This window comes from Lutra lutra, chromosome 5 (genome assembly GCF_902655055.1).
Source record: "Lutra lutra chromosome 5, mLutLut1.2, whole genome shotgun sequence".
Lineage (NCBI taxonomy): Eukaryota > Metazoa > Chordata > Mammalia > Carnivora > Mustelidae > Lutra > Lutra lutra.
The window spans coordinates 29,135,851-29,207,939 of NC_062282.1; the positions used below are offsets into that span (position 1 = coordinate 29,135,851).

Consider the following 72,089-nt stretch of genomic DNA (forward strand, 5'->3'; position numbering starts at 1 on the left):
AGATGAGCAGAAGTGTAAAAGATCCAGGGAGAACTATCTACCAACATTCTCATTTCCATTAGTTTTCTTTTCCTAAACTATACATTTCTGCTTGTGGATGTTATATTTTTATAGATTCATTTAATATTGTTAAAAAGCCAACATCAGCCCCTAACTCAGGGTAATTTTCTAAAGGCTTTACAATTTCCTTATTGAATTATACACTGTGATGTCTTAAGCCTCCCTTCCCTTCTCCGAAAAGAACTCATTTTCCTGAAATCATTATATTCAAAATGTACTCACTGGACCATTGGCAGTGTTTGCAGAAAACTCAACTGAAAGAAGCTAATTCTCTGGGCACACACATTTAAGAAATATCTGGAAGCACTGGCACTTTAAAAACATTTGTGTAACTAAATGGTGATTGGAAGTCTCCTCAAAGCCTTGACTCCAAAGTCTTCGTTTCCATGACAGCACACAGGTCCCAACAGGCTCTGCCTTGAACTATGGAATGCTGCACCTTCAAAGCATTTCACCAACACTGAGTAATTGGTTTTTACTGTGCAGAGGTAAGGTTGATCATTAAGTACTATTATCCAGATTTGACTGGCTTAATCCTCTTGCCTCAGGCGCCAGCAGTCAAAGTCAAAAGCAAAAGGTGAATCCAGAATATTTGGCTTCTATGCTCTATTACCATCCTGGACCACGTCTATTTTTTGCCCATAAAACCACTCCTTCCTACTTTTTTTCAATATAGTCAGTAAGGAACAGCTCATGCTGTAATACTATTATTTTTCCATACCGTTGCTTATAGACTATTTTATTTCTTTTAAAATTATCACTACTTCACGTTTAATTTTTTCCATTCATTTAAATAGGTAACAGATGCACACATGAAAACAAAAAGAAAAGATAGGAGGGGTGGAATATAATGAAAAGTGCTCTTCATCTCTCCTTTGTCAGCCAGCCACCTAATTCTTTTGTCTTGGGAGGCAAACCTCCTTATGATTTTCTCATGAATAGCTCCAGAGATGGACCACACTTTTACAAATATGTCCCTTACCTTATGTAATTGATACGCATGTCATCCATACTTTTCTGCATCTTGCTTTCCTCAGTAATCAATCTTGGAGATTATTCTCTATGGGTGCACTCAGTGGCTCATTCTTTTAACTGCACCATATTTATTTAATCCGTTTCCTCCTGGGGCATGTAGATTGTTGGCCATCTTTGCTATTATAAGCAGCACTTATTTACTTAACGAGCCAACGCTTCCCCAGTGCTTGCCCTGTGCTATGCTCTGCAGTCAATATCACTTTCTGCACATGCAAAAATGTGAGAAGCACAGCGGTTTTACTGCTTTTTAGCTCTTTGAGCAAACTGCTGAGCCTCGGTTTCTTTTTTTTTAAGATTTTTATTTATTTATATGACAGAGATCACAATAGTACAAAAGGAGAGGCAGGCAGAGAGAAAGGAGGGAAGCAGGCTCCCTGCTGAGCAGAGCGCCCGATGGGGAGCTCGATTCCCAGATTGTGACCTGAGCCGAAGGCAGAGGCTTTAACCCACTGAGCCACCCAGGCACCCCGCCTCAGTTTCTTTATATACAGTATGGGAATAATAATAGTACCTAGTTCATAAGGTTGTTGAGAGGAGTAAATGAGTTAAATATTTGTAATACATAAACACATGTTTGTACATAATCCATGCAAAGTCTGATGTCTAACACAAAGTATGTGTATTCGTTGTAGCTGTAATTCCCATTTCTTTAACTGAGTGAATTTGAGAACTTTCCAATTGTCTGTTTATATCCTTTGCCTGTTTTGTTATTAGGTTATTATTGATGTTTTACTTATTGATTTGTCAAGTGCTTTTGTTTGTTTTTTTAAGATTTTATTTATTTATTTGACAGACAGAGATCACAAGTAGGCAGAGAGGCAGGCAGAGAGAGTGAGAGGGAAGCAGGCTCCCTGCCGAGCAGAGAGCCCGATGCGGAACTCAATCCCAGGACCCTGAGATCATGACCTGAGCCGAAGGCAGCGGCTTAACCCACTGAGCTACCCAGGCGCCCCTGATTTGTCAAGTGTTTTAAAAGTATAAATTATATATATTGCATATCCTTTGTCTAAGACATAAGTTGAAAATATTTTCCTAGTTTATAATTTGTCATTTCATTTTGTTCATTATTTTTCTCACCCTGTAGACATTTTTACTATTATAGAGTGAAATTTACCCATCTTTTTTTTATGACTTCTGGACTTTTGTACCCTGGGGAGGTCTTTCTTCCTATTGTGAGATAATAAGAAAAATTATTTCCTTTTTTCCCCCTGGTACTTTGTACTTTATACTTTCTTTTCTTTACAGTTAAATCACTGATCCATCTGTAAATTATTTTGGACTCAGGTGAGGCAAGAATTCCACTTTCTCTCTCCAGATGTCTGTTAATTATTCTAATACCATAGAGGTAATTTAAGGAAAACATAGTTTAATGTCAGAGAGTTTTATAATTTACTAATAATACAAAATTTATTTTGCCTAGTGTGTCTCCTATAGGAAGAGGAGAGTGTGTGTGGCCTTTCTCATCCAGCTCATTATTAGTAGTAAGTACTTGTCCGCAGGGGCTGGGGCACAACTGGCCTATTTATTTACTGATCAATGTATGTGACCACTCGAAAGGAGGATACTAGGAGACCCACAATCAGAGGACTCAACTAAGCCATGCCCAGGTTCCTGACCCATAGAAACTGTGAGATCATAAATGACATTATTTAAGACACTAAGTTTCAGTGTGATTTGTTACCTAGCAATGGACAACACAGTGAGCAAAGATGAGCATGGCAGAAGTGAGAGCCAATGGCGTACCTTTTCAGATTGTTTCTGTTCTCTCAGTGAAGAAGGGAACAGGGTCATCTGCTGAGAGCAAGGATGCAGCAAGAGGTCATAGAGATTTGAGGAGAGAGGGGAAAGTATAAGACAGAAGCATGGAAGAGTTAATAGACAAGAGAAGTACAATATGATTGCAAGGCTGAGGTGAGTAGTATGAATGTAAAGTGAGAGCAGCCAGCCTGGCTATGAAGTTGTCTGCAACCGTGTTCTCTTGGGTGGGTGCATGGACAGAGATATGGCCATGGTTAGAGCTAGGGTTTTGCCAGATGAGCATGACAAAGAAAGGGGAGCCAAAGGAACTGAGGGTGTATATGAAGGAATGACTATTACGACAGACCACAGACTAAATATAGGCTGCGTAAATAGAAATTGAAGGAAGCAAGAAGATAGTACAGTCAATTGTTAGAGGTCCTGGGGATGGCAAATTTTTAAAATCAGGATTTAGTGGAATAATAGGAAGTGATGTACAATTACTTTAGGGAAAAAAAAAAAACATAGCATCATGTTAAAGTTGAAACCATAGATTCTGCTCCTAGAAAAACTTTAGCAAATATGCAACAGAAGATACGTACAAACTACTTATAGCAGCAGAATTAATAATATCAAGAAGCTGGAAATAGCCTTGGGAGGAATGAATGAATAAATTTTATTGTATTCACACCACAGAATATATTATAGCAATAAAACCAAACCACAGCCATTGCACACAACATGGAGACATTTTGTGTATAAATAGCATATAAAAAGTGCAAACTCCAAATCACTATTTGCAGTATAACATCATTTCTATAAAGTTCCAAAAAAAAAAAAACCCAGCTAAACAATATACTGTTTAGGAATACATGCATATGTGATAAAGCCATTTTAAATATCAGGGGAATTAAAAGTGCAAAATTAGGGATAGTGTTTACTCATGAAGACGAGGCAAGGAAATGGGATGGAAAAGGGAGACATAGGTAGAAGCAAATAAAATAGAATAAGAAATGGTGCCCAGATAATGGGATGCTTGAAATTAAGATAGTGGAGGGGATAAGATTCTTGGTAAGAACAGGGTCATGTGGTATGTCCATGCAAGTGAATGGCTGAAGTAGGATGGAGTAGGAGATGTTTGGAAGAGAGGAGATTAAGGAGCCGAAAGGCCCGTGAACTGGAAGATTTATCTAAAATGGGTACTGAATTCACCAAGAACATAGTAGATATGATGTCAGAGAAGGTGACAGTGAGCCAGGAATGAAGAGGGAGTGACACTGGAGACAGTAAATGGTCACCAAAAGGAAGGTGGCAGATGACAAATTCCAATATCAGGAATTTCAGTGCTGCCTGTTTTTATGGAAGAGGGTGGTTTGAAAGCACCAATAAGAAGCAAAGAGGACACCTGTCTTGTTGTAGGCCCACCGATACGAGATGTGGAAGAGAATCCAGTTACCTTCACAGGGGGCTACAGTGGGAGCAGTGTCATTAGGGAAGAGTCAGTTAGGACTAGAAGGTAAAAGGAACACACAAAAGAAGAGTTTTCTGTCTATCCATTGAATTTCAGAGGCACAGAGAAAGAATTTTGAGTTCTGGAAAAGGATGAGAGATGGAGCCAGTTAAGGAGCTATTCAGATCTTTCAGAAGTGAGAATCTGGGAGATGGGGAATGAGGAGGCAGTCTTGGAAGTCTTGTGGTAACTGACTTATACAGAGGAAGATAATGCCACTGAGATGGGTATTGGTGGGTAGAGAAGAGGGGATGCCTTGCCAGAATCACGCAAGAGTGTCTGAAGTCTGGGAACCTCTTCACTCCTGTGAGAGAGGCAGGGAGCCCAGGGGAGAGGAACTCTGTGCCATCCTGCTTTAGCCTCCTGCTGAAATATTGATATCCCAAAGAAAGGATGGATCCATTCAAACTTCACCTTTTTGTGTAACCATATCCCTCCCTCATTCTTTTCCAGAATCACAGCCAAAACCATTCAGAGTCTGCCAGCTGTTACATAATACTCATCATTCCTTTTATTTGTCGTATCCATCAAATCCATTGAAATTATACCCCCTGGCCAAAGACACTGGGCCTATTTTCAAAACCAAAATCACAAGGATAAAACAAGCAAAAGACCACTCATATTAAAGCTGTTTCTGAGTGTGGGGAGCCCATCTTATGGGACAAGGAAGGGGGCCAGGAAAAGGATTACTCCACTCAGGCATGGATTCAAGCTGGGGGTACAAGGTGAAGGAGACCACTGGAGGGTCCAACAGATCCCTTTGTCTGTTCCCAGCATTTCTCATGAAGTGTTTTGCACAAGGCCTTTAGCAGGTCATTCAACACTGAAGGGCCCCAAGTAATTGAATCATTCTTCAGTGTGTGCCCACAATGAGACACAACCCTCCTGAATGGCTGATGTTTTAGAAAGTAATAATACATAGACAAAGGTTAGAAAATTCAGTCATGTGGGGCGCCTGGGTGGCTCAGTGGGTTAAGCCGCTGCCTTAGGCTCAGGTCATGATCTCGGAGTCCTGGGATCGAGCCCCGCATCGGGCTCTCTGCTCAGCAGGGAGTCTGCTTCCTACTCTCTCTCTGCCTGCCTCTCTGCCTGCTTGTGATCTCTCTGTCAAATAAATAAATAAAATCTAAAAAAAAGAAAAAAAAAGAAAATTCAGTCATGTAATTGGAGGCTCAGGATGTAAATAAGACACCAACATGACTAGTCCCTATGAGGGACACCCAGCTTATGAAACAGCAGCAAGAAAGGGTCTAGCACTCCCTTATGTCAGAGAAGATGGAAACTGTGTTACCTGTGTCCTTGGCAGCTTTGCTGCCTACCCTGGACCCATCCTGCAGAGTAGCCTTCAAGTCAGTGTGCTGGTTCTTCCAAAGGTTCTGTGAAATATTACCCAAGCTCTACCCAAAGTCTCACCAATTAAGGGAAAACAGAGCATGCTACCATTTGCTGCATCCTGTAAGTCTTCTCATAATGAGTTTGGGCAATGAAGGTTCAACTGCTCACAGTTTCTGTGAAAAAATACCCAATATTCTTTGTAAAGTACTTGTCTGCTAAAGTAAACTAGCATGGTTTCTGATGTTTGCAGTAAAAACCTTGGTGTGATTTTTCTTTCTTTCTTTCTTTCTTTTTAAGATTTGTACAGGCAGAGAGTTATGTACAAGGAATTCCAAGATCAGGGAACAGCACAAGCACAGGCAAGCAAGTGTGAAAACTCAGAATATGTTGTTAGAAATATGTGCTGATTGGTGTGGCTGAGAAAGAAAGGAACTTTGAACTAACTGTTGGATGGTCATTCAGCTTCCTGGCAGAAAGGAACACTATAAAACTGAAGTCATACTCTGAGGAACAGAGGTGTGTGTCAGAACTTGGATACTAGCTATGAGGAAGAAGAGAAACGTGGCATGAGTGGATTATGTGGCTTCACAGTGGGTGGGGTTGTTACGCAAAAGTAGAGGGTCCGCCTGGTATAGTGGGAAAGGATGGGGCTTCACTCTTCGTACTTCAGATCTTGGTTTGAATTCTGTGACCACTTATTATCCATGACCTCATTTATATTTTATTTAACCTTCTTGAGATTCAGTTCCCTTATCCAGAAAAACAGGAATAATGAAACCTACTGTCCTAGCCTAATCAGCTTAAGCATTTCCAGAACAAACCCATAGGCCAACTGAAGCAAACTTATTGATCCACTGGAAAGAGAGAAACCACACATCAGAGAATTATGAAATATGGCACCAGACAAAGGAAAAGATAGGTTATTCTAGGGTTTGGGGGAAAGATAGAATTAAGTATAATTTAACTGAAGTGGCATGGTGATAAACTCAAAGAAGTCAACATCAAGTGTGGGCTGTCAAGTAAAAGCAGGGTCTGGTTTCCTTGGAAACTACAAGGTCAAGATGGATGGGAAATGCTGAGTCCAGACACCTCTTATCTCAAGCTCTGCCCCTGGACTGGAAACTAAGACTGTTCCTCTGTGTCAGTGACTTAAATCCTCTGGACAAGAGTGAGATGTTTTGTTCTAAACCAGTCTCAGGGGCGCCTGGGTGGCTCAGTGGGTTAAGCCGCTGCCTTCGGCTCAGGTCATGATCTCAGGGTCCTGGGATCGAGTCCCGCATCGGGCTCTCTGCTCAGCAGGGAGCCTGCTTCCCTTCCTCTCTCTCTGCCTGCCTCTCTGCCTACTTGTGATCTCTGTCTGTCAAATAAATAAATAAAATCTTTTAAAAAAATAAAAATAAAAAAAATAAACCAGTCTCAGTTCAAACAGCAAAGTTTCTCAGTAAATAAGAAAGCAGTGGTCACTCAAAGAAAGGAGTTATTGTGACACTTTGAAGCATGTCCTCGGAGGCAATAATGTTTTCTATTAATTCTGCGACTAGCTTTATCTTGGTTTTTGTATTCTAGTCAGATGAAAAACAGGGCAGATTTTTTTACCATCTCAGCTAATTTTTATTTCTCAGTCTTCCTTACTGGCCAAAGAAAGACAAAGTCAGTGAGAATAATTTCACATTATTCTATGAAATCCAGATCTTCACCATTGTCCAGGTCCCACTAATTATGCAGCTGTCAGAGAGGTGGATTTAAGGCCGTCCTTTATGTTGTTTTCATTGTAAGATGAGCTGTTAAGTCATATGATATGGCAATGGCTTCGTAGTAGCACTTAAGACTGTAGATCACATATTCGAGCAGTATAACACAGACAAATATGGAGAGAGCTCTTCGATCAAAATTTATAATATACTCAATCTCAAGATCACCTAAGCTAACATCACATAGAATTAGTGTAACGATGTCAATCATACAAACAAAATTTCTCATGAGGAATTTTGCTAGTATCTGAATATTTGCTTTCCTTTTTTTTTTTTTTTAAAGATTTTATTTATTTATTTGACAGAGAGAGACACAGAGAAAGAGGGAACACAAGCAGGGGGAGTGGGAGAGGGAGAAGCAGGCTTCCCGCCAAGCAGGGAGCCCAACACAGGGCTCTATTCCAGGACCCCGGGATCATGACCTGAGCCAAAGGCAGACGCTTAATGACTGAGCCACCCAGGTGCCCCCGCATATTCACTTTCATTTACAGTCAAGTAAATGGATGAAACTTGGAATTCTAGATGAAAACTAGATGAAACTTGGAATACCACTCTCTTCTCATGCTTTGCATATTTAACCACCAGCAGCTGAAGTTTAAATGTATATTTATCTTTCCAAGAGCAAAATACAACAATAATTAATGTGATTACGTGAGTATATACAACAACTCACCAAGTTGTGCAATGAAGATTGATACACTTCATGTTTGCTACAACTCAATTAAAAAGTTTTTGTTTAAAGAAAGAGTATCATTGAGGATAAGAGCCTTGCCCAAGATTATACAGCATTTTATTACAAGAATAAAATTATTTACTTACTGTGAGACCAATGGGATAAGTTTACTTGCCTTTGAAAGTGCTTAACTGCTTGTATACAGGGAAGCGATAACACAAACAGTCAAGCACTTTCAAAGATAAATAAATAAGGAAATGGGTTGGCAGTATATTCAGATTTTAAGAGAGTATAATAGTTGGCTAAGTAGTTGAGTTATAATTTGGACCTACGTTGTCTGATTCCACAGCTTGCATGTTCAGCTTCTAAGTTACATCAAGTGAATACAAAATAAGTAATAAACTCCTAGTTGACCCAGAATATCTTACACACAGATAGCCTTTTGGAAAAGTTGACTTGCCTGTATGATGGGCATTAGATGATAGCCCAAATGTATTAGATAGCTAAAAAAAAAAAAAAAAAAAAAAGTTGAGATCTTGAATTCCGTAAAGAAAATACGGTAAGAAAGCTTAACATTTCCCAAGGTTTTTCTGATCCCTGAAGGAAGAAATAACTGAGAGAAGGGACGAGTGCCCTTAAATATTTGAAGGTTCCCCAAATGCCAAATCAGGAAGTATTTTGCCCCAACATGCATTTGGTAGATGACAAAACAACATGGCTCCTGTGGGGACACATTCCTGTGGGCAGGAAGAGGCAACAGTTTGATCTTTTGAGTGTCTTTTTTTTTTTTTTTTTTTTTTTTTTTTTTGCTGAATCTGAAAATGAGGAAGTCCATTTTTCCCTCATGGCATTCTTTACAAACTACTAAAAGTTTAGAGTCTGTCAGGGTAAATTAGCTTCAGATTCACCTCCTCACCCTCCCCTACTAGGAGAGGCCAATCAGTGTCCATCACAGGCCAGCCTTCTCCAATGCCCTGCTTCCAGGATTTCAGGATCCTAATGCTGAACTCTTGGCCAATGAGAAACTCTACACAAGGTCTCACAGTGATGGGAAAACTAGAGTATGCTACTGTTTGTTACATCCCACAAGGCTTCTCGTGGTGACAGTTTGGGGAATGAAGGCTCAGCTGCTCAAAGACTGTTCATGGCATCACTCGCCATTCCATCAGGTGGCCCATGGAGCCATGCTAGGTCTCTTACAGAGAAAGCTACCTAAACACAGGCCCTGTCTTCTAGACCAAGGGCTGGCACCCTCTTAGAGTGGCATGTTGACCGCCACTAAAGCTACAGTTCCTGCTTTGTGAGTACGAAAATTTCCATAGATACTTGTAACCTTGTACAAACATTTAATTTTAATATTCTTTGAATTGTCATATTACTTAACTACAGATCTACACTACTTCGCATCTCAAAAATATGACCTAAAACCAGTTAACCAGTTTTAGTTGTTTGTATCACAATGATAAGGAATTAGATTTCTTTTTTTCAAATACTTCCCTGTTTCAAAGTCTGGTTTGCATAAAATATTACTGGTAGATAAACTGTATGTGACTAAATGACAAATATTATGTCCAAGTTTATGCACAGCCTCCCAGAGGGGCATGCTGACTCTCCTTTCAGCCCTCACCAAGAGGGGGCTGTGCGGGCAGAGAGGACAAGTTGAATCCTGAAGTCTCCACCTCCACTAGAGCCTGCAGAGCAAGGTGGTAGCTGGGTCTCGGATCCCAAAGCAACGCACCTCCTCAAAGAGTCAACTTTGGAGCAGAAGGAAAGGATATAGTGAGGAAAGCCTCACCACTACTATCATTTGTGGGCCCTGGGCAAGAGGACAAATGGAAGCTGGCACATATTCTTATCATTTTAACCAGTAGTAACAAATGGCAAGATTTTATCTAACCTATTCGAGTTGTGTTGTTGATGAGAATAATTTTTTTGTTCAATTTAACTGTTTTGGTCAGTAATTAGAGAATGGTCCTCCTATTAAAAATGGCTAAGTTAAAAAGAAAGAAACTAACAAACCACCTAGTAATACAAAGTGCACAGTAAGGGGATCTCTCACACAATGCTGGTGGGAGGCAAAATAGACAGCCACTTTGAAAAATACCTTGGCAGTTTCTCACACAATTAAACATACACTTACATTTGACCCAGCAAGCAACTCCTAGGTATTTACCCAAGAGAAATGAGTAATTTACCTTCAAATAAATTTGCGTTATCTTCTAATGCCCATCACGCTGGCAAGTCAACTTTTCCAAAAGACAGTCTGGGTATAAGATATTCTCAGTCAACTAGGAGTTAATTACATATTTTGTATTCACTTAATATAACTTAGAAATTGAACACACAAGCTGTGGAATCAGACAACCTGGGTTCAAGTTGTAACTCAACTAGTTAGCCAACTATAGCCACACAAAGATATGTATAGTAGGCTTATAGCTGCTTTATTTGTAATCCTCCCAAACTGGAAAGAACCCAGATGCCCATCAACTGGTGAATGCCTAAACAAATTGTAGTTCCACAACCTAATGGAATAATACTCAGCCATAAAAGAGAACGATCTATCAATACTTGGAACAACATGAATGGCTGTCAAAAGGATTATGCTAAGAAGCCAGATACAAAAGATTAGATACTGTATGAATTCATTTACATGACTTTCTGAAAAAGATTAAAAATTACAGGGACAGACATCAGATCAAAGGTTGCCAGGAGCTGGGAACTGGGAGAGGTAGGTGAGGGGAGTGACTAGAAAAGGACATGGGGGATCTTTCTGGGTTGATGGAAAACATTGACCCCTTGATTTGGGGTCACAGTTACATAATAGTACATACATTTTGTCAAAGCACATAAAACTGAACACCTAAAAAGGGTGACTATTCCTACATGTAAATTATACCTCAAAAACCTGACTTAAGTTGTAATGCCCTATTTGCAAATTTCGTGTAGGTCATACCTGGTGGAAGCCTGATCACTTTACTTTTTAACAATTTCTAAAAATTTAAGCAGGTGGCTTCTTTGAAGATTTACTAACTTTTCCTTTATAGCCTTTTCTCTTCTCTGAACTCCACTTTGTGGAGTTTTATATTTTTAATTTCCATCACAATTGCAATTTATATTCATTCTCAATAATCTAAAAGATTAAAAATTTTAAAATTAAAATTCCAAGTTTAGAAAACTTAAATAGGTTTTCATCAAATTCAGCAATTTATAGTAAATTCAAAATACTTGGAAAAGTAAAAATTACTTTGGAGCACCTAGGTGGCTCAGTTGGTTAAGCATCTGTCTTTGGCTCAGGTCATGATCCCAGGGTCCTGGGATGGAGCCCCACATGGAGCTCTCTGCTCAGCGGGGAGTCTGCTTCTCCCTCTCTGCCCCTCCCCCACTCATGCTCTTTTTGTCTCTCTCAAATAAATAAATAAAATCTTTAAAAGAAAAAGAAAAGTAAAAACTATTTTATAAGTTTTCCAAAGAAGTCAGTTTTCTTCCAAAGTACTCAGAATTGTCAATTAAAATTAAAAGGCAAAATATAAATTACAATTGAAATATCAACATGTGAAATTCAAATTATTCAAGGAAAGCTGAAATCTAAATTTCGTTTATGAGAATTTAAATACATTTTATTAAACATTTTTTATAAAAATAAAGCTTTGCTTTTCCAGAGTTCAGGGTTCATCTAGTAGCCAACAAAAAGGATCCCCACCATACTTCATGCGTGTTATATCTGTTCTGACATAAATATGACTTTAAGAGTTACATGAATTATTTGCTTAACTGCCATTTGACAAGTGTTAAAAGTATCGTGTTAATTCACGAGTACCTCCAGAACCACTCACTGAAGCCTTAAGTCGCAAGAAAATGGATGTTGAGCACTATTGGAAAACAACCCATCTCTTAAATTCATGGTTTCTGAGAGGAGAGATTTGAAAAATTTACTTTGTCATACTTCAGTTCTTTCATTGCTCAAATCCTTCCTATATACCAAAGTAGCATCTATCTCTGACTTCAATAGTAAAATAACCCACACATCATTAGACCTAGCCGCCGGTATTGCAGGAGCACAGGGTGAGAGATGTGGAAAAGCATTTCCCTGGGGCCTGAATGGTGTCAGTCATGAGAATGGGTGTTTAGAGGTATGGATCACACTGTGCCAATATTAGGCACAGAATCCCAAGGGACAGACACCAATGTATGACTTAAAAAATGTATTTTGTGTGGGTGCTTCTAATATGGGGAACCCTCTAAGAGCACCCAGAGCAGGAGTTCCTCTTGCCCCACCTACTCACCCTATGGTTCTTCTCTCTACACCCTAGGTGCCAAGGCTGCCCTAAAGAATTATCTTCAAAATGAAAATACTTCTGGTCAGGATCACACTTCAACGTACTTCATTTGACACAATCATTACCTATGAACGCTTTAACACGGATTTCTGCATGAACTAGGCTCAAGAACAGGTGGGTTGGAGATCAGAGGAATACTTGAGGGCTTGGAAGAAGGAAAGGTCATAATGTGGGGGTAGGCCCCCAAAGCAAGCTCCAGGACTGTTGAAGGGAGACTTTGACTTCAAAATCCTCACATATGCCTCAGGCAACTGGTGTTCTCCAAAGCAGAATGGCGGAGAGAGCCTCACTATGAAAACTCATGTATAAAACACGATGTAGAATAACAACATCTCACCAAGACCCAGTGGTTCACATAGGATTGGAAGATACTGTATGTTTGGAATAGAGAGAAGGAGAAATATCTAATCTGCCTTTTGAGGTAGTTAAAGGCACTCTAAAATGTCCATTGTTCACTTAACAAAAACTTTAGTACATTGAGATATATTCTGCTTTGAGGAAGTTTCCTTGAAACATAAATTTGAGCATATTGATTTCTCAAAGTCCAATCCATGACCTCAAAAGCCCTGAGTGATTTGTGTGTACCCATTGAATGCCACCCTTCTCCCCATCTCATGACTCTCATGAACAATGGTCCAACCATTTTAATTCTTAGCAAATTGCTTCCTGTGGCTGAGCCATTAGTCATGCCAGTCCCTCTGCCTAAAACAAATGTTCTTCTTCCCATATTGTCATGGCCAGCTCCTTCTGATCTTTACACCTCAACTCAAATGTCCTTACCTCAGAGCATCCTTCTCTCCTGGTTGCCTCATCTTGAATAGGAAACACCCTCACACATACCTTACTGTGCCTCAGTTCCTCCTCTCTTCCTTTAAAACCCTTGGCTCAACATTTGATTATTGGTTCGTTTACTTGTTGTCTTTGCCTAGCTACACCAGAATGCAAACTCCACGATCTTGTTCCATCTTGTTCCCCTGGAAGCTTCACTGTGCCTAACAGGATTCCTGGCATAAAGTAAGGAGCAGGGCTTCATAAGTTCTTCATTGATAAGAAATCAAAATAGAACTGCAGTCCCACAGAGAATATATTATTAACATAATGGATACTCCACTCACAGATTTCCTTCCTTAGGGAAGTTTGAGGAGTACTAAACAGGACTTAGCGGCAAAATAAAACATATACAAGAAGCAGTGAGGGCGCCTGGGTGGCTCAGTGGGTTAAAGCCTCTGTCTTCCGCTTGGGTCATGATCTCAGGGTCCTGGCATCGAGCCCCGCATCGGGCTCTCTGCTCGGCAGGGAGCCTACTTCCTCTCTCTCTGCCTGCTTCTCTGCCTACTTGTGATCTCTGTCTGTCGAATAAATAAATAAAATCTTAAAAAAAACAAAAACAAAAGGATGCAGTGAGATCTATGGGAAATGAAAGTTGGAAAGGTCTGGATCATGGCCACAAAATAGGTAGTGTCTTTCAAAATCACTCTGTTATTTCAAATGAATGAATGTACTGGAGCAGAATTCAAAACTGCCTAGATTTTAAAAATAATCTGGCATGATGTCCTGGACTTGGTGCATACATGTTATTTTAGTGCCTGGCCTTTTAACAAGATATTAAATAAAACTCCATAAATGTTAGTACTCATTTATATTCCCTGGGAGAGGGGTAAGGTATTAATAGCTGTAGAGTGAAAAAAAGTTTCCCTAGTCCAATAAATTAATAACTATTAAGCAGGCCACCCACCCTTTTTTTATATTAAGCAATGTGACTCCCCAGAAGCTTAAAGATGCAAATATGTATAGTGAATCAGAACTATGGGGCCCTTAATTCTTTTTGAGCACAGTAAGCATTTCCTAGAGCTCGTGTGCCCTGGCACATAGTTTGGGGAATGCTGTGGGCTCATCATTCTACCTTTTAAGAAGCTGCAAGACCAAATTACATGCTGCTGAAGGAAATACTACAAACCTGGATGGGGAAATAGTAACATACAGTAGATCAGTGCATTGGGTCAAATTTGCCTTGTATGGTTCAAGTTCTATTTCTCCAAAGAACACCTCCACTGCATTTACTGCCTCTCCACAGGTCTTTGGAACAGAAACAGCATTCCTCGATTTTAAAGCATGCAGAGATTATACAATTATCTTCCCAGGTGGTCAAGATCCTGGGGAAAGATACGGAATCCACACAGAATGTTCAATAGAGCTCATTTTCACTAGTGATATCTGGAAAAGTATCCAAAAAGCCAGTTCCATCTTTTGTCCGATTGTGAGCCTGAAACTGTCTTCATTCATTTATTAGACAAATAGTCACTGAAGGCCTACTATGTGTCAGGCTGTGCTCTGGGTGTTAGGGATCCATCAGTTAATAAAACAGACACAAATTCTTTCTCTTGTGGAGCTTAGGTCTTGTAGGGAAAGACAAATCATAATCAAGATAAAGAAGTCACTGACTTAGTGTATTAGAGGCTTATAAGCGATGTCAAAATATAAAGCAGGAAGGAGGGTTAGGGAGAGCTGGGGTGGCAATTATAGCACAATGGCCAAAAAAGACCTCACTGAAAAGCAAAGACTTGAAGGGAGTGAAAAAGTGTGCCACTTGGATGTCTGGGAGAAAAGCATTTCCGGGGGAATAAATTGCAAAGTTTCAGAGGCAGGATGGAATTGGACGTTTGGAGTAACATCCAGAAAACCCAGTGGGTTGGGAGACAACAAGCCAGAGAGGCAAGAGTAGAAATTGAAGCCAGGGGTGCCTGGGGGGCTCAGTGGGTTAAGGCCTCTACCTTTGGCTCCGGTCATGATCCCAGGGTCCTAGGATCGAGCCCCACATCAGGCTCTCTGCTCAGCAGGGAGCCTGCTTCCCCTGCTCTCTCTCTGCCTGCCTCTCTGCCTACTTGTGATCTCTGTCTGTCGAATAAATAAATAAAATCTTAAAAAAAAAACGAAAAGAAAAAGAAAGAAATTGAAGTCAGAGAGGCAGTGAGGAGCCCAGAGGGCTGAGAGAGAAACGGGACCGCTGGAACCTATGAGAGACACGGTACATTCAGAAGCTCCTTCTGGCTGCTTGGTGGAAAAGAAGTGTGGGCAGCCCAGGGCAGACCCCAGGAAGTCAGATGATAACATGACAGACCAGAAAAAAATAATAGGAAGATATAAACCTTAATTGTAATTCTTTTTTGCTGTTTCCTATTGATAATGAAGCATTTTTTATATTTATATTTTAATATATGAAGTATATATATATACTTTATGTATATATATACTTTATATATGAAACAATTTTTATATCCCTTATCATATCCGATCTTTATAACAGCATGCTTCATGGCAGTCCACATTACACCTGTCTCGTAGCTGAGAGAATGGAGCCCTAACAAGGTCCAGGGTTTTGCCCGACCATGGGCAACTCCTGGGTGAAAAAACCCAGATGAAGTTCTGGAGACAGGAATGCTGACCTTGAACTGAGAGCTCTTGGCACTACACTACAGTTTGTCGATTCCAGAGTCCAAGTAAAGTCTTCGTAAGCACTGAGTGGGGAAATCCTGATGGTAAAGAATGATAGGTATGTTAGGTTTATCCTAGAGAAAGTAAGACTGAAGCCAAGTTTTTGTTTTCCTTTCTTTCTTTCTTTATAACATTTTCTTTGACATGTAACACACATATAGAGAAGGGCACATGCCCGAGGCAGAGGTTTTTAAAGGAAATATTGAAGTTTTCAATCTGACCACCAATTTGAAGGGTTTCAAGAGAACATACAAAAACAAGAGTAATACATTCTTGGTAAGATGTTCTTTTAGGGGCCCATGGAACCTCTCATTAATTCTGCGCCTGGGCTTTCAGAGGTCGAGTCACACACAGCTCTGCACACCACAAAAATGACTGCCTTGAGACACTCCTTGCAGTTCAAAAGTTTAACCCAAACCTCGCTATTACTGCTGGGACTGAACAGCCAGCAGATTGGAATGTTCATGGGTGGGGGGAGGCATGTTAAGGAAATCTCAAGTGTTAATTTTCCAAAAAGTTCCTTTTTAGAGATACGCAGCTCAGGACTTTACTGGGGGTTTTTTGTTTGTTTGTTCGTTTTTTAACAGTGACTGCGCTCGGAGATGTCCATATTGTGTACAGAGAGGCATGGCGCCCATTTGCAGAAACAAAAAATTTCTTCTACAGCCAAGAAATTGAGAAGAAGCTGAAATTTCTCCTCTTTCTCCTCCTTTCCCTCCTTTCTGCTCCTCCTCCTTCTTCCCCTGCTTTACCTCCTTCTCCTCCCCTTTTCCCCTCTCTTTCCCCTTCTTGCCTTTCCTCCCAGGAGGAAAGCTCTTGAACAACCTTTATTCTAACTCTGATGCATCACAAAACCACAGAATGGAAGAAAGCCAAGGGCTTGTCAATTCCAATGACAGATGACGGTGTCCCAGTTTTCAGAGCAGAAGATTTTCCTGTCCTCTGGTCAATGTGAAATAAGTCATCCAGTAAAATACACAGACCAGAGAGCAGGGAGAGAATTAAGCTCCTCTCTTCAGCTCCCTCTTTATACAGATAACATCAGGAGAGTTTCATGACTCCTCCAGGATTACCCAAGTGCTTAGAAGTAAATCAGGGACTAGAATCCACATCTCAGGGCTCCAAGCCCAGTGCTCTTTTCTGTAAACCACACTGTCCCCCTTAAAAGTTTCTGCTCATCTTCACACTGCCCAGGGCTAGTAGCAAGCAGATAAGAATACATATGTGAAGGTTACAATAGTCATAATAATTGACAATTATATTATAATTGTTATTCTTATGATAGCTAAGAGTTATTGAGTACTTAACATACATTAGGCACTATTCTGGGAGCTGTACATATATCAACTCATTAAATCTCCACAACAACCCTATTGGTCAGTACCATTATTATCCTCATTTTATAGATGGGAAACTTGAAGCACAGAGAGGTTAAGTGACCTTCATTGCTCAATGTCACCCACTAGAAAAGAAAACAAATGAAACAAATGATTCTCATCATACTGACTCCTAGGGCAGAGAAATGAGATGTCAAAGTTGATCCGCAAAGAGTGAGCCAACTACGGTCCATCCATATAATGGAGTACTAAGCAGCCATGTAAAAGAATGAAAATGACCTCTTTGTAGCGATATAGAGTGGTGTCCAGGATATACTGTCTTTTAATCAGGCAGAAAATATAAATTTGAGCAGTAAAAAAAAAAAAAAAGAAAGAAAAGAAAAGAAAAACTATAATTGGTTATAAAATCTTGAGTAAATAATGCCCATAGGTTTATATGTTATAGGTATATATAGAACATTCAAATTATGGAGTAAAATAAAAAGAGAAAGAGGGGGGAAAAATCTCATTTTTCATCTTTGGAGGCGACTATTACATTAACCCGTTACTCCAAGAGCTGTTTGTTACAGGGAAATACTTGAAAATCTTATTCTACCTTTTTATGAAGCAGGAGACATGAGTTTATCCACAGTCAAGGAAGAAAAGCTCTGCTTTATAGAACAGCTCCAGCTAATAAGTACAGAAACGATCATAGCTGTAGAATATCACAATTCTACAGCTGCTAATAAGATCATTTATTCCAACAAGAATCCCTGACAGATGCTAACATTATTAAGGGAGAGGTTATTGGAGACCAGGATGTGCAAGGGCACCGAAGTATCATCCCCACATATTTCTTGTTAATTTGCAAAAGGTAAACTATACTTTTATGATGCGAAGATCTGGTAGGCATCATTTTAACCAAGAGATCAAATTTAACATTACAGTCAAACAACTGACTATTTTTGAAATTATGAGCCTCTTGAATGGGATGTGATATTAAGCATGATCTATAAGTATAATCACCCATGAACTTCGCTTGCCAGAAGCTGATCAAGTCTCTAGATACAACTTCCAGTTGACAAGAAATACAAAGTATAAAGGAACAAATGCAACTCCTGGAGAAAACTATCAGACAAATCCAGAATGGAGGACATTCTGCAGGATCAGGTATAGGCGTGGGCATGTCCATTCAACCTTACACTATGTTTGAATGTGGCTATAATTAAAAGCTCAGGAAAACCCATGCGGACCAAGCACAATATAATTTGTGAGAACAAATATGTACAGACGAAGAGGAAAGGGAGTAGAGAATGAGGTTAGAAGGAGAAAACAAACACCAAATCGACGAAAGGGCCATGTACTGATAATGATAAAAGTGTGCAACGAGCTGAACATTATAGTCGACTCAACTCTCCACACCTGAAATTGGAAAGACTTTCATCAAGTCGGCCAAATGAATCCATTCTGTCACAGCTGGGAGAGGAGAGCCGCCTGAGGGGGAGGACCCTGAAGCCAGCAGACCCACCAACATGGGGCACTAGGCTGACTTAGCTGGAGCCCCTTGCATTGCGAGTTGAGCCTGGATGTTTTCAAATCCATTTGGTAATGCAGAGTTATCCCCCTCGTGTCACGAAGGCCTTCTGTTCTTTGATTTACAGCTGCTCTCATGGAAGATTTGGTCAATAATCCTCAGGATTGCAGCAAAACACCCAAGGACATATTTATCTACTCGGCTGTAGTCAGACACCTCCATCTCCCCCAGGTATGAAACTATGATTTCTTTTCTTTATGTAGGGTGCTTCATCAGCTTCCAAGCATTCCAGGAGAACTCTTCTTCTGTGACCTCCCACTGTGAGTCAGGGTCAAGAGCCTATAAGGAAGCCTCTAGCCTCTTTCCTGGTGAAGAAAGGAAAGGGCCAAAGGGCATTGCCTCCGGTCCTTGGAAAAATAGCTGGGATAAAAAAGGAGAGGCCAAGAAGTGTCCCCACCAGTCCTTGATGACAGAGAAGCAAGAGAATGTCATCTCCCCGGAGGTCTTAAGAGAATTCCAGTGGAATGCAAGCTTCTGGAGAGTAGGAGACTCATTTGCCCTTATCCTCGGCCTCATCCATTTCTGAGAATGTGATTGGTGCTCCATAACCATGTGTCAACTGAATAAATGAATGCATGATCTAACAAGGCAAAAGTGATTCAGACTGATGGGTCAAATAGGTTAGAAAACAATAAGTGTCCTTAAAGTGAGAAAGGGAATGATTTGAATAGCAAACAAGAAAAATAAAACATTGCAGCAGTTATCTGTGCCTACCTATTTGCTTTGGTGGCTTAAAACAATTCTTAAGTCAATATAATAAATGGAAAGAATGTTGCCTATGCAAGTGAGTTATCAAAAAAGAAAGAAAAAAGACTAGAAACAAATTGTTTATATGTGCTAGAAACCAAAGTATTACCTGACAAAGGTCCAAGGTTGAAGACAGAACCCTTAGAGACCACTCTCAGATATTTCTAGTTGAAGAGTAGCAATTCTCATTCCTGGTTCTATCAGCCACAAGGATTTCCATTTCACTCCCAGAAGCATCACGAAATTCTTCCCTGATTTCCCAAAACAAACTCTTTTAATTCGCCAAATTATTATAAAAACAAGGTGGTAATAAGAGAAGAGAGTGTTGTGGAATCAAAGAAGCAATGATAAGTCTCCAAAAAAAATTTAAAACTCCTCTATAGTCCAGACAGATAGTTGTTTCTGAGAATTCCACCCTCCCCAAAGTTGGAACTATACAACAGAATTTTTTTTTTTTTAATTCCTACGTTGTTTTATTCCATTCTTGTAGGGATCCTCCTGGGATTGATTTTTCCCTTCTTAATAGCACAAAGAGGTGAGACTTCTGTGCTACAAGAAGGAAGCCAAGCGTGTTGGGTCTGGCACAAAGCAAACATTTTTGCATTGCCTGAATTATTTTAAATAATTGAAAACATCGTTCTGATGGTCCATGCCACAAGGCACCAGGTAGTCAACTTAGGAAAAATGAAGGGTTGTGGTTTGCATTTCAACCTGGCCTAAGTAGCTAATCAAGGAATTTGAAAATTCTAACTCAGAGACAGTTGCTTAATTTTAAAAGTAGAAACTTGGAGAAAGATCCTGAGTTTGCCCCACTCCATATTACTAGACTCTTGAGGTAAACCCCTTTCAATGCCATCAAAGGGATCCATCTGCCCAGCTCTGTTCCTCATGGGGCCTTTCTTTCAGGCTCCCTCCCAGAATCAGCTGGCTTTGAATCTGACCCTGCTAAGTACAGACCCCAAAGTACCCGGTTCTTTCCTAAGCTTCCCCTGAACAGAGCACCCATTCTTGGCCTCTGCTTATAATTGTGTTGGTCTAGTTCAAGCTCTGATTCAACCCCAGGACTGGGATGGCATCCAACTCTGCGTTAGGTACAGTGCTGGAAACCATCTGCTCTTCTGTCAGTGTTACACATTGGTCCAATGTCATGGTCCTAAGAATCAGATCAGAAGACAGCTTGCTTTGTGATTTTCCTGTTCCTCTTTTTTTTTAATGCATTTTATCTTGCTCTGAACATTATTCTTTTCTTCCCGCTCTTTCAGATTAAAGCCAAGACGTCCCCAGTATCTGCCAGCCATCCAAGAACAAAGCAGGCTGAAATCCATTTGGATCCACGTCTCCATTTGCTAGTGTTTTAAATCCAAACCCTCAATCTCAAGTTCCTGTCCTAAGGAAGGTAACTTTGGCTGGACAAAAGGAGTTGAGGCAAAGAAGTAAACTTTACACCGAAGAGTTAATCATATGGAATCCCATGACACACCCCCCAGGGATGCCAATATAATAGGTCTGTTGTGAGACCAAAATCCCTGCACTTTATTGGGCACTCCAGGTGATTCTAGACAGGTGGACCACATTTTTGGAGAAAGAGAAGGTCCCTGTAGTAAGAGCTGAAAACAGCTGCAGTAAGGGAAGGAAGTCCCAGGAAACTTTAGGGATAAGCAGCCACCTGGCGGCTGGAGGCCCCTGGTGGATGAGAGGCTTCCAAGCGTGAAGGCTGAGGTCTGCAGCTTTCGGCTACTATTCACCCCTTGACACCAGGCAGAAAGGAAGGAGGAAGAAGTAGGTATTGGGCCTAACAACCAGCAGTAACCTGACTTCCCGGACTCTGCTCCCTCACACCCCTCATGCAGAGGGCCATTTCCCACCTCACGTTTAAGCTCGGGCTCACTCTCAGTTACTAGAATAAGCAACTAGAACAGGGATGGAGACAACCTCTGCTCCTGTCTTGGTCGCTTGGTATCATCACCAGAGTTGCTGGTCAGACTCAAACCTTATGTAACAGGATGTAATCCTCAACCTGTTTTGCTTGGCATCCCTCAAAATAAATTTCAAAGCAAGCTCACTCATTTCTAAATAGACATCTAACATTTTTCATCATGAGTTTAAATCATTGCGAAGTATGTAATTTCTGGCATATTGTATACTTTGACATTTTTAAGTGAAAATGTTACATGACTCCTTAAATGTACCAAAGGGAATCTAGAAGGTATTACAATTTGGTATTCACCATCATCCATTCATTTATATAAACTATAAATGAACAAGTCTTTCCTTTTGGACTGGTACTTCCATCTGACTTCCTCCATACAATTTTATCCTATTATATTTTTATTCTTGTAGTCTTTTATTGGCCATTCCAGCATACTTACTTTCTCTACTATATATAAATACACCTAGAGATAGAAATATGTTTAGATGTAGATATATGCAGATGTATGTAAAGTCTAGTATGTAACGTGCTCTTCATAATTCCCAACGACCAAAAGGATCTAAGAGTTGAAAGATGTCTTATGAATTTAGTTAACACTGTAATTTAGGTAAAACCAATATAAATATATTACAAATCATTAAATATAAAAAGTGAATTTTATCAGAAGTACAGCTCTAAATGAATAGGAGTTATTCTAATTATTTCTGTTGAGAGACAATACTTAACATTAGAAAGAGTCAGCATTCAGCCGCATTATATTAACATATTCCATTTTTATATGTGAAAGTCCTGATAAATCTTATTTATATAAATAATTATGTAGAAATGGAAGGGGTTTTGTTATGGCAGAGTCATCAATCCTTTAAACTCTTTCTGAACTAATAATAGTTTATCAGCTGACAAGTTGCTACATTCTTGAATTTTTTTTGAAGCAAAGAATCAGAAATTATACAAGTTGCAGAAGATTCCATGTGCAGTTTTGATTTAAATCTCCCTGATGGCTAATGATGATGAACATTTTTTCATGTGTCTGTTAGCCATTTGCATGTCTTCTTTGAAGAAGTGTCTGCTCATGTCTTCTGCCCATTTTTTGACTTGATTATCTGTTTTTTGGGTATTGAGTTTGAAAAGTGCTTTATAGATCTTGGATATCAGCATTTTGTCTGTAGTGTCATTTGTGAATATCTTCTCCCATTCTGTGGGTTGCCTCTTTGTTTTTCTGTTTCCTTTGCTGTCCAAAATTTTTTATCTTGAGTCTGATCCTTACGGCTGTATTTGTATCTAAGCAGAGGTAAATAATGACCAGGCAAAACGATAGTTTAGATTCAATTGATAGTAAGAAAAAAAAATTAATTTAAAAAATTTAGTAAAAAAATTCACTAGTTGATAGAAAATAGTGTATATATATATATATATATATACACACACACACAGAGTATGTGTATATATATATATATACACACACACACAGAGTATGTGTATATATATGTATACACACACTAATATGTATAATATACATAACATAAAAATAGTGTATATATTTATATATACGTACACATATATGTACATAAACACATACATATGTGTCTGGATGGGTTAGATTATGTTACAAAAACAACCCTAAAATCTTAACAATATCAACACCAAAAGAACAGGAATATTTTTGAAAAGCTCTATTGACGGCCACGTGAAAGTATAGGAGACTTGCTTGATTCATGTGTTCGAAACTCTAGAATACAAACATCTAAACAAAAATGTCTGTGCTCACTCGCCGGGAAGGACAGGGAGTAGAGAAGGGAAATGCCACCCTTAGCACAGCAGGATTTCCCAGCAGAGATGGAATAAGGGCTCTGACCCAGGCTAAACCCAGGCGGCAGGCAGCCCAGTATCTGCGGGAGGCAGGGCCTGGTAAGCAGGGCAGCATCATGCCCTCCACTGAGACATTGAGAGATAATACAAGGCCAACCTCATTAGTAAATTATTCATGGAGTTATTTAGTCAGTCATTCAAAAATATTTTTTGATTGCCTCTCATGTGGTAGGCACGGTAATGCTATGGCAGGAAGATAACTAGGAATTACACCAGATGGAATTATCCTGATCCTGGAAGAAGAGGACGACAGGATGCTGATCAGTTATGGCATGATCCAGTGCCTAGAAAGTGGCTGACACAAAATACAAGCTTGATATGTATTTGTCATTATTGGTCGATGCTAGGGATTTTTCCTTTAGCTAAACTGGCCTGCTTCCTTCTCTTTCATTTCCACTTTGATGGGCAAAGGCTACAATGTTACTCTGCTGTGACACTTTCATTCTCTTGGATTTATTCCTGTCTACAATTGTCTTTTTTAGTATGATTTTTTTTTAAGTTTGTCTACTTTTGTTTCCATGTTATTATGGGAGCAATGGTCTGTCCCAACTATCTGTGTCCTAACAGGAAGGATCACCTTGTGAAAATAGATTTTTGTCCTTCTTGGTTGCACTAGCTACATTTCAAGTACTAATTGCCACACGGGGCTATTGGCTACCCACTGGGCAGTCAGATTATAGAACATAAATTCTCTTAGACAGTTTTGACCAAATGCAGCCAGTCACCTGGAGTCCCAATATCCAGTCGTATGTTCCAGCTGCTTTTAACTGGGATTCCCACATTCTCCCTTTCTTCCCGTAAAGATTACCAGTCTCTGAGAACCTGCCCGTTGAAATGGCATTAGTGGAGTTCTGATAAGCGGCCCATGAAAAGTTGCTGCAACTTTTCAGTTTTTGAAATGGCTGCTCAGCACCCAAGCTTCACCCCAGACTCACTTCTTTGGAACTGCTAGGGCGTGCAGAGCACAAATATGTCCTGACAGCTTGGGTCCTTTTCTGTGGCTTTCTACTGATCAGAGGAGCCTGAACACTTTTCTCAAACATGTCCCGCTGAGCAGTACAAATCACCTTCTATCTTAAAAAAAAAAAAAAAAAAAAAAAAAAAAAAAAAAAAAAAATTCTGACTTACTGAAATTACTCCAAATCACTTTCTTTCTTGGAATTCACGATTTCTTTTGATGTTTATCAATGCATCACCACCTGGTGAGCTTGCCAAGATCATGTCTCGGTTTTAGTGATATATCATCTCCCCAGAGTTTATTGCAAGGTCTTCCCACCTCTTCTAGGGATCCAAAAGATCCATGAGCAGCATAAAATGGCAAGATGCCAGGAAACAAGGACTCAGCTCTCACCTAGATATCTTATTCATTAGTACAGGGCTGCCTTTGAGAGTCAGTGTACTGGGGAAGGATTCCAGGAAGATGTGTGAATTTAGAATAATTACAAGGTCAGCTAAGTAAGTTAAATAAGTCTGAAAATCATAATTACACCAACCATAGACAAGGCGATGAAGTTGAGAAGTTTATCTTTGGCTTCCCTCCAAACTTCCCTGAGAACCCTCCTCTTTGATTTTTCTCCTTTGTCCCCTTCCCTCGAGCTTGCCCAGGACTCTATCTTGGCTTCTCACTCCTTCAGGGAAGCTCTTTTTGGGCTCTTTTCTCCCATGGAAACTTAGTTCCATGCCCATTAGGCTCTGCTCGTTAAGACTAGCCAGCTATTAGGACAAGCTAATTTACTTAAAAAAACAGGAGTCCTTCACCTGGTTCCCAAGACAGGCTTCAGAGAGCAGCGAAGACCGTAAGATATAACAGCTTCGCTTGTGCATTTTTTGGAGAAAAGAGCCATAGATTTCAATAGATTCTGAAATACATCTATGACCCCCACAAAAGGTTGAAACCACTGATGGTGAATATTAATAGCGGATAATTATAGGAAGTTTTCTTCCCAGGTCATGTTTACATTTTAAACACCATGTGAAGGAGAAACCACCATCTGTTAAATATCTTTACTTCATGGGGCACCTGGGTGGCTCAGTGGGTTAAAGCCTCTGCCTTCAGCTCAGGTCATGATCCCAGGGTCCTAGGATCGAACCCCGCATCGGGCTCTCTGCTCAGCAGGGAGCCTTGCTTTCCTCTCTCTCTCTGCCTGCCTCTCTGCCTACTTGTGATCTCTGTCTGTCAAATAAATAAATAAAATCTTTTAAAAAATGTTTTAAATATCTTTGCTTCAGAAAATAATAATGGGAGAGTCTTCAGGCCAGAGGCAAGAGAGGTAGGAAAGACTCTGGAGCAGGAAATGTCCTGTTACTGCCTTTCAGATCGTAGCCAACAGCCTCTACATAAGATCAAGGGCAGCTTCGCTGGGTTGCACTGTTTCTCTCTGAACACGAAAACCTTGCCACTCATATAAAATGTAGGCTTTTTAAAAAAATTTCAAAGAAACTGATCAGGCTTAGGTTGCCACCCGTTTTTCTTCATTACAGATACATTCTGAGAAAAAATGGCAGTACGCTATGCCCCGGGATCAGGAGATTAGTTCCCCTGCTACCATGAATTTGCTGAGCAACTTTCTGAGAATGGCTTGGCCTCTCTGGGCCTCAGGGTTTTTCATTTCTAAAAAATCTGGGCAGTCCTCTCCAGCCTTGTGATTCTAAGAAAGCTGCCTAAAGTCCCCCGTAAATGAAATTTCTGTACTACCCTTTTATTGATAAGGAGAGGTGGTTTTCATATTTGGGGGGAAGATATCCAACCAAACACTGAGTTGTTTTCCTCCTTTTTACTATGTTAGCATCTTGTCTGAAGCAGCAAAACCTGCTCTTGAAAAGCTTCGGAACAGTTTGTGGTGGATTGCAATTCTTGTCTCAGAAAGATTAATTGGAAACAAGCTCTAAGGAAGAAAATTCAAAGCCCATTTCTATGCTTCCTGCCTTTTAGATCTTCTAACATGTAAATTGACCGTTACAAAGAGGATCAGTGATTAGAATGGCCTGCGCGAAGACCAGCATTCAGCTCCCTGATTATTCCTTGCCAGAGTCCTGGGTGACCAGCATCTCAATGGCCTTCTTTTCAGCTTCCAGGATGATGAACCGCGCACTAGCTCCAGATGCCGCGTTCCCCAACATGAATTCAACCACGGTTTTAGCAAACTGAAGACCCTTCCCCGCCCCCAGATTGTGCTTCCAATTAGAACAAAACCTGGTTGCGAGGGTCACTCCAGACATCCACATTCAGGAACTCTAATTATTTCTTAAAGTTTAATAAAGCTGCTTTTATCTCTGGCTATTGGTTGGCCTTTCCCGTACTTATTCCTTCCATATTCCTTATGTGCCTCATCTTTCTATTCTTAAGTGCTATTTTTTTTTTTTAATTCTGGCAAAATTCCCTGGATGAGTGTTGTTTTCTGATTGCTTCATTCACCCCATCCCTGGTCTCCCTGCATCTCCTCTATTCTTCTTCTTCTTTTTTTTTTTAAGATTTTATTTATTTGACAGACAGAGATCACAAGTAGGCAGAGAAGCAGGCAGAGAGAGATGAGGAAGCACGCTCCCTGCTGAGCAGAGAGCCCAATGCGGGGCTCAGTCCCAGGACCATGGGATCATGACCTGAGCCGAAGGCAGAGGCTTTAACCCACTGAGCCAGCCAGGCGCCCCTCCTCTCTCCTTCTAATACCGAGACTCCTTGCTTACTTAGCAATCTCAGCTACTCTAACATAACTGAGAGCCAGGAAGTAAGCAAGAAGCACTAACCCATTGCCTACATGGACTCAGCACAAAAGTTGTGATGACTTAACCTCCACTCAAACCAGTTCCCTTTTGCATTACATAGAATTCTACCTAGAAATTTAAAAAGTAGAAGTGCCAGACATATACGTATGTGAAGAAAGGGAAGGACCAGGCGGGCATGGGAGAGGAGAGTCTCTAATGGCTGGACGGGCAGCCAAGGAAAATGCCAATGGATAGTCTAGCAATGACATGGAAAATAAAAGGCAGTAAAAACATGACAAAAGGGGACTCCAAGAATTCTTGCAGTCTAGGATATTTAATGAGAAATAAAGAGACCCATTCACTCCACTGGCAACAAAATGGATTGTGCCATATCTAGAGTGGGAGTGGAATGGGTTCAAAACAAGACAAAGGTAATAAATCAATTGAAAGAACTATTTCACCTAAGCTCCAAATAACCATTCTTCCTTTTTTTATTTTAGTGTAATAGCTGAGCACATGACTGCTCAAAACAAAGACTACATTTTGCCATCTTCCCATGCAGTTGGGTATGGCCAATAAGGTGTGCATGGAAGTGATACAAACAACTTCTGGGTCATGTCCTTTTTTGAAAGGAAGCCTGATGCTTTCCATTCTCATCATCTGCTGCCTTGGGTGTGGACACAGTGCCTGGAGCTGGGACAAGCAGCCACATATTTAGGATGACAGATAAATAAAAAGAGTCTGGGTCACTGACATAATGAGCCACCATACTACCTTATACTGCTTATGCTTGTTCTGATTCTTGATAAGAATATCAACTTGTCTTGTTTAAGCCACTGATATTTGGGGTTTTAGCAGCAGAACCTACATCCTAAATAATCAACTAGTGAAACTTTTAACTAGGGAAATAATTTGGGGGATCCCATTGAGGCCCCGAAATTCCACTTCCCTTCTATCCTTTGGCAGTGGCCCTGTGGCGAAATGGAAAGAAAGTGGGATCTGGAGTCCAACCTTGGCTCTACTCATTACTAAGTTTTCTTTCTAAAATGAGAATCATAAAGGTTAATATTTATTAAATGCTTCTGTGCCATTCTTGCTTATGAGCATGATCTCATTTAATCCTTACAACTGAAGTGGAAGGCACTATTATTATTCTAATCTTAGAGATGCAGTTAGGCATTTTTCCTAAGACATTGCAGCTTGCGAGAGGCAAAGCTGGGATTTGGACCGAGAGCGTTTCTCAGGAGCCCATAGATCTTAACCACTTCCCTCTAGACTTAACTCTCTGCACTGGTGGGAGATGCAAGGCAAATTTAGTGCCCAGAGTACAGTCAACTTTCTTCAAACCAGGATCCTTCCGTATGATGCCGACTGCGTTCTGACAGTCTGTCTCTTTGAGCTGAGGTGCTGTGTTACCTACTGACCACCTGCTCTTGGGTGAAAGTCTCTCGTTGGTGAAGGGTGGTAGTCTCTGATTAAACTACAGTAAATCCTGCTTAGTTAAGCAGGGAACTTTCTTTCTCCTCCTGTTATAAATTGATTTTTCAGTCAAAATCTCAAAGCCCTAGGTCTCTTCAAAGCCACAGGCACAGTGATAATTCTGCACCACCAAAAATGGTTTACATTCTGTCCAAAATGTTTGGAAGGCAGGATGTGCACCCCAGAGACAAACCCACACACTGTGAGAGGGCTCCCCCAGATGAGGAAACCAGACAAACCCTAGCCCGCTAGGCTTTCCTTTCTCACACAAGCAGGGAAAAGAAATAAACACCGCTTGGTGCCAAAAAAGGAGGCTCTGGAACTTGAGGCCTGTCACTGCTAAGGGAAGGAAAAAAATTAAAAAGAAATGCAAGTGTGAATGGCACCTGGGTGGCTCGGTGGGTTAAATGCCCAACTCTTGATTTCAGCTCAGGTCATGATCTGGGGGTCCTGGGATGGAGCCCCACGTCGGGCTCCACGCTCAGCAGGGAGGATGTGTGAGATTCTCTCTCCCTCTGCCTCCGCCCCTCCCCCTGCTCATGCTCTCCCTCCCTTTCTCAAAAATTAGTTAATTAATATGAAAAAAAAAAAAGAAATACAAGTGTGAGAAGACAGAAAAAGACAGAAGAACAAAAAGTATATAATCTATGAAGATTTTTCTCCTAAAATGGATAAAGGGGAAAGTAAGAGTGCCTTAGAAGGTAGGTTCTATTTTTCTAGGAAATGAGTCCTCTGCTTCCTCACACCGTATCAGTGCGGTCAACTGGCTGAAGGCGGGTGAAGTCCCGGGCTTGCGGAAGCTGCCTGGAAACGGCCGGGGGCACCAGGGCGAAACCTTCTCTATGTGGCCCAGGCAAGAACAACTCAGGACGCTGGAGAAACGCATTATCCCCGTTTCACAGATGAGGAGCTGGAATCTTGAAGATGACAGACCACTGTATCCCAGACCGCATGGGTCGTCAGCGGTAGAGCTATGACTTGAAACCCAAGACTGCCAGATGCCAAAACAGACTAAAAACACTATTTATTTGACATGTCGCTCCAGTATTCTCCTTAGATTACTTCTTACATCAGCTAGCTATTGTGCAAGTGTCTTTCTTTCCTTCTTTTTTTCATTCAACATTTATTAATCATCAACAATGTGCAGTTGTTAAGGTGTAAAAACATGCTTTCTCCTGACATGAGATTTGCAGACAGGTAGAAAAGTCAAGGTCAAACCACATGAAGGTAATAGAGTATTAAAGTGTTACAAGGACTATGGCAGAATACAGTGAGAACAAAAATGATTGACAGTGCTAGACATAATGCTGAGAGCTTGGCCTGTCCTATCAGAGAAGGGAGACAAGAGAAGAAGCCATCCGTGTTACCGAGGGTAAACCTTCCTCCACTTGCCAGAATTAGCACATAAAAATACAGGATCCCCAGTGAAAATTTGAATTTTGGCTAAGCAAAAAATGCTTTTTTAGTATAAGTCCCAGGCAGTGTTTGAGACATACTTTTACTAAAACATTATTCATCATTTATCTGAAATTCAAATTTAACTGGAGTCCTGTATTCTATCTGGCAATTCTAGATGAGGAGAGAGAGGAAGTAGTGGGATATGATTCATAGTGAAGGTGAGTCCTGAAGATGAGTACTTTTTCTTCAGATTAGGGTTAATGGGAAGGGAAGAAAGAGAGGGAAGCAAGGACTAGTAAATCTCTAACCTCAGATGAGCTACGACCATAAGAAACTATCAACTTTCAAAAGAACAATGGAATTTTTTTCATAGGGATGTATCAAGCCACCTCAAAATACTTCCTTTTTGGAAATAAATGGGAAATAAATTAAAACATGTTTTGGTCATTTTGTAAAAATATAAGGTCTCCCGTGGAGTTAGGTAGAGGTAGAAATAAATATCAGTAAAGAGCTCTTGGTTCCCAAGCAAACACTCAGGATGTAGCCTTCTCCTCTGTGTGTGGAATGGAGCTGTAGTGCTTTAAAGGAAGCCCCCTCTCCCCTCAAAGAAAAGATCAGAATAAAAGAGAGGAGGTAGCATGGTAGACATAGCAACTACCTCACTCTCCCACGACCAGCCAGAGGACTTGAGTTAAGCTATTTCCCTTCTGCCAGTTTCAGCTTCTTCTTCTGGGTACTCACATGGTCTCCCTCCAGCCTTCACAATGATCCAGTTTTCAGTAGTAAATCTAAGTCATGTCAACTCTCAGACAACCACAGGAGGAGGCAGCATGGTTCTCCAGCCTTCCTGACAATTCTATAAGCTTCCAGTATTCCTCCAGAACATTAGCTTTTCATCTTCTTAGCTAGAGTTGGCATCTGCTGCTTTCAGCCAAAGAATCAAAGAACTCTAGATCACTGCAGAGGGTGAGGAAGGCAGGTACCAAAGTCAATTACACTTGTGAAACTCGGTTAGATATAACCATCTTGTATTTAATGCAGGACTTCTCAGATCCTTTAATATGGTCACTTCTTTATGACTCCTTAGGAGAGAATTTAGCATTTGGAGCTTCACAGACTCTCTTTATCTCAGATCCTTTTTGTTACTGTTTTGTTAGAGCAATTTGGAGGACCTCTAGCTGGGAGTTCCTGATTCCCATCACTTAACTATCTTTAAGTGTTGTAGTGTGAAGTACCGACCTACCATCCAACTTTAGGATCTTAGGTGAAGAAACAAAATCTTCCATCTCTTCTTCACCCCCACAGAGCATTAGGCAGAGTAAAGCAAAATTGTACTGTGAACTCATTACAACCAGCCTTCCCATAACCACAGAGTGGTTGAATGTGATTAAAGCCACAACAGATCTCAGAGCCCTCTTCTTGAGGCCAGGAGAGCTGACCCATGTCACCTTGCCAAAAAGCCATTTTCCTGATTACTTTCTGCCTGCCCAGGATTCCTGTGGTTTCCACTTGTAAGGGGATCCTTCACTTCCTGACACTGTTGCTCTCTTACTGCTGTGGCAGTGGTTGTAGCTCGGGACCCCTGGAAGGGTTCCTGCCTCAGAGACAGAGGATGCATTCTCCAGGCACTGCCAAATGCTGATTGCCCCCAGGTGGCTCAGCTGCAGATCCATCGGCAAATTGTGGTTATTAATGACTCGATTGCTGGCACTAAGGACACGCTCCTCAACCCAAAGTTTTACTTAATTTAAAGTGTTTATGCAATATGTAGCAAACCCATACCATGTGCCAGACTTTTTCATGTCATCTCATACTTTCTGTTTAATTCTTACCCTCTATGATTGTGTTTTAATTCTTTATGGACTTGAGGACGTAAGCGCCTCTAGTATATTGTCTCGAAAGCAGGAAGATGGGCCAGAAAGAACTGCAGATTGCTGCTCATCATGGCGTCCTCTGGGTATCATTGGCAGGAACTCTTTGGCTTTGAGTGTCTGAACAGCAAAAAGAGTTGCATAAAAAATGCAGGCCACAAAGGCTTAAACTTGGAAGACAAAGTGAAAAAAAAACTTTATAATAAAAGCAATAGTTTTTAAACAATTAGTTTTTTTAGTTTTTTCTTAAAGATTTTATTTATTTATTTGTCAGAGAGATAGAGATTACAAGTAAGCAGACGGAGGGAGAGGGAGAAGCAGGATCCCTGCTGAGCAAGGAGCCCTATGTGGGGCTCGAACCCAGGACCCTGAGACCATGACCTGAGCCGAAGGCAGAGGCTTAATCCAGGCGCCCCTAAACAATTTAGTTTTTAAAATAAAGTTCAAAGGGCTAGAAGTTATTACTTCCTGGAGACTTTCTTCAATAAAGAAAATTCATTTAATGCAAAAGCACCATTCACTTAGAAGGAGAATGCATTCTACTTAGGATCAATAAACACACACCTCAGTAAGGGCAGTACAAGCATATATTACAAGCACATTTTTATATGAAAATAGACACTATAAGATAGGTGTTTTTATTATTATCCTCATGCTACAGAGGAGGTTTAAAAGTTTGCCAAGGTTGTATCGTTAGCAAGAAGCAAAGCTAGGATTTAAATACAGGACTGTCTGACTCCCAAGTTTACTTGAGCATCATGGTTATGCTCTCATCCTAATATTTTTGCTGAGACATGGATCCCATCAGACCTCCTGAAGTCCAGTTGCCTCCAAACATAAGCAGTCACATTTGTTCAATCCTCTTCTGTCCACTTCCCCCTAACAGTCCTGAGCTGTACAAACTACTATCATTTTCCAAATGTGCCATGTCATAGAATGTGTTGGGAAGCATTAATTTAGCCACCTAGGAAATCTATTTCTGATGAAAAAGCCAAAGTCATTTGGGTGCATGGAAACCCAGTCAATGAATGACTCAATGCATATTCCTCCTCTTTCCCTTAGACAAGGATAACTAGGCTAAAAAACCAGCAGCTGGTGGGGTAGAGGACGAAGGAGGGTAGAGGACGAAGGAGGGTTGCACAAACTTGACAGGGTATTTAGGCTAAGTGCCCCTAAGCACTGAGTGAGGTTTCCTGAAGTCAAGAGGGTCTTCATGGACTTGGTCAGGAGGCTATGTCTGTCCAGAACAGGCTTCCACAAACTATAGCCAGACCCATATGTGGGCCAAACCAACCCTTTGGTCTTCTTTTGAATAGTCCACAAGGCAAGAATGCCTTTTGCGTGTCTGAAAGGTTGAAAACAAAACAAAGAAGAGTATGTGACAAAGACCAATTGTGGCCCTCAAAGCCTAAAATATTCACTATCTGGCCCTTTACAGAATAAGTTTGCCAACATCCCCTGCCTATAATCTGCTCTGTGATCACCTTAAGAAAGCCAGGAGCCAATGAATAAGAAATCAGAATGAAAATCTTTTTTTTTTTTAAGATTTTATTTATTTGACAGAGAGAGATCACAAGTAGGCAGAGAGGCAGGCAGAGAGAGGAGGGGAAGAGGCTCCCTGCTGAGCAGAGAGCCCCACATGGGGCTCGATCCCAGGACCCTGGGGATCATGACCTGAGCCGAAGGCAGACACTTAACGACTGAGCCACCCAGGTGCCCCCAGAATGAAAATCATTTTAAGGCTGCAATGGCTTCACTTACAGTTCTGTAGCCTATATGTAACTCTTGAAGGCAGATTTACTGTAGCCTTTAGAAACAAAGTTTCAGGAGTTGGAAAAAAAAAAAAGAGAAACGGAAATAACCTCCTCTTTCCCAATTTTACACCTTCCAGTTTCGTAAGTCTCCAGGTTATTTGTGAGTTTTTTCCAGGCAGATTCTGTGAGAATAAACAGCTGCAAAGAGATGTTTCTAAGAGGAGAGGGGGGTCTTAATCATAAGGAAGAAAGAAACCAATTACTTAATGCTTACTATGTACCGAGACCTTTCACAACTGCTGAATCAAAAATCCCATGCATTCTGCTCCCATTATATCCAAAAGATAACACACTGGGTCCCAAAGGGCTAAGTGACTTATCTAAGAGCCTACAGGGGTCAGGTACAAACCTGGGCTGCAAATCTTGGTTTTCTAATTCCAAGTCCAGTGCCCCCTTTTTCTATACTCAGCTCCAGATAGTGAATTTGAAGGTCTGTCAGACATAGAATCCAAAATTCAGCTAGGTCCTGCTTCCTCATCTGAATATTGAGCATATCAGACTAGAGGATTGCAAAGTCCCTCCCAGTTCCAACCTTGTCTAATTGTTTCTGAGAAATAATGCAAATGACATGGAAAAGGAAACTTGAGTAGGCCATTTTATGTTCCTGGCTTGTCCAACTTCTTTGGGGTGTGAGATCAGTGAGGGTCAGGGGAACATGTCCAGATTCATTTAAGTGAGAAAAGCATAACCAAAACATGAGTACAGAAGGCTTTCAATGCTGGTAATATGGCAGCCTGATTTAACAAAGACTCTTCCCCACCACAAATACATGTAATGCTAGATAAATATCTTAAAACTTTAAAATGCATAACCTGAAAAAAGGCCAAGACAGTTCCCAGGTGCCAGAAACAAAAGGAAATTCAAAACCAGAGATATAGGCCTCCAGCTAAATGTAAGAGACCAAGGAAGAATCAGGCCTGGACACAGGTCCCAAGTAAATTTGGTCTGGAAGCTGTTCAGGCTGGAACTGAGATCTCTGCTTAAAACTAAGACTCTGAAAATCCTCCCAGGACTTGAAAGGAAAACTCAAAGAACTTTGTCTACAGCCCAAAGAAGCAACGAGGAAGCAAGCTATCTCTTCTGGGCTCTAACTGAAATAGAATAGGTGTCCTGTGGAAAGTCCCAAACCCAATCTAGGTGTGGGGTATGAACTTAAGCTATCTCCATGTCATAGGACTCCCAAGCAAAAAGTTAACAAAATTATTGGTTCATGACCAGTATAAACCATGGGGAAAAAAGCACCATTGTTTCTCTCCAGGGTGGTGGAGAGAAGTCAATATGAGACTGCTCTGCAGGGAATTATCCACAGTCCAGGGTGAATGGGACTCTTACCAAAAGAAAAAGTAAAAGTGTAGTGCAAAAATGTACTAACTATATGATGAAAAAGTATCAGGGAGGAGTATCAGCTAATACAACACATGGAAGAATAATGAACCCAAGAACTAAACAAAACAAAACAAACCAAACAAAAAAAAAAAAACAGAATAATCTGAAAGACACTGCAAAATAAGTATGCTTAAATTGGGAAGATTAAAAAAAAAAAAAGACTCAGGAGTACCTGGATGGCTTAGTCAGTTAAGCATCTGACTTCAGCTCAGGTCATGATCTCAGGATCCTGGGATGGAGCCCTGGGTCAAACTCCACATCAGGCTCTGTGCTCAGCAGAGAGTCTGCTTGTCCCTCTCCCCCTCCCCCACCCACTCATGCTCTCTCTCAAATAAATAAAATCTTTTTTTAAAAAAAGGACTCAAAAATTTAAATGAGCAATTTGAATAATAACCAAATAGAAGTTCTAGAACTGAGAAGTATAATTAAAATTTTTAAATCAAATTAAACAGCAGATGAGATGCACTTAAAAAGAACTAGTGAATTATTAGATTGATTTGAGAAAATCACCCAGACTTAAACGAAGAAAAATAAGAACATAGAATATATCAAAAAGTTTAATATTACTAGTATTGTGTAGTTCGTTTAATTTTAATGCTTGCTTTGATATAATGAAAAATCCAACATAATGTTGCCTAAAAAATCATCTTTGTATTTAAATTTCCTTGCTCTCATACAAGATCCATTAGGAATAAGGCAAATGGAATTGGAATTTTGCATTAATTAACCTACAAAAATGATGTGCCTTGGTTTTCGGGGGCCGTTACAGATTCCAAACCACGGCAGCACCTCAGTTCGGTCTAGTGGCACAGAGTGAAATATCTAAACAGTTGTGCTTCTTGAGAATGCCTGGACTGAGCAGTAATGCTAAGTCAGGAAACTAACCCAGAGTTTATGAGGCTCCTCAGTACTCAGCTTGACTCTGTAATAGCTCAGAAAAAAAAATTTGCACACATCCATTTTCTTTTCATCTGGAGTTCCCTCATCTGATTCTCTTGAGAAGGTATGTGGATATTCCCTCTGCAAGAGAAAATAATTTTGGATACTTTAGGGAGAACAAGTTACATTTGACCCTTAAATGTCAAGGCTTTCAACTGCATGGGTCTGATTCTACATGGATTTTTTTTTTTTTTTTTTTTTTTTTGAGAGAGAGAGAGAGAGCACAAGTGGGGGCCAGGGGTGGTGGGGAGAGAGGAGTGTTGCAGAAAGAGAGGGAGTAGCAGACTCCCCACTGAGCAGGGAGCCCCACTCAAGGCTCCATCCCAGGACCCTGAGATCTATACAATAATAGTAATATAAATATTTTCCCCTCAGTGCATTTATGTTTTTTTTTAAAGATTTTATTTATTTATTTGACAGAGAGAGAGAGAGTAAGAGAGACAGCACAAGCAGGGGGAGTGAGAGGGGGAGAAGCGGGCTTCCCACGGAGCAAGGAGCCCAATGTGGGGCTCGATCCTAGGACCCTGGGATCATGGCCTGGGCTGAAAGCAGATGCTTAACCAACTGAGCCACCCAGGCACCCCTTATAATGTCTTTTTTAATACTTCATTAGCTTCTATATTATAGCATATTTCAAATAAAAAACAATAATGAGGTGGTGAGGAGAGGAAATTCTACTTCTTGGCAATGTGAGAAAGATTGATTTTGAAAAATGCAAGTAAGTTAGATATCTGCTCATACACATTTAAGTATACTTTTTTCTAAATACATTCAATTAACTAAAAAAAAAAAAGTTTAAGAGACCACGAAGAATTGACTGATATATTTGGATTTTTAAATCTAAACCAAATATAAATTCTAGCAGAAGATGGAGGGAAGGGGGTTTAAAGAAACTCAAAGAAAGTAGCACAGAAGGAAATAAACAAAAAAGCCACAGAGATACATACATAGGAGTCAAACTTCTAAACAAACAAACTCTTAAAATCTCCTGAAAAGAGGGATAACCTAAAAAAAATTTAAAAATAAAAAATAACAACTAAGTTGACCACAAAATTATCACTAGTAAGAACAGAAGAGTTTCTCTTATACCCAACTAAACTGTTGTGCCTGAACAAGGGTGGTAAAATAAAGGTATTTTCACAAATAAGGCTAAAAAAAAATTTATCACTGACATCCTTTGATGAAAAAGCTACTAATTGGATGTGTTTCAGAGAGACACCCAAATTGAATCCCAAAAGAAAGATGAAGAAATGAGCCGAGAAGTAAGCATTGACTTCTAATGAAGGCAACAATAGGAGCTGATCTGGAACTGCCAAAAGCAAGTTAAAGTGACAGACTAAAGAACAATAACATGGAAAATGTGACAAGGTATCTTAAATCCTTGTATTTGGGGAATGAAAACAAATAAAGATTGCATAATTGATGAGGTATGCATGATAGCATTTTCACTGTAACCAGTAAAATATTTGAAATACAAGAAACACTTTCCAGGCAATACAGAAGGTGGAGGAATAGCATAATGAAAACAAACAATATAACAAGAGAAAGAAAGGATAAAAAAGAAGAAAAGAAAAAGAAGCCCATGGGCAAGATCTAGAGATCCTCTTTCCCATTCCATTCTAAAATCATTTCGGTCCCTGCTGAGGTTGGGCACCACCTGGTGGTGACTGTCTACTGGGGCGTAAGTATTGTCTAGGAGATTTCTGGGTAGAATAACTGGCTGGGGACGTCCCTCCTGTCCCCATTGCCTGCCATTTCCCCTTTGCTCAGCCTTCTCCCACCTACACAGAGGATGAGAACTTTAATCCACCTCCTGATTAAGAATAGGGGCTGGGGCAGAAAATGGGAGCCCATCACCAAATGTGTTAGACCAAAATTCATGTTTGGGCCAGAATTTATTACATTCAAAAGAAAAAAAGCTAAAAATTATTGTTGACCCTTCAACTCAAAGAGTGAGAAAATGAACAGGGGTGCCTGGGTGGCTCAGTGGGTTAAGCATCTGCCTTTGGCTCAGGTCATGATCTCAGGGTCCTGGGATCGAGCCCCACATCGGGCTCTCTGCTCAGCGGGGAGCCTGCTTCCTCCTCTCTCTCTCTGCCTGCCTCTCCCCCAACTTGAGATCTCTGTCTGTCAAATAAATAAATAAAATCTTAAAAAAAAAAAAAAAAAGAAAAGAAAATGAACAGAGTATCCCAAAGAAAGTAGAAGGAAAGAAATGACAAAGGTAAGTAAGGACTTAATGAATTAGAAAACAAACAGTGAAGAAGGTCTACAGATCTAAGTGGGGTTTGTTTGCTTGTTTTTTTCAGGTGAGTTAAATCAACATCTGGCACAGAAAAAATATACACAACATTACAAACTTTAAAGGAAGGCATAATTAAAAATGAATTTTAAATATATAGTAACATACCAATAAAGTTTAAAAGTAGAATAAATGGACAACATTACTATTTTGATATATAATCATTTTACTGGTTTTTACATCTATCAAAACATAGGCACAGCTATGCATGTAAGGATGACGTATGATCATATACATGATTTCTGGGGGGGATTTTAAAAAAAAATTTTGTATATACATGATTTTTCAAGTGATCTTGTATGTCCTTATCTAAGTCTTGACCTACCCCTTCCAAAGATCTCTTATATGTTAGGATACACATTTACTGTGAGTAAAACAAAAGGTATCTAGTGTTTTCTCAGTGACTTCTAGAGATTTTCCACTGCTAGCAATTCTTTTGGCCTCTCTTTCATGGTCTCAAATGGCTGTCGCATCTTCACGCATCAAGCCCATATCCTGGTCAGGAACCAGAGTGGGGAGGGAGACATGATGACCAGCAGAATTGTTCTTACATCTCTTAAGCCAGACCTGTGCCACACGACCATCCCTGACTGGAAAAGTGGCTATGGAAAATGGGATTGGGATGGGCTTCCATCAATAAATCAGCATTGTCTTCCATACCATGTTCACAAATTAATCTGTATCCTTCCATAATTTTCTTCCTGGTCTTATAATTGTACACAGATAAATACATACACATATTCATACACTCACAGCGATAATGAAGCAAGGAAGTATGGGGAGATTACATGTGTATTCCTCATTTCCTCCTTGCATAAAAGCAGTCCTACCTCCTCCCGCTAATCGGGATCACTGGGGCAGCCATGAGAATGCACCCAGCAGAGCTCCAACTCCAGGCAGTATAACTGACCAAGGGCCCCAGCTGCTGGCTCTGAAATTTAAGGCTGCCCTTCCCACAGGCTGCTCCTGGCCGGTGACCTGGCATGCAGAGATACTATGGTAGCCCTTCCTGGGAGACCCAGGACTCCACTCGTGGCTGACGTTGGGTTAAGGGCTCCCAGTGAGCTTGTTGAACTTCTGAAGACTGCACAGCAGTCTAGGACCCTTCCACCCAACCTTTGCTCTCTCTCCACTTCATTCAGGATGAGACTTGCATGCAGTCTGACCACTCTCCCAGACTCACATGACTCATTTTCTCTCCTTGGCTTTTGCTCCAATAAAATCCCTACATGTTTAATCCTGCCTTGGTGTCTGCTTTTCAGAGGACCCAGACTGACCATAAATTACCATTGTCAGGATGATGACTCTCTTCTTGCCTACTGGAACCTGGACACAACTGGAATTGTAATTGGAGCTCAGTGGCCACCCTGCTGGGCACCCTGGCAAAAGTATTCCTACTCTGGGGATCAAGACCTTCAACTCCACAGAAGTAGATGTAAAAGGACAAGAAACTTAAATTCCACCAGTGAGACCACTCTTGCCTCCACTGCTTGATTCCCAGACCTATTTCTTCTTCCTGTGGGTGACACGGCATCATATAGAGACCTATGACTGAATACGTATTCTACACACTGAAGGAAGACAGCCCATCATCACAGGGTATTAGCTCAGAGCTGGAGCATGTGCTGCATTGTTAGAAGACTGTGCCGCCTAAGACACCAGTCACTTCTGGATGGCGCAGTAGGTGCTACAAACATGGAGTCCATTGTGATGGCCCCACTCCCACACCTCCCTCACAGTGAAATGGGTCCCCTGGTCTGACACTGAGTTGTGTGGGTTTCCATGCCCTTGAGGATGTATTCTGTAAACTCCTAAGGAATGGAGCCTAGATAGAGGCTCTAGAGGCGGAAAAGACAACCCTATACCTAAAACAGGCATCCGTAATAGCCAGTCTCCATCTCCTCCTCATATTCACCCCCTTGGGGAGTCTCTTCTTTCAAAAGGGCTGATTTGGATAACCAAGAGGATATTGCAGAAATGACGTGTGACTTTGGAGTCTGTCATAAGAGACATGTGGCTTCTACTTTGCCCTCTTTGGGGTCACTTGTTGTGGGCAAAGCCAGCCACCATCATGCATTAGGACACTCAATGAGCCCTATGGAGAAGGCTGCACGTTGAGGAACTGGGGCTCTCTGCTGAAAGCTGGCATCTGACTGAAACCTTATGCAGCTCCCAAGCCCAAATGTCCAGTTATGCAATTCCCAAATTCCTGACCTACAGAAAGCCCAAGAAATGAGAAATGCTTTTCTTGTACTAAGTCACTCAGTTCTGAGGTGATTTGTTATGCAGTTGTTAAATAAATCAAATAATCCCCAAATCAGCCTAAAGATTTGGTCATCAGTACCTACCTAACTCCTGAACAAATCATCCTACTTCCTTTTCTACATGGAAGTCAAAATCATTCTATGTGTCGAGATATCCTCTATAATAAATCTGATTATTCTTCATGAGTCCTTCATCTCTGTAGAAATTACAGAAGTATGTAATCCAACATCCTCTATTACTGAACAAAGAATAGACATTCTTAGGCTGCCCTAAGTGATGCAGTTCATTAAGCACCTGACCCTTGGTTTTGGCTCAGGTCGTGATCACAGTGTCATGAGATCAAGCCCCACATGGGGCTCCATGTTCAGTGTGGAGTCTGCTTAAACTTTTTCTCCCTCTCCCTCTATCCCCTCCATCCCCACTCCCTCTCTTTTTCTCGCAAATAAATAACTCTTAAAAAAAATAGAATAGACATTCTTCCCATAAGGTTTTTCAAAACATACTAGATGCAACAAAATTAACTACTAGAAAGATAATAATCAGAGAGAGATTTTTAAAAAAAGAAACCTGATGCCATTCATTGACATCTTCATCTTGTTTTATTGGGATAAACCTAAGATTCTGTGGGCCACAAGAAGAATTCAAATACTATTGTCCTATAAGATTGCCATCACTCAAAAGCTTTTTTAGATGATATTGGTGGTTATTATCAATATGATATTTTGATATTACATAATAAAATATGATAACATTTGGAAAATCAGAGATAACTTAATGAACCAGTATTTCCCAAATGACTAATTCATGATGTCACAAAATTACGCATGGGTAAAAGATGCCTTAAAAGTACGTGTTGGAACAATAGATTTCAGTGTAAAAAAGATGAAAAATTTATTGATATAGTTTCAGATTCCACACTGCAATTAATCTTTAAAAACACTCAATTTTCAAGTTTTATGTAGCAAAGAAAAACGCCCACAATTATCTGAAAAGACTATGAAAATACTTCTCTTTTTTCCAAGTAAATATCTGAGTGAGGACAGAGTTTCTTCATATACTTTGACCAAAACAACATAGCATAATCCTAACATAAACATTCGACAGATGAAAAGCAGAAATGGAGATAAGAACTTAGCCATAAATAAGACACAAAAGACATCTGCAAAAATGTAAAACAATGTCATGCATCTAATTATTTTTGTTTTAGAAAATATGGTGATTTTCTATAATAACATGTTATGCTAACATGTTATGGTTTCATATCTAAATAAATTAATGTGCTTTAATGTTCTTATTTCTGATTTCTAATACTATATATAAACATTTAACTCACAAAGAAAGTCCTTTTGAAAGGTCCTCATTAATTTTTAAGAGTGGAAAGGGGTCAGAAGACTAAAGAGTGGGAGGACTGCTGACATTTTGCAGCCTTGTGAATTTGGAATTACTGCTATCATCCCCATTCTACAGGTAAAGAAACTAAAGTATAGAATAGTAATTGGCTCAAGGTTATACAGAAGATCTCAAGTGGCAGAAGTAAGAGTCCACCAGGCTTCCTGGCTTTGGGACCCAGGTCCTTCCTTCCTATACCATGCTGCTAAGGATCAGTCAAATAAATCAGCTGTAGTAGCCCCAAGGGTTAACTTCATCATCACACTCAATTTCCCCCATTCCCAGCCTTGCTCTCCTAGGATTACTGGAAAAGGTAGCATAACCCCTTCCGATATAAGAGCTCCGTGAGTGGGAAGCAGGTGGGTGATTGTCAAGGTCAGTATCACGCTGTGTACAGAGAGGGTTGGGAGAAGCAGTCAATTCTCACATATCATCCAAGCTGTCCTAGGTATTTGTCTAGATTCTCTCAGCTCTTAGACTTAGTATTTTCCAGTGAGGTTGATTTTGGAAACAGTGATCTGATCCCAAACCAGAAGCCCATCAGTTTCTTCCTCCCTGCCTCTAATTCTGTCCTATGCCACACGATAGACAAGGACCCAGGTAGCTCTTTATATTTAAACTCAAGTAAGTTAGGAAGCAATAAAATGAAATCTTCGGTTCCTCTGTCTCACGACTATATTTCAGGTGCACACACCATACAAGCATCTTGCAGGTGCTGGGGGCCTTAGAAACATATATGGTCTGGCGAGGAATGTGCTTGCTTTGCAGTGAGTTGAACCTAGGCCATTAGACAATAAATATTCCCCAGATGGCAGTGGTGATGGCAGTAAGGGTGACAAAAGGTGCCGAGGACCAACGTCCAGACTTGGGATTTACAAATGTTGGGTTTCTGACAACACAGTCTGAAGATTTTCTACATCAGGTTCCCAGCTGGGCCTCAGCCCCTCTGAGCCAGAATCTCTAGGAGCAGCATTCTGGCCAAGCAACATTGGGATTTTACATTTTTTCCCAGAACCAATAACCTCGTCTCTCCATGTCGTCTGTAGAGGCACCAACACGGGGCCTCGGCCCTCTCCTAGTTTAGTAAAATTTCAGTAGCAAGGCAGCCTGTAGGGATCCAGTTGTCTGAGCCTCTTCTTTCATTTACCTTCTGTTAGGTTTCCTTAGGAATTCTTGGGGTGGGAACTCCAAGCAGGCGTGACTGCAACCAGGTGTACGTTCTCTCTCCCTTAGGAGTTGGAGAGGAGACTGGGATGTGCTTCTGAGTGAATTAGGAATCTCATTCATCAATGTGGTTGGGGCTAGTGAGGAAAAAAAAGTTTCAGCAGATAGCAAGCTTGACTCAGAACTTTCTGAAATTCTTTTCAAAGTGTAGTTGGGCATTCTTGTTTCACTGGATCTTTGCTATAACATGACTCCCCTTGGCTCAGAGAGCAGGGTTACAGAGGCCTTCATTGGGCCCCAGCCAAGGAAGTCAGATTAGTGGAAGTACCAGAAGTACCGCATGAGGACACAGTATCACTGAGAACACGGGCCTGGAAAGCACATCTCAAGGGCAGTCCTAGTGCAGGGTTCCAAGCTACACCAGATTCGGACGTCCTTGACGAGATGAGGTGCTGAGCCTTGAGGGACCAGGTGACCACAAAGTGGGCTGAACGTTCTGGAATGCAAAGCAAAGCTCACACTGGCAGAACGGCGGCTGGCCTGGTATCTCCCAGCTCCTTATTGATGCTGCCCAGGAAAACCATGACTCCTTCCTTCCTCTGATGATGTCACCAATTAGGCATTTATAAAGCATGTGGCCCTGTGCAAAGGAACATGCACAGTGCTCCAGGGCGTAGAGTAGGAAATAAGTAAAACAATAATTTCTCTGCCCATGAAAGGTATTTATGTTCAATTAGAGGTCAGAAGTGTGGCTTCAAGGGAGAAAAATAAGTAAACATGAAATTAGCTATTAATGTGGTCCAAATAACATTAGTGTGGTTTAAGGAAAGGGACTCATAAAGGGAAAAAAATATTTTTAATGATGATCATACTTTAAAAGGGGATGGTTAAGACGAGCAATCTAAAAATTAATTCGTGGCTAATTTGCAGGCATAAAGCTGGCAAAGAGGGGTGTGTGTGCGCGTATGCGTGTGTACACATGTGCACGCACTCATGCACACGCCCAGAAACCAAGCCACATCCTTCTTCCCCTCTTTCCTCAGGGTCAGTTTCCTTACTACAGGTTTCTTTCTTCCACTTCCACTCTCTTTTTCTCACTCCACCTTCATTCTTCCCTTTCTCACGCCGGCTCAGGGGCTGGAGACTTGACTGGTGACAGAGATGGGAAAACAAATATTGTTTCTTCCTGACTCTGAATTCCTTCCCTGCTCTGCACCCCTCTGCTCCTTCTACCTCTTACCTAGCCAAATCTTACCCTCACATTTTGCTCCAACGGTTTGGGATTATTTCCCAGTGTGTGGTAAGGAGAATTCTGGTGCCAGCAATTCCATGCCATTTTTGGATCCGAATACGTTGGCAGCCAAAGAAACGCAGGCCAATACAATCAAACCTTCCAGGGAGCCAGCCACTCTTGGATCACTCTGCGGCTGGCTCCACCTCACTCTTCACCCCTCACTCTTGTTTCCCTCTTCATTACAACAACGAGCAAATTACACTAGGATCACAAGCACGGGCCTGGCAAACGGTGTTGAGGCCCCTGTCGCTCTTTCTTCTCTGAAACTTTTGCTTCTCCCCAGGACCTCCTTGGCTGGGAAGGATATGGTTGTTCTCCTGCGAATAAGAGTGCGAGGCAGGGCCCAGGGTGACCCAGTCTCCACTGTGGGGATTAAAGGGTCTTCTCATCCCTTGGTCCCCTATCCCAGGACCTCGCTTGGAGTCTCTGTTCCTGTCAATTAATGTTTATCTGGCCGTTGTTGGGTGTGGGTTCTAATGAGGAGTCACAGGAAAAAGAAGTCCACCTCTCCCAAACCTCGCCAACTTCCCGGAGTATCTGACAAGTTGTGAAATGTCAGTGGTGATTATGTCACTGTTGTTATGGTCAAGGTAGGTAGGTCCATCTGGCCATGTTCACTGGTATTAACAGTGTCAAGGGTTAGTCCCCAAAAGGCCAGCATCCTTTGTATAAAGAAAAATGTTCTGTGCAGCCCAAATTCCCCCTGTCCTCGGTCAAGGGCTGCAGTGTGGCCTCGGTCTGATCATAGCAGAGTGTAGGCTGGTTTAGGTCACGTTCACCCTGGAAGACAGGGAGGTGGGCAACTTCAAAGGGAACATCCCACTGAAGGCTACCAGTGACTGCAGGAGCAAATAAAAGTGAGTATATTAGCATCATAACTGTTTCTTCCTCTTCTCTGTCCAAGCCCCAGCTGGCCTTTTCACCCACAGATGAGACCTACCTCAGTGTTACCCCAATCCCTTGGGCAAATGAGCCTTTGTTAATATTCTTGCCTCCCCTCCTTACTTAAATAAGACTAGAGACAATGAGTTGCTCCCACACATACCTACACACAAGCTGTGGGACCTTGGGCAGGTTATTCATCTTCTCTGAGCCCCAGGCTCCTCATCTGCAGAGTAACAGAATGAAAATATTTCCCCTGTAGCCCTATAATGTGACAATCAAATTAGATAAAGCATGCAAAAGTGCTACGTCAACTGTAAATTGACATGAAACCGCCATCATTGTTTCTCAAGGAAACTCCTGCTCCAGAAGAGAAAAGAAGCTCTTTTCAAATACTTCCTGCTGGTGGTAAAATCTGCCTTCTGCAATTCATGGAAATCAGACCAGCTGGAAGGAGGGCATAGGTGGTGTTTCTAGCCCAGATGTGTGCATAATAATTATAATTATATGATAAGAACCTACTGAATTAGTCATGAGGAGTGGGCTACATGTTTCCCCCACTATTCAAAAGTGGAATGTTCCTATGACATCTCTGGTAAGCCAAGATGGCATAAAATGAAGAAACAATTACTGTTAATTTAGGAGGAAAATTTTTTTAGTGCCAAGATCTAAAACATAACCTCTCTTTCTGACAGCCTTTCTGATATCCTAGGATAGAGTTTGCTAACAGATGCACAAAATAAACAGAGATCAAGCACAGTTCCAAGCTCTAGCCTCCTGATGCTGAGACACTAAGTGTGGTTCCCAGGGAAGAAGCTTGTCAGAGACATTCTTATTGCTAGGGGGGTGCTGCCCCTATAAGGACCCACCGCAAAGCAAATGCTCAGTGCTATTTTTGCTTTTCATCACAAAAAGTGCAAATCATCTTTGGATTTCTTTCAATTAACAAAAACAGGTACAGCACTAATGTAGGGCTTTCACGAAAGCAAAGTGGTGTAATGCGAACCTTTGAAAAGTAAGGGATACCTGTACATACCTTCTTAAACTCCTTGGGTAATTCTGAGAAGTAGCCTAGTAGAGAAGCCCTGGGCCAGTCCTTACTCTCCAACATCCCTCAGCCTAGGGCAGGGTTTCTCCAACTTTTCTGATAAGAATTACCTGGCATACCTGCTGAAAATATGAATTGCCATACTCCATTCCAGACGCTCTGGATTAAATCTTGCAGAAAGAAGCCTAAAAAGTAGGTGAATTTAATGAAGTTGGGAAACAGCCTCAGTCTCAGATGTTTAACATGTATAAGAACTGACTGAAGACTTGGTTTTTAAGAAATGAAGATGGCCAGGCATGACCACTTGAACTGAAGAAACTCTACTGGGAAAATATGGGATTTTCACTGTTAACTAGCACTCTCAGTTGTTCCTCAAGTCTGCTACTCCATGGAAAATGTTATCCCACATCTGTAGAATGACCTCAGAGCGTGGAGGATAAGTCCTAGGTAATGCCGCCATCCCCAGCTCCTATGGACACTCTTGTTCTAACTTCTTGGTGGCTGTGGAGAAGGGCTGACTCATTCTGAGAATGGACGATCCTAAATTCTCCAAGTCTTGGCAGTGAAATCTCTAAAGTGGACCACATGGCATGAGGTGCTAAGACAAGCCAAGGAAGGCTAGCATCCAGAGAAGCTGTATTCCAAATGCTTCTCCTGGGGCTCCATTCCATTAAGCCATGAGCCAACTCACCTATGCCACTGCCCCAAGGAAAAGATTTTTGCCCTGGCACTATGAGCATCCAGTAGGGTCCATCCATTGTCTACACAGCTGGAAAGCTAGGCAAGTTTTCCTCCAGCATCTGTATTCTTCGCTCCCTCCCTGCCACAAGCTTGGACCCTATGCCAGTGGGACCTGCAGACTCACCACCCAGAGCCCCTGATGGACTAGGACCCATCAGGGCACATGATGTAGTCCCTGTTCAAGTACATTTGTGTCCCCAAGCAAGGAGCTATCAGTTATAGAAAATGTGAAGGATAAGGGTATTTTCTTCCTTTCCCTAAATTCCTATCAGCACATGAATGAGAATTTCTGCTCTCTCCAATATACTTAAGCAAAAGCTTCTCCTTTCTTGTCACCTCTTCTTGGCTTTTCCTAAGTGATAACAGAGAATCAGTTAACAGTGTAGGAAGAGAGGTTTTTGTTGGGCCTCTTACCCTCAGCTGGAGGCATCTAGCCAATGGATAGCTTCACCCCTGCTCTTCTACCTCCTGAAGGTGCCATGGTTTGTCTCTTCAATGATATGAATCTTCAGGTATGGATCCAGAAAATCAGTAGGGGAAAGTTTGCTTCAAAGTACAAGAGAGAGAGGGGTGCCTGGTTAAGTCTCTTTCTTCTTCTCAGGTAACAATCCCAGGGTCCTGGCATTGAGCCCCGCATTGGGCTCTCTGCTCAGCAGGAAGCCTGCTTTCCCCTCTCTCTGCCTGCCTCTCTGCCTACTTGTGATCTCTGTCAAATAAATAAATAAAATCTTTGAAAGAAAAAAAAAAAGTGCAAGAGAGCCTAGCAATTCACTATTTGTCCCTAAAAGATGATGAGGTGATCTTATCTCTGCACACCTACTTCCCATCTGATTTAATATCTCTTTTGAAACCAGTATCAGCTAAAAGCAGTGAGACTAACACAAAAAATGGGTCATTGGATAAGACACTGATGGACAGACTGACTGACTGGCTGGCTGACCAACCAGACAGGCTCCCAACTGAACCCACATCCCACCTGTATTGACTTCTACAGTTGATTTTTCATAGTCACCAAATTAAGATTTTTAAAAATGGAGGTAAGTGACTTTTGACAAAATCTGCAGATGGAATAGAGCTGCCTACTATCTTCCGCTCCCAAAACACCCCTAAAAATGCCAGGAGAGGGTTATTTTTTTCTTAAGACATAAATCTAAAAGGCCAGTAGTCCATGAAAGCAGGAACTAAGAGCAAAATGTTGGGGGAAAAAAAGTAAGTAGTGTATTCCCTAAACCAGAAAGCTAAGAAACAATTTGATTTGTACCAAAGAATCCTTGAAAATTTTAGAAGTTACCCAGCAGGTACCTCTAGAAAGAGGGGCTGAACAAGGTAGCTAAAATAAACAGGATTGGTTGAAAGTCTACATTTTAGAGTCAGACCCCCAAAGCCCCTCCCCAGACAGGCATGTTATACAATTTGCTGCTTTTCTCCTAACTGATCTTATAGACCTCTGTGTCCTTTCAAATTGTATGCATTTCTTCCTTTTATTTATTTTTTTAATGAAAGGAGAGAGAGAAAGTAGGAAGGAGGGATTTTCTATTAACGAGCATGTCGAGACCCAATTTGCTGCTCTTCCTCTCCTCTCTGAATCTAGCCTTTTAAAGTCCAGCATACACAGTCAGCTCAAGATCCCAAATGAACTTTGACATACCTGAGGAAATTTCATGGTGAGGACAGTTGAACACCATGGTGCATTACTCAGTAGCTTGGCTTCTGTTTAAACATTTAAGCAAGTCCATCCAAGCTTTCCCTGTTTTCCTTCTTCCTGCCAGGCATAAGGCCTCGACCCTCCAGGAGACTGTCCTGCTGGCCAGCATACCTGACTTCCCTGCCTATAGCAAAGGATGAGGTCATTCCTCTAGCCCCTCCATGGTCCTGAAGAAGTCTCTGTCCCACCCTGGCCCAGGTCTCCCTGTTGAAATTGAAGTAAGCCAAGTCATAGTCCTCACCACCTACATGCTAGAAGCCCATTTCCCGTCATTTCTGTTTTGCTCTTATCAAGGCTCCCCTTGCCTCGGGTCCACCCAATATCTCTACATTGTCAGAAAACTCATTCTGAATTAAATACACACTCATTCTTTCTAGGCATTTTCCCTCTGCAAATTGGCTTCTTCCTGGCTCTGCCTCAGGCCAGTCTTAGCATAGTAGGTCCTGTTTGGGACTCTTCCGCTCCAAAGCTCTCAAGGGTCTCCATTTTCAAGATAATGATCTTGATCAAGATAATAAGGGGCACCTGAGTACTCAGTCAGTTGAGTATCTAACTCTTGATCTCAAGGGTCGTGAGTTCAAGCCCTATGCTGGGTTCTAACTGGGCATGGAGCCAACTTAAAAAAAAAAAAGATAATGATAATGATCTCTGGCTCTGGGAAGACTTGTGGACTAAAATTATGGCTTTTGATACTCTAAAGATCCTGTCTTGTTTACATTTTGATGCATAAACCTCTGGCAGCCTGCCTAAATCCTAGTCACCATCTTTGGGAGAAGAGGAATTTCTAAACAGGTTCTAGAAACACAGTTTCTTGAAATAGGTACTTTGTGGTCATTTTGCTTAAGGACTCTAATATAACAGGGAAATCCTGGATTTTAGTCTCACATCCAGGACTCTGTACTCTTACCAGAGCACCTATAAAATGTGTTAAAGATCACTAACCTACACCTACTTTTCTTATCCTTAGCGCCAGAGATGGTTTTTTGCAGCATCGTGTGGTCATTAAGACTGCACTCTGGGGCACTGAATTCTGGCTCAGCTATGTGACCTTAAGCATATTACTTAACTTCTCAATTTACTCACTGGGGATATTAATAGTACTTGTGCAGTTTTCTATTAGTTAATACATGTATATACTTAGAATGATGCCTGGCGTATACTAAGTGCTCAATAAATGCTGTTATCACTGGCCCATCTTGCCCTTCAAGGAAGACACAGCCCACCCCCAAGTTACCCTCTCCTTCCTCTGCTGACCCCTACGACTGGTGTCACTGTCAATGTGTTCATCACTCTACAGTGTCCCCTAGTGGTCAGTGGCTTCCTGAAGACAGGAGCTGTATCTTAATCTTTATATTCCCCCAGTATCTGGTGCAGAGCTCTGCATTTTCTAATTATGTAATAAGTGTTTTTAAAATCTTTTTTTTTAAGATTTATTTATTTATTTATTTATTCATTTATTTGAGAGAGACCGAGAGAGCGTGAGACTGGGGGAAGGGCAGGGAGAGAATCTTCAAAAAACTCCCCACAGAGCACCAAGCCAGACTCCAGGCTGGATCTCAAGACCCATGAGATCATGACCTGAGACAAAACCAAGGAGCAGACACTTAACTGCCTGAGCCACCCAGGCGCCCCATGTGCAATGAATATCTTTTAGAGAAGAGAGAAGAGCAGACAGTTCTGAACTACTCAACAGAATGTTTGACTCATTTTCAGAGACTTAAGAGGTTTTCCCTCTGCCACATGTTCTGTGGCACCTAGAAAATCTCCTCATATGGTTTTAACTTCTTTTCCATCTCTATGGAAGAATAGTGAAACATCTGCTGAGAAGAGGCTGGAAGAGGAAGAGAGGGAGGGAACAGAATCAGTGTGACTGCTCCAATCAGCAAAGCAGCCAGTTCCATTGCTTTGTGCTCTATGACCTTACCGAGATGTCATTTTTCTAGACTTTCCCAGCAAGAGTACCCTGTCTTCCCCCAAACTTCCCTTAGCATTGTTGTACCACCCCAGAGTCTGTTGATCACAGTTTTGTTTACAAATACTATGGCAACCCCAGAAGCTCTGGTAGATCCAAAATATCTTGCCAGCAAATAAAGCACAAGGAGGGAGCCATCACAGCCCTCTGGACTCTCAGCCTCACTGATAGGGTTTTAAAGACATCTGTTTTATGTTCCTGAGTATGCATTGTACCACAACTTTCAGGGCATTTTTCTCCTTCAAAGGGGACATGTCCTAAGGGACATTTTAAAAAACCCATTCCTCTTGCCAATAACTGCATTAGAGTTTAGCTCCAGAGCCCCACAGAGAGGATTATCAACTTTCTTTTTGATGTTCAAATTAGTAGTGGGACAGTACAACAAATGTGAATTTTTTTTAATGTGTCCATATCCCTTTCCCTTTACCTGCTTAGCTTGTTTACAGATCCTGATAAAAGGAGTCAAGTACATGAAGTTTGTTGGGGAGGTGATCCCAGTAACAATGGAAAAAGAAATAGGAGATGAAACAGGAGAAAGAAGGCAACAAATAAACAGTGCCAGACAGAGCTCCCTTCTGCTGTAAGTAACTGGAGCGAAACTCCATTTGGGAACACGAAGAGTCAGTTAGGGGGCGCCTGGGTGGCTCAGTGGGTTAAAGCCTCTGCCTTCAGCTCAAGTCATGATCCCAGGGTTCTGGGATCGAGCCCCGCATCGGGCTCTCTGCTCCGTGGAAAGCCTGCTTCCTCCTCTCTGCCTGCCTCTCTGCCTACTTGTGATCTCTCTCTGTCAAATAAATAAAATAAAATGTTTAAAAAAAAAAGTCAGTTAGGACATATGCTTTGAAGTTACCAAACCCAAGAGGGGAGGGAGCTGAAGATTCATTCATACACCAGTTTTCATGGGTCATGGTTGTTGACTGCTGTGTGGAGGAGATGAAACAAAGCCTCAGGCACTTCTCACCTACTGAAAAAAAAAAGCCTTAGGGTGTTAGAAGTCTGGCACTGCAGTGATAAGGCCAGAGGGGACAAGGACAGCAGTAATCCCTAGAGGACCCTCCTTAGCCCTATGCCCAAGGTTGGAGATTCTCCCCCTTTGTATTTGTATATTTTCATCTTTCTTAGCCTAAACAGAATGGCTAGTGGTGACGTGCACATGAGATTTGTCTTTGGCAGCAGTTCCTTTCCCACTAATTGAGGGTCACACCTGATTATATGTGCAGTACCCACATAAGATTAGAAAGAGGATTAGATCTCACTACCTGTCCACACCACATATTTCCACTCTTCATCTCAAAGTTCTTCCCATAGTTGGTTATGGCTATATCGCCCTGCCAAGTCCTCCCTTCTCCATGCCAAATATCCTCAGATTCCTTAATAAGTTTGTTAGAGTAACACCACCTGGTGTTTGAATAATGCTTTACTTATGAGCCACAGAACATGGTTACACCATAGCTGCCACTCATTTGGAGTCCTCTCATACCTTCCTCAACAACTCCATGTCTGCCACTTTCTGTAAGTTTGGATCTTGTTGGTATAAGGAAACATAGTCAAATTGCCTGTAGACTAGGTATAACGTGCTCTATATGACTGTCAAAACGGTAAAAATCTGGTATGTATGGAGGTAAGCAAGCAAGCAAACAAACTGGCCTTACACAATTTCATGGATGCTGGCAGAAGATACAAGATTCCAGGGTCAGAGACAAGACTTTACAGCTCATGGCACAGCAAACAGCATAAACATCAGAATATTGGTGCCAGTTCCTCAAGCCCAAATTCCCACAAGGCAATGAGAAGAGAACCAAGTGACACCCCCACACACAGGGAGTTGTTTTATAGGAAAGTTTATAGAACCTGAATCTTTTATAATGGCCAAAAAGGAAACAAAGCAAAAAGCCTGACCTTGGCTCTAGTGGGAGAAATCTTTTTTATACCAGGTTTATAGGCAAGCTTGTCTTTTGTTCTAGAAGGTTCTATCTCTATCTTCCAAGACACTTGCTATATAAAAATCTTTGAGAAGATAGTCTAAAACAAAGGTCAGAAATGCAGAAACATGAGAGTTGGATAATTGTCTCTCAATATTTACATAATAGGTGGATAAATGTAGATGAGTACATCAATTCTTATAAAGAGTACTCTAGTTTCCAATTGACTTCCATTCTCATTTCAGAGGCACTTCATTGGCATTTTGGGAAATGATATCTTTTATTTTAGCTCTCATGTTCTAGCCACCCAATTGTCTGTCAAATCCCTTAATGAAAGAAATACATAAACACTTAAAATAGTGGAGTTCCTACTTAAATAAACACTGAGTTTAAAAAAAAAATTAAGTGAAGTGTTGCAGAACTTCTACCATGAACTGAAATGAAATGTCATGAACCAAATTACTCTCCCAGCTGAAACAACTAAAAAGCCAGATAAAATGATGACACAGTGGTTTTCAAGACATTGAACAGCAGGTAATAAAACACAGTGAACACTAAAAGAGGAGAAAAAATTAAAATGAATCTGCAATTGTCCCACCTTACTGCATAGAGTTCTCAGGATGTGGAAGAAGAAAGAAAAATTAGCTGGAACCAGCATCACCGCTGAGTTGAAGAGACATAGCTGAGAGTCTGAGGAGATCAAAATGGGTAGAGTTTGCATAGGAGAATACTGGAAAGAACAGGGCTTAATGAGGAGCTCTTGAGATCAGCAGGTAACCCATCATAAGTCTTTGACTGAGTACTGAACAACATTTATGTATCAGGAAATTACCTGAGGCCCGCCGAGGGTGGTGGGGATACCCAATGAGATTAGACCAAAGGTCATACATTGCCAAAAAAACAGTCCCTGGTTCCACAAACCAGAGAAGAAAACCTCACAGTTCAGGGCTATTAGCACATATTTAAGTTTTACCTTCATAATGGGTGAAAATTAGTCCTAGACTAAAAGCTTTCTGGTCCTGTCTAACAAAATCTAAAAGCAAGACCCAAAAGAATCATCCTGTTAGATTAGTAAGCTTAGTGATACCATAACAAAAGTATTCAAAATGAAAAACAGAAGAGACTGAAGAGAAAGATGAAGAGAGCATCAGTGAGATCCAGGCCAACTTCAAGTGGTCTGTTACATAGGTAATTGGAGTTCCTGAAGTAGGAAGAGGAGATAATAATAATAATTAATAGAAATAATGGTCAGGAATTTAATGAAAACTATAAACTCACAGCTCTAAGACATTCAGCAAAAATCCAATATTAGAAACATGAAGAAAACTGAAGTACTTCATAATGAGATTGCATTAATAAAGAGATTCCAGTGATAAAGAGAAAATCTTAAAAACACACAGGAAGGTTATTATGTGGCCTATTATTAAGGTTATAATATGCAAAAAAAAGAAAAGAAAAGAAAGATAATTTACCACATAATTATAGCACACTCCCAGTGAAAAGAATGCAAGTTAGAAGGGACTAGAGCACATATTCAAAGTACTGAAATGGAATTCTATATCCAACAAAAATATCTTTTTAAAAATATGAAATAATTAGGGTTCCTGGGTAGCTCAGTCAGTTAAGCGTCTGACTTGTGATTTTGGCTGAGGTCATGATCTCATGGGTAGTGGAATTGAGCCCCCATCTGGGCTCCTCACTCAGTGCAGAGTCTGCTTGGGATTCTCTGCCTCTATCTTTGCCCCTCCCCCTGCTCTTGCACTCTCTCTAAAGTAAATAAAATCTTTTTTTAAAAAAATGTGAAATAATTGGTTTTTTAGAGATATAAAAGCTGAAAGAGGACATTACCAGCAGGCCACAACTATAAGAAATATCAAATAAAGTAACTCAGGCAGATAGAAAATTTTATCAGATAGAAATCTGGATATATACATGGAGTTAAACAGCACCAGAAAGTATAACTATATATATAAATCAGATGTTTTCCTTATTGTTTAAATCTTTTGGAATGACAATTGACTTTAAAAAAAAACATTGTGAAGCTTATAATGTATATAAAAATAGAATGTAAATAATAATAGCACAGAGGTTAAGAGGAAAAAATGAAAGTATATCATAATAAGGTTCTAATATCATATTTGAAATTATATATCACATAAGCATATATTGTGATAAGTTAAAGATGTTTACTATAAAACATAAAGCAACCACTAAAAAATACAACAGAGTTACAGCAATTATCCAAAAACAGAGATGAAATGGAATCATCAAAAATACTTAATCCAAAAGAAGAGCATGATATGGTCTGAATTATCCCTTCATACTTCATATGTTGAAATCCTAACGTCCAAGTTGATGGCATTGGGAGTTGGGCCTTTGAGATGCTTAGATCATGGTGACAGAGCCTTCATGAATGGGATTGGTGCCCTTAGAAAAGAGACTTTTGAGATATCCCCATCTACTTCTATTGGGTAAGGACACAAACAGAAGTCTGCAACTGAGAAAAGTGCTTTCACCCAATCATGCAAGTACCCTATTTTGGACTTCTAGTCTCCAGAATCACTGGAAGTAAATTTCTATTATTTTTAAGCCACTCAGTCTGTGGCATTTTTTTTTTTAAGATTTTATTTACTTATTTATTTGACAGACAGAGATCACAAGTAGGCAGAGAGTCAGGCAGAGTGAGAGAGGGGGAAGCAAGTCCCCCACCAAGCAGGGAGCCCGATGCAGGGCTTGATCCCAGGACCCAAGCCGAAGGCAGAGGCTTTAGCCCACTGAGCCACCCAGGCACCCCGGTCTATGGCATTTTATTATAGCAGACTAAAGGCACAAAAGAAGATAAAGAGAACAAAGGACAGATGAGACAAAGAGCAAACACAAAGCAAAGGGAAGATTTAAATTCACCTTTATCAATAGTCATATTAAACATGAATAGCCTAAACACTGTAATTAAAAGGATTTTTAAAAAAGAACTTGCTTCCATAAACACTTTAAATATAAGAAACTAACAGGTTAAAAGGAAAAAAATGGTTTGGTAGGCTAAAAAATAGTCCCCTGAAAGATATCCACACCCTAATCCCTGGAACCTATGAACACATTACCTTATATGGCAAAAGGGATCTCACTCATGTCATTAAGGATCTTGAGATGACAAAATTTCCATGTGGACCTACTGTAATCATGAGAGTCCTTATAAGAGAGAGACAGGAAGGTGTCTTTATAAGAGAAAGCCATGTGACAGTGGAAACAGAGATAAGATAATGACACTATGCTGTTGGCTATAAAGATGGAAGAAGAAGCCATGAGCCAAGGCTTCTAGAAACTAGAAAAGGCAAGGAAATGGATTCTTTCCTAGAGCCTCCAGAAGGAACCAACCCTGATGACACCTTGTCTTCAACCTAAGGAGACCAATTTTGGACTTCAAACCCAGAACTATAAAATAACAAATTGGTGTTGTTTAAAGTCACTAAGTTTGTAGTCACTTATTACAGCAGCAATAGGAAACTAATATAGATGGGGAAAGATGTGCCATGTTTACACTAATCAGAATAAAACTAGAGTGACTCTTTTAATATTAGACAGATTTTAGAGTAAAGAATATTGCCAGGGATAGAGAAGCTCATTATGTCATAATAAAGGAATCTGTCAATTCTTCTGGAGGACAAAATAATTCCAAAAATGTTCGTATCTAATAACAGAACTTCAAAAATGCATGAAACACAATTTGATGGAACTTTAGAACAAATTTTTCAAATCTATAGCTATAATTACAGATTTTAATATCTATCTCTCAGAAATATCCTTCTCTTAATAATTCTACTAGAAAAAGTAGACAGAAAATCAGTTAAGATACAGACATCTTGAACAACACTGTCAGCTTGACCTAACATTTCTAGAACATTCCACACAACAGTATACATATTCTTTTCATTTGCACACGGACCATTGACCACATTCTGAGCAATAAAATCTGTGTCAGTTTAAGAGGATTCATGTCATACAAAGCATTTCTGACCACAGTGAAATTAAATTCTAAACCAATAACAGCAAGATACTTGGAAAATGCCCAAATATTTGGAAACTAAGTAATATAGGTTTTTGACAGTTTTATTTAGGTATAATTGACACAAAATTGTGTATATTTAAGGTATGTAAGTAATAAACTTTTAAATAACTTAATGGATCAAAAAAGAAATGAAGGAGAAATTAGAAAGTATTTTAAAATGAAAAAAGAAAGAAAGAAAGAAAAACAATATCAAAATATGCGGGATGTAGCTATAGCCGTCCATAGAGATAAATATACAGTTGTAACTACCTGTATTAGAAAGAAAAAAGTTCTCAAATCAATGACTTCAACTTCCACTCTAAAAATTTTAAAAAAGAAAAAAAAATTATACCAAAGAATTAAAGTAAAGTAGAAAGAAGGAAGGAATAAATATCAGAGCAAAAATTAATGACCAAATACCGGAAAAATAATAGAGAAATCAATAAACCAAAAGCTGCTTGTTTGAGGGTATCAATAAAATTGAGGAACCTTTAAACAGAATCATCAGAAGAAAAAGACAGAGAAAACAAAAATTAATAACATTAGAAATGACAGAGGTGACTACCTCAAAAAAGGTACTATCTACAGATAGTAAAAGAATCATAAGGAACTATTATGAGCAGCTTTATGCCAATCAATTTAACAATTTTTAAATAGACCAATTCTTTGAAAGGTACAAACTAACAAGGTTCACTCAGCGTGGTTCTTTTTCATGGCACCTCAGAAGTGGTCGGCTGCTTCAGGGTGAAGCTGAACATCTCTTTCCCAGCTACTGGCTGCCAGAAACTCATTGAAGGGGACAATAAATGCAAATTTATGAGAAGGATATGACCACAGAAGTGGGTGCTGATGCTCTGGACGAAGAATGGAAGGATTGTGTGGTCCCAGTCAGTGGTGGGAATGACAGACAAGGTTTCCGCGTAAAGCAGGGTGTCTTAACCCATGGCTATGTCTGCCCGCTACCATGTAAGGGACATTCCTGTTACAGACCAAGGAAGACTGAAGAAAGAAAGCACAAATCTATTCCAGGTTGCACTGTGGATGTTGATCTTAGTGTTCTCAACTTGGTTATTGTTAATTAAAAAAAAAGAGAGAGAGAAAGAAGGATATTTCTGGACGCACTGATATTACTATGCCCTTGCCGCCTGGGACTCAAAAGAGCTAGAAGAATCCGCAAACGTTCGTACCTCTCTAAAGAAGATAATGCCCACCAGTAGGTAGTGAGAAAGCCCCTGAACAAAGACAGTAAGAAACCAAGAACCAGAGCAATCAAGATTCAAAATCGTGTTACTCCCGGAGTCACACGACACAAATGTCAGCATATTGCCCTAATGAAATAGCATATTAAGAAAAATAAGGAGGAGGCTGCAAAATATGCTATACTTTTGGCCAAGAGACTGAAGAAAGCCAAAGAAAAACACCAGGAACAGATTGCCCAGAGAAGGAGGCTGTTCATTCTGGGAGCGTCTACCTCGAGGTGTGAATCCAATCAAAAATGAGATTTTCTAAGAGAAACAAAAAATTAACATAAGATTAATTAATCTAAGATTAGATGTAAAAAAATCAGTCAGCATAAATAAATCTCAAAATAGAGTAAAAGGAGCCAGACAAAAAAGAGTATACATGTGTGATTCCATTTATATAAATTTCTAGAAGGTGAAGACAACTCTAATAGGAAAGAAAGCAGATCTGTGGTTGCCTAGTGTGTGGGAGCATGTGACCAGGGGCCAGGAAGAGGAGAGAGGGGTGGGTTAGGAAGGGGCAAGAGGAAAGTCTCGGACGTGAGTGATGATTACGCCCACTAGCTTGATTATGGTGATGAGTTCATGGGTATATACATATGTCTAGACTTATCAAATTGTATACTTTAAGTATGTAAGTTTCTTTTCTGTCAATCAGTAAACCACATTTATCAACGAAATGGAGTTTGGGGTGGTTTGGGTTTTTTTTTTGTTTGTTTTGGGTTTTTGTTGTTGTTGTTGTTGTTGTTGTTGTTTCAATTTGAAAGATCGTTTCTATAAATCTCCATTCGGTCTGCCTGCTTTTAAAGTTTGAATTTGAAGGACCATCCAGCTATATTCAAAGGGACCCACGTGAGACACAGAGGCATGTGCTACTCTATGCACATCTGCGTGCAACATGCAGAATTCCGCTCTGAAGACAGAACAGGGAGAGAAGCTGGAAGGGCGGAGGGTATGGGCAGCAAGGCTTGCTGGAACTACCAACAGAGCTACCAACACCAAAAAACTGCTTCATTTGCCCACCGTCTCGGCAGGCAATACACAGGGTACAAAGTTAGAAAAATCCATTTTCCCTACTTCTGGCCTGACGTAAGTATTCTCTGGCCTGAGGCAGGACAGCTTGTTCCAGCTAGCTCGCGAGTTACACCATCCTGGCAGGCCGCATGCGCAGCAAGCTCTCTTCCAAGTTACCGCCACTGGTTAAGGCCTCAAGGGCATTGCTTCGGACCTCGCTATAGGCAAGCCAAAGATTTGCATTTTTTTTTGCGCTGGGGATCCCCACTGAGGGGGATCATTTCTGGTGCCCGGAGTACACAGTGCAGTTTTGTTTGATCTATTAAGGCAATTGAGATGTTGTAACTCATTTGCAACTGATTTGATTTTACTCCAAAAGTATTTCCCTCCAGCCTAGACTTGGCTTTGTGTCCTGGAAATCAGGAGAACCGTATGTGGGTAAAAAGTAAAGAGGTCTAATGAGCAAAGAACTCAAGGTCTCTCTGCATAAGAATATTTTAATTACTTTCGAAGCCCCGCCTCCCTCCACCCACGGGTTCCCCGGGGGCGTTGGGGGGGGGGGTGGTGTTTCCTTCCACTGGGGTGGAGAACGGAGCTGCTGGGAATGCTGCTGGGGCTCCCAGAAATGCCACTACAGTTGCCCTTGGCAATCCTTTATTGTGCAATGCCCTTTCTCAGGAAGATGAATACAAGCGGTACATACCGAGTGTCAGTCACACACTCAGTTACCACCGGTCTCATTAGGCAGACACTGAAAGGACCCTGAGGAAAAATAATGCCACGGAATCGGAACCCGGAATTCAGGGAAGAAGGGGGCAAGGGAAAGAAACTTCCTGCAATGGGGAAGCCACTTCCAGGCAAACAACATGACGCCCAGTACGGTCCATGTCCCTCCCTCTGAGAGCAAAGGCCATTTTAAATTCCATCACTTTGTCACCCTGTTCATCAGTACAGCCCCGTATGTGGGAGCCATAGGTACAAAGACACAATAGGGAGAGGTCTCCTGTACTGGACAGGACAGCGCTTGTTTCTCATAGAAGATCGGTGGAAGGAATGATGCACCAGGGTTGTTTGTTGTTGTTGTTTTTTAAGATTTTTATTTATTTATTTGACAGACAGAGATCACAAGTAGGCAGAGAGGCAGGCAGAGAGAGGAAGGGAAGCAGGCTTCCCCGCTGAGCAGAGAGCCCGATGCCGGGTTGGATCCTACGACCCTGGGATAATGACCTGAGCTGAAGGCAGAGGCTTTAACCCACTGAGCCACCCAGGTACCCTGTTGGGGTTTTTTTGTTTTGTTTTGTTTTGTTTTGTTTTTGTTTTTAAATCTAGACCTGCCATTTAGGAGAGAAAAACATCATTTTCCTTCTACCCTTCTGAGTTCTCAGCTGGGACGCCTGTGATAAAAGAGAGATTAACAGAAGAAAAACAGAAGATTAGCATCTCTGCCTTATGTAGTCACAGGAGATACACAGAAAAACGAGTAAACCCCAGAGGTGGCTTTAGAATTCAGGATTAAATGCCATCTTAATAGGGAAAGAGGGAGGGATGCAGCCCTCTTAGGAGAGAGTAAATGACTGGAGGGAAAGATGAATGGGTCCTTAGAAGAACAGATGGGAAGGTAGGACAGTTAGTAACAAACTCTGGGCGTGGCATTAACTTACAGTCTCCTCTCCCGTTGTAAGAGTCAATCTTCCTCCCTTGATGACATTCACAGGGAGGGAGGGGCTTGAGGACAACTCAGTTCCTTTTGTACAACCTGTCTTCTGGCAGATAGGGGAAAATCAGGGAAAGCCTTTTCCTGCCTTTACTGTTTTTCAAGTGCCTACAGCTCAAAATAATCAGTAGAACGAAATATACTGGGATGGCATGTCCTGAACTCCTGTTGCATTTCTGCTTGCCCTTGGGCCTAGAACTAGCTTTGAAATCTATGTGACTTACTTTACCTCCCTGGACTCTATCTCTCCATCTGTAAAATGAGATTACACTCTAGTTTTCTAGCTTTAAGGTTGTATAAAAAGGAAACCACAGGCCCAAAATGGTGTCCCTTAGGTTAAGACCCCAAGTCAGTAAACCAAGACTTCATATCAACCTAACTCCAGTTAGCTTTAACCAGTCAGCATGGAATTTCCTGGTGAATATCAGAAAATTCACTAATAGACCCCTCTGACCGCCCTTATGAGGACAACCTTGCCAAAGCAATGCATTCCTTGTTAATACACTCCTTTCTACCTTCCTTTTACCCTCTCTCTGCCTCTGAAGACCTCTCTTGTGCTTTGTTCAGTGGCACTTCCTCTACTTGCTAGATGAGATGCTGCCTGATTCATCAATCATTTAATGAAGCCAAGTAGATCTCAGATTTACTTGGTTGAATTTTGGTTTTTGACAGATTTGGTGGCAGCGATAGGATCCAAAGTGAGCTTTTGCCAGCACTCAGGGACAGTAAGAAACAAACATGATGTCTTGCTAACCCTTTTGAGTTCCCTTTTGCACCATCTCTGCCGGCTGTCGCTGACTCCCTCTTGGTTTGAGCTCTGCTCTTTCTGCTTTCAAGCTACCAACCCAATTGGCTTCCCAGTCCAAGGTTGATGGGTCAATGTGGACTGACAGATGGCTCTCACAGAGCACCTGTCCTTAGCCCTTGGTTTAGTCCACAGTTCCACACTGGAATCCCTCCCCCAGTTCCCAGCTGCCCTCCGCATTTCCTGGCATTTGCTGCTTTACTCTTTCCCCATTTCCAATCCACAGTCTCTGTGTATGGAGTCTGCTGACTGTCTATGCTGGGAATTGCTGGGGGTGCACACAGCCTTCTCTTGGCCAGTCTTGTTTTATATAAATAAAGGCTTAGCTAATGGGATCCTTAAATTCTAAAAGAAACCTTCCAGGACACCTGCTTATCTCATGTCTAAAAACTGATGCAGAGAGCTGTGACTATCTATAAAAATGGCAAAATCTTACTAAAAAGCTAAAATTACGGGGACCATTATGGGAAACATCTTAATTAGATAAAATCATTCGAGAAGTGCACTTGAAAGAAAGGGTTCCCAAATTACACAGAATGGGATACCTCTTCTAACTGGCAAGTAAGCGCCCCCGAAAGGTTTCAAGATTCCAAAATAGTTCCATTGAAAGATTCATCACAAAAGGCTAATAAAATTAAAGATGTGGGAGGAACGTGAGACTATAAGAATGACATAATACCTACTGCTCCCCTCTTTCCTCCTCTGAGTATTCATTCTAATCTAAATTATTTTTCCACTCTGAAAAGACTACAGAACTGTAAACAAAATTCCTCCAAGTCAATGGCCCTACAGACACCCCCATATCTACCTTCATAGGAGGGGCTTCCGGATGGGCATCCCCCACTTTTCACACGCCTTATAGTTCAGATGATATATGTCATCTTTGTAACTCCTTTGTAAAGGAGTTAATGATTTCTTTGGAGTCTTCCAGGACAATAGATAGCATCTAAGGAATGACCAGGCAGAGGCATCATGTACCCTTCCCCAAGACCACTGACTCCAGACACCTTGACATCAAGGCCCCTGGCTCCAGGGTATAAGTGACTTATGAAGGACACCTGAGCACTTGTTCTTGTTTTGACCAAATTCCTGGATGCTTGAGAGGACACATAGACCAGACTACTGTCTTCAATAAAACCTTCAGACCCCAAGTAAAAATAAGACTCTCTCGTTCCTTTTGTGAGTCGACCAGATGCTCCATCTGCTACGCTCCGTCACTTACACTAGTCAGTAAACTCTGCTCTCACTTCCTTTCTGCCTGAGTTTGATTTCTGTCCCTCTCGAAACCAAGGACCCTTTTGACTAGTCCTGCAGAACCCCTTCTCAGTCCTTAGACTCAGCCAGCCTGCATCACTTTCTCTCCCAGAGAGAGCTATTGCTTTCTTGCTTGTCTCATTTTGCATATCTGGGCTTGGCTTTCTGCCTGCCTGGCACAGCCCTGGTTGTTGGTTCTCTCTTTGGGCTGTCTTTCGGAGTGACTTTGGATTTGGGGAAAGTAATATCCTCTGCACCCTTTGGGGACCTGTCTTACACCCTAGAGGATGGGGATAGGTGATTTAATACTGCCAAAAATATTTTAAATTAAAACTATGTTCCCAGAGGGAAAGAAACAAGTTGAGGATGAAGCAGTAGGATAGGTAGATCAATCTCTGACGTCATTTAAGTTAACAACCCAACTCTCAGGAGGAAATGAGAGCAACTGTCCTTATCTTACAAATCTTTTGTAAAACAAAAGTCAGTTCTAGAGGCAATTTGAAATTCATCTATTTCTTACCAATCCCCAAACTTCCCCTGTTCATTAGAAAAGGTTAGTAAATTACTGGCCTGAGGAAACCTCCTTACAGAAACGCACATTCTTTCATTGTTCCTTGAAGTTAAGCATCTTATCATGTCTTTGAAATGTAAACACAGCCCACAATCACCTGTGACCAAAAGAAAAAAGGAAAGAGGCCTTTTTAAAATACAAACTGCTAAAAGGTTACTTGTTCCCAAACTCAAGCACAGTTCCCTTAAGATTAATTTCAAGAACAGGGGCGCCTAGGTGACTCAGTCCTTAGGAGTCTGCCTTTGGCTCAGGTCCTGATCCCAGGGAGCCTAACATAGGGCTCCCTGTGGGGGATAGGGGGAAGCCTGCTTCTCCCTCTCCCACTCCCCCTGCTTGGGCTCCCTCTCTCACTATCTCTCTCCCTGTCAAATAAATAAATAAAATCTTTTTTTTTCTTAAAGATTAATTTCAAGGACAAATACAAGTCTTAAAAATCTTCTCCAGAAATATTATTAACTGTAAAATGAGATCTTTGCATCAGTGTGTTTGTGTATATGTTATAATTGTGAGTTATTGTTAAACCTCCAAATGGTATTGCTAAAATTAATTTGTAAAAGAGCTCTATTTAGTGGGTTTAAAGACAAATGCTTGGAAGGACTGGGCAATTTAAAGTACTTGAAAAGGAGTGCCTGGGTGGCTCAGTTGGTTAAGTGGCTGCCTATAGTTCAGGTCATGATCTCAGGGTCCTGGGATGGAGCTTGAGTTGGGCTCCATGCTCAGTGGGGAGTCTGCTTCTCCCTCTGCCCTTACCCCACACTTGCAGGAGGGTGGTGCGTGTGCAAAATACTCAAAAAGATGGAAACTAAACCAAATTTTTTCAAGTTCATGTGATCTGGGAAAACGGTCAATACTAAAGCTAGTTTAAGGTTGATGGTTTTATTAAAACAGATAGATATGTCTTTAGAGTTATCAGTATTAAATATAAAACTTTTTTCTACCTGATTTCCTAGCCAATTAAGTTTATATAATCTCTTAAAAGATTTACAGCTTAAAAAAATAATAGTTTGCGATAATGGCTGAAGTTATCCAATGTTCAGTAAAGCTTTGTAGATAATCTAAACATAATTACTGAAAACAAGTGAATTAAATAAAAGTAAGCAAGATAAGTTTATAAATGAACTTTTCAGCAATATGTATGTCTACTTAAATAACTTTCCCATATCTTTTTGGGTAACCTAAAACCTTAAAGTTTTGCTGAAGGAGGTTTAAACAATAGGTTAAATTCTTTAAATATCTAGATTATTTCCAAATAAGATAAAATACTAAAATATTAACTACTAAACATAGGTTTATCTACTTTTGGCTTCTTATTACAAAGAAACTAAAAGATATTTGGATGTGTTAGTGCTACACTGGAAAATAGAAAAAAAGCATATGCTTCAAAAAATTATGAAATATATTCATAAATTTGCAAATCTAAAGAATCCTGGTGTAAAGTTCACAATGGCATACTGGTAAGCGTTCACTGGAAATTAAGGGGTATGAGTTACAACTTCTAATTAATATAATTAAGACTATTGGAAATAATAAGGGAAACAATTCTACATACCAGGAAAGTAAGATGTATGTTTTGATAAGAAAAAGCATGAAAAGAGAAAACATTTTTGTTGAGAAAAAAAGAAAGTAACTTTGTCCTAAAATAAAACTCATTATGTAAAAAGAGAAAATTTAAGGGGCGCTTGGCTGCCTCAGTCAGTGGAGCATGGGACGCGTGATCTCAGGGTTGTAAGTTTGAGCCCCATGTTGGGTGTAGAAATTACTTAAAAATAAAATCTTTCTAAAATAAATAAATTAATTAATTAATTAAATTAAAAGGGAAAACTGAGGACAAAAATCTAAATTTAGAAAGAAAGTTATAGATGTGTGGAAAAGAAATCCTTGAAAAGAACTTTTAACGTGTGCTCCACCTGACTCCGACACAAGGCAGTGACAACAGGTTCTAGAAAGACTGTGACTCAACACAGATGAAGTCTGTTCTGCTTCTGCAAAACATGGCCCCATTTTGCCAGACTACTGTTGTCCCCATGTCCTTATAACATGGCAACAGCCTGCTCCTACATCAGGAAAATTAAGGTGTTAAACTGGCTGTAAGTTACATGAAGTCAAGGTTATGAGAAAACCAAGACAGCTGCTTTGCTCTGTTCTTCCCAGTTCCCTGACAAACCCCATTTTTTGGTTTTTGCATTCCTTCACCCAGCCTAGTGTGTTTCAGATGACTCAGATTATAAATAGATGTTAGTGGGGAAACTTCTCTAAAACTGCAAAAACCGTCTGCCAGCAAAGTCTGATTTGTCAGGCCCATCATCCTGGAAAAACTGTTCTGGTCTCCAGAAGCCTCAGACCTTCTCCCTCCAGGCCCTTTGAACACCTACAGCTGACCTTATTCACACAGCTGCCACTGCAGACGTGTTAGCGGTATGTTCTTGTTACTGTGTATACATTTTCTGGATGGGCTGAAGCCTTTCCTGATGTTCTCATAGTGGGGAAAAAGAAGAAAACTGTTTAAAAAAATGAGTTTTCCAGGGACACCTGGGTGGCTCAGTCGGATGAGCATCTGACTCTTGATTTTGGCTCAGGTCATGATCTAGGGGTCCCAGGATTGAGCCCTGAGTCAGGTGCCATGCTGGGAGGGAATCTGCTTGAGGATTCTTTCTTCCTCTGTCCCCTCTCCCTACTCACACTCTCTTTCTCTTTCCCTCTCAAATAATCAATCAATCAATCTTTTGGAAAAAATGTGTTTCCCACTTGCAATAGACCTTCTGTAATACCAGTGACCAAGGCACCCACTTCATTGAGCAAATCACATGAGGCTTATCTAAACCTTGTGAACTTCATGATCCCTTGCTGTCTCATGCTGGTGCAGCCACCTACAACCAGTCTCTAATGCCTTCTGCTCAAGCTTGTGATCAGCAGGCAAAATCAGTCTTCCTGGGTCCCAGTTCAAAGGGACCAGTTCAAAGTTCAAACTGTTGATCAACAGTTTAGAACCTGGGGATTAGGTATTCTAGAAACATCATCAGAGAAATCCAGCTCTCGAGCCCCACTGAAAAGGAGCTTAGCAAGTGCTGCTGACCACTGACGCTGCAATAGAGCTAGAAGGTAGCAAGCCCTGGCTTCACATTGCAGAGCTAAAGAAGCCTCCACGTGGCACGTGGTTCCGTACAGAGACCTCCAAATCAAACTGACGAGGAAGAGAAGTAATTGACTTTGAGGCAGACTATTTCTGCCCAAGACGGCAGATCAAGACTTCATAGTCTAACTGAACATGAAACACTTTCTCCATTTTCTCCCTTCCTTTACTCAGGCATGGGCCTGGAAAGATAATGCCTCATCTTCATCTCCCAAGCCATTGCTAAGGATGGGGGTAAGCTCTGGAATTTAGAACATTTTATTTCAGGCTAGGGGGAAAAAATATAACTGTGCCCCTAACTTTTCACAAGCAAAATAATACATCTCTTTGGTCGACTCCTCTGAATTCACATCGTTGAGTATAAAAGAATGTTCCAGGGGCACCTGCATGGCTCAGGTGGTTAAGTGTCTGCCTCTGGCTCAGGTCATGATCCCGGGGTCCTGAGATCAAGTTCCGCATCGGCCTCAGTGGGAGCCTGCTTTTCCTTCTCCTTCTCTACCTTCCTCTGCCCCTCTTCCCAGCTCATTCTCTCTCTCAAATAAATAAAATCTTAAGAAAAAAAAGAATGTTCCAGGAAGCTTTCATGATTCAGGATTTACTCCTTTTGGCAAGTCCCTAGCTTCCCTGGCTAGGGGTGAATGTAAATAACGCTCTGATCAAGAGCCTCTCCTTAATTCTTAAAGTTAGTACAGAATCTGCTGCTAACGCAATAGTTGCCCAACAAAGACAGCTCTCTGGCCCAAGTTGTTCTTGATAATAAACAGCTCTTCATTATCTTTGAGCTGAGCAAGGAGGTGTCTGTGCTGTGGCCAACACCCCATGCTGTACCTAGACTAACACTTGTCAGGAAATTAAAACTCAATTCCATAAAAGCAAAAACAAGTCATTTGGCTTAAAAAGGTGATTCTTTCCTCAGGACCTTTCTTTGACTTATGGATCTTGTTTGGTTTGGGTATTGGGAACCATGGTTTCAAAGTATACTCCAAACACTCGGAGTTATCTTGCTTATAGTAATCATAATAATCTCCCTGGCAAAAGCTTTAAATGCATGTTCCCAGCTGCTAACCACCAAGCAAATGATCACCCTATAGCTGGAACGTCAGAAAAGGAACACAAGAGGGTGACCAGTTTAACGAATGTGAACCTGAAGTTGGAACCTGTGAATATTACAGGGGTGAAGCAAAAACCTCATGCCTTGTGAATGCCATGCAGAGGATCAATGAAGGCTTCCAGAACCACAGAGTGGTAGCTGAGAGTGGTGCTAATGTCTTAAATTTTGAGTTAAGCTAAGAGTCAGATCAAAAGAAAGGAATTGTTCCCCAAAAAAGAGGGGATTGTTTAAAAAAAACAAAAACCACACACCCAAAATGATGTCACTTAGCTGAAGGCCCACAAGTCAGTAAACCAAGACTTAATACCTAACTCATCTCCAGTTTCAATCCCCTAGGAATGTTAACCTTTAACCAATCATCATGGAATTTCCTGGTCAATACCAGAAAATGTACTGATAGACCCCTTCAGTTCCCGGCAGGAGGGCAACCTTGCCTAAACATTGCATTCTTTGCTGAGAAATTTCTTTCTTCTTTTTGTTATGCCCCCTCTCTGCCTTTAAAAACCTTTTTTTCATTTAGCTCTCCTCTGTGGGCTAGATGGGATGTTGCCCTGATGTGTGAATCACTTAATAAAACCAATTCCATCGTCAGATTTATTTGATTGAATTTTTTTCTTTTTTAACAGATTGATGAGCCGCGTTAAGAAAATCCACTTTGGGTTGCCTCTGGAACCCTGAGCTCGTAGGAAATCAGTCATAATGGCCCAGAAAGTAAAATTTGTCCACAAAAGAGAGCTGTTCTACTTTGATTTGTTTTGCTGCATTTTACTTTTTGCGTAGCATTTGTGGCACTTACTGATAAATAAAACAATTGATCGGAGCTACAAGGAGCCAAAATTGCAAGGGAAGAAGTGATTTCATAAGAAAAACGTTTCCCTGGCTCTGTGCCTGAAAAACCTCCTTTCTGCATACAATAATCAGGCCACCTTTGAGATTTTAGACTCTTAGTAGAAAGACACAAAATTCCTATTTTGAATATTTCATGTAGAACTCAGTACCTAAATTAATCTACACAGATTATCTCAGTACCTGAGTTAATCTACACAGATTATCTTAAAGTTCATAGTTACTGCTTCTGTTTATCTGGTCTTCATTCCTTGTAATAACATTCCACCAAATTTCCTACAGCAGAACGTCCTTTGTCCAACATCATGGAGTTCTATCCATCAGTGTTTTTTATTCCACACCACAGAACCCACTTTAGCTAGTCTGAGCTGGAGATAAAGGTCTTTTCTTTCAGGATATCAGTGTGGGAGGGGTTTTTCACCTGTGACCTTGTAATCAGGGACCCAATCCAAATGACAACTACCTGCTGTTGCTACCTGGGTAAACTAAGTCAGTGGAGCATCAGCTGACCTTTCCCTTCTTTTCTGTGTTTTCCCAATTTTACTGAGATATAATCGACATATAACATCATCTAAGTTTAAGGTGTGTAGCATAATAATTCGATGCATGTATATACAGTAAAATGATTATCACGATAAGTTCAGTTAAAATCTATCACCTCACATGTTCCAAATTTTTTTCTCTTGTGAGGACTTTTAAGATGTATCCTAGCCATGTTCAAATAAACAATATAACATTATTAACTCTGGTCACCATGATATACCTTACCTCCCCAGAATTAATTACTCTTAAAACTGGAAGTTCATCCTTTTCGACCACCTGCACTCGTTCTCCTACCCCCAGCTCCCCATCTCTGACAACCATCAATCTGTTCTCTGTATCTCTGAGTTTGGTTTTTTTGGCAGATTCCACATGTAAGTGAATATGTATTTGTCTTTGTCTGGCTGGCTTATTTCACTCAGCATAACACCATCAGGGGCCATCCATGTTGTCACAAATGGCAGAATTTCCTGGGTTGTTTTGTTGTTGTTGTTTTTTAATACCTGAATAATATTTCACTGTATACATTTACCACATTTTTTTAATCTAGTCATCTATCATTAGACTCTTAGGTTGTTTCCATGTCTTAGCTACTGTAAATAATGCTGCGATGAACAGGGGGATGCAGGTATCTTTTCAGAATAGTGATTTTGTTTCCTTCAGATATATACCCAGAAGTAGGGTTGCTGGATCACGGGGTAGTTCTTTTTTTTTTTTTTTTTGGAACATCCATACCATTTTCCATAGTAGCTATACCAATTTACATTCCCATCAACATATATGCTTGGTGATGAGGGCTATCCCTGTGGATAGATTACACTGTGATGTGAAGCAAGGAGAGAGTTTGGAAGTAGTGACAGGCAGCGGGGAGGAAGGAAGCATATGTAGCAGATGGCTCTGATGTGAGAGTCATACCCTTGGCCCACCTCTGATTTCACCTGTAGCTGCAGAGGCAACTTCTGAAGGGCTCAGACTCGCCTTGCACCAGCAGTGCCCCACCTCATGCCTGCTGCATAGTTTTCCTGCATTTGAGTCCTTCTGCATTCTGCCGGGCCTTTGTAGGATAGGCTAGTGCAGACTGTGGGAGCAGGAATTTCATGCCCCCAAGGGCAATTCAGCATAAGGTACAGTGGAGTGGGTAAATGCTCCAGCCTCCCCATCTTCAGGTAGACAGTCTGGAGGAGCAATGGTATTGATGAGGTTACTGCTATAGGCAACTGAGGTGTAATATTTTGGGACCTCCTGAGAAAGTCTGTTGAATGCACCTCAGAATTATCCCACTGAAGGACAAGAACATTAGGGCATTGAGGGTAACGACCGTTTCACACAGTAGCAGGTGAACTCTGGTGGGTTAAAGGGATATAAGAAATGCTATTAGCAGCATCTGCCATAGTCACCCTTAGTAGTTCCCAGATCTGCTCACGCCCTACCCTCATTTCACTCTCTAAATGATGCTTAAGGGTAAGAGCCGGAGTTCCCACTGCTGCAGCTAAGACAGTTAATGGGAAACCTGAAGTCCCTTTAGCCTCTGCTAGACCCAAAGCAACTGATTTTATTTTCTCCTTCCTTTTGCATCCATTCTAGTTGGATCTCACACTCAGTCAGAAGTTTTGCATTCCTAGGTTGCTTTTCCTTGAGACCACACAGATCTTTGAGATGTCTGACCTTGATCTCCTTAATCCTTCGTTGCTGAAACTGCCCTTCCTTCAGGCACAGAATTATCAGAGTCTCCTTGGTGGATCTACTGAGTTCAGACCCTGTCCAGTCTTAAAAAATCTTAGTCTTAAGTCTTAAAAAAAATCAGAGTCTCATGATTGTCAGTATTGATTACCACCACCAGTATACTTTTTTTTTTTTAGCCTTATATAGTCTATTGACACAAGAGCATCAGTCATAACTTTACATCCAGTGGAATCCCAGTTGTGTCCCCTAGTCGAAGTGTTACCTCCTTGGAGACCAGGACCTTAATTCTGTAGACCCTAAAGTTGTAGGAATAGGAATTAAAACTCCCTAATTGGGACAGTGGTGGTGAGAGTGAGGGTAGTCAGTTCAAATTCCATCCCTCGGTTCCACCTTCTATTTTAGCTACCAAAGACAAAGTAATCTACCCAATAATCTACCAGGGACGAAGCACCATGTAATACACTTTGATCCTTAAAAGTGTTATTCTCCAAGCTGGAGCCTTGTCTGTGTCTTTAAGAGGACATTCCAACTTTTTATCATGCTGGCAGCTTCTAGGAGATATAATATATAGTAGGACAAATGGATTCCATGGTCATTGCCCACTGTCACACCTCCTTATGGTAAAGTAAAGTAAGTATCTGCGTTGCTTGATCCAAGGCAACATTAGGCAGGATCTTACATCAGTAATTCAGAAATTCTACTTTCAGTTAGGTGTTAGCCAAGACATAGTGGGCAGAGATGGCAAACCTGTACCAGGAATACTTATACTTATCAATCTCAAGTAGAAAGAATTACTTTCCCCTATGGTAGAAGGGATCCGATGGAATCAACTTGTCACCAACGAGCTGGTTAGTATCCTTGAATGGTAGTATCTATCAGATCAAGGGCTCAACACTATTACGTGGGCTAACACGTTGGACGTTGAGCAATGGCAATTACTAGATCGGCCTAAGTGAGAGAGAGCACAACAATAGTTGGACCCATACAGGACATCTATGCTTGAAACCATTGCCACACTCTTCATGGGCCCATGTGTATGCAGTATGGTGGCTGAGGACACGCTGGCTGATCTCTAAGGGCTGAGTTATCATGTCCACTTGTTCAGTGTATTCTCTGTGGTGAATACTCTTTGATGACCATTTATCCACTGATTCCCATCCTCTATCAGTTAAAAGTTTCCCCCAGAAGCAAAATTCCACCCACACTTTAAAAGTGTGCTTGTACACAATAAAGCAAACTCCCATATTATCAAAGAAGGCCTTTGGCAGTAAAGAGGAGAAATGCAGGTGCTTGAGAAGGGAAGCTGTCAGCTTGCCAAGAACTGTCTGCAGCTGCTGGTATACTCAGGTGAGAGAAGGTGATATGGGGTGGGGTATCAAAAGCATCTGCTATAAAGAGAATATGTGTCAAGTCTCATGCTATCTTACAGAAGCTAGAGGTTTGAACAAAAGCTTCCCAGGCATAAGCAAGATTAAA

General features: G+C 40.9%; 1 pseudogene; it reads left to right on the forward strand.

Annotated features, from left to right (window-relative positions):
- The first annotated feature begins 30,167 nt into the window (after nt 1-30,167).
- On the forward strand, nt 30,168-58,203 carry LOC125101125 (40S ribosomal protein S6-like; annotated as a pseudogene).
- Nucleotides 58,204-72,089: the final 13,886 nt, after the last annotated feature.